Source organism: Macaca nemestrina, chromosome 14, assembly GCF_043159975.1.
Source record: "Macaca nemestrina isolate mMacNem1 chromosome 14, mMacNem.hap1, whole genome shotgun sequence".
Classification (NCBI taxonomy): domain Eukaryota; kingdom Metazoa; phylum Chordata; class Mammalia; order Primates; family Cercopithecidae; genus Macaca; species Macaca nemestrina.
The window spans coordinates 5502274-5573676 of record NC_092138.1 but is presented as its reverse complement, the minus strand read 5'-3'; the positions used below and the strand labels follow the sequence as shown (position 1 = coordinate 5573676).

The window sequence follows — 71403 nt, the reverse complement described above, 5'->3', positions numbered from 1 at the left end:
CCAGGCTGAGTGCTCTACACCTGAGGGTGCTGGGACCAGACCTGCAGCCTTTTTCTCTGGCCCCACTAGGTTCAGCATCTGCTGCATTGGTGGGGCTGAGGTTTTCCCAGTCTCCTGGCAAAAACATCCTTATGGAGGGGGGCTGGTAAAAGTGATTTCATGGGGCACTGACAGGGTGATAGGCGTCCCCATGTGTACACACTAGAGGCAGGGCAGTGGTGCGTCTCACACACATGCACCAGTGGCAGGTCCCACCTGTGGCATGCAAATTTCTTTTCAGGATTTTCCATGTACAGCTGACCCTTGAACAATGCAGACGTTAGGGATGCCAACCCCTGCCCCTGCAATCAAGTTAAACATCCACATACAAGTTTTGACTCCCTGAAATCTTAACTAGAAGCCTTAATGATAATATAAACAGTTGATTAACACATATTTTCTGTTATATGTGTCATACGCTATATTCTTACAATAAAGTAATCTAGAGAAAAGAAAATGTTATTAAGGTTATAAGGAAGAGAAAATGCATTTATAGTAATGTATAATATTTATCAATACCATAAGTTTACAATGTCTGTTTACAAGATGAAGCATTATGGTGGGCAACTGCAATTGCAAACCTCAATCTATAGTACACATTAAGCAATTCAACTTTTTCTTGTAACATCATGACTTTTCTGCTTCTTGGGGGAACTTTCAGCATAACTGGTGGCATTTCATATGGATCTCAAGTTGTTATTCAAGGTTTATGGTATTGGACCAAACATGATGAAAAATATGTGAAGACTGTGAAAGACCACTTTTTTCTCTGATACGTTACTGGAGAGATGAACTGCTCACATAGAGGTGATTAGCATCAGATGGCATTTTAAGCAGACAATCAAAGCACATAAGTTCACTGCAATAGAAAGAGGAGGTCGCTATGAAATTATGTACAGTATGCACTACAGTTAATCTTATGCCATTATGATTTACTATTGCATCTTTATGCTTATTTATATTTCTCTTGACTGTGAATGACACTATGTACAGTCTTTGTCTGCATACATTTTGGTAAAGTTTATGTTTGTGTATATTTTATGGTAGTCAATTATAAAATAAACTAATATCAGCATATATTTTAGGCATTCATGACCTATCTTTCATTTACGTTTTTCAATATTTCTTTTTTTTTTTTTTTGAGACGGAGTCTTGCTCTGTCGCCCAGGCTGGAGTGCAGTGGCCAGATCTCAGCTCACTGCAAGCTCCGCCTCCCGGGTTTACGCCATTCTCCTGCCTCAGCCTCCCGAGTAGCTGGGACTACAGGCACCCGCCACCTCGCCCAGCTAGTTTTTTGTATTTTTTAGTAGAGACGGGGTTTCACCGGGTTAGCCAGGATGGTCTCGATCTCCTGACCTCGTGATCCGCCCGTCTTGGCCTCCCAAAGTGCTGGGATTACAGGCTTGAGCCACCGCACCTGGCCAAGTTTTTCAATATTTCTAAACTACATAGTCTGCCTGTGAGATTTTGCAAGTTGTCACAAATCACCAAAAAAATTTTCCAATATATTTATTGAAAAAAATCCATGTATTGTGGCCAGGCTCAGTGGCTCATGTCTGTAATCCCAGCACTTTGGGAGGCTGAGGCAGGTAGATTGCTTAAGCTCAGGAGTTCAAGACTAGCCTGGGCAACACGGTGAAACCCCATCTCTTCAAAAAAATACAAAAATTAGCTGGGCCTGGTGGTATGGGCCTGGAGAGACTCAGGAGGCTGAGGCAGGAGGATGGCTTGAGCCCAGGAGGTAGAGGTTGCAGTAAGCCGAGATTGCGCCACTGTACTATAGCCTAGGCAAAAGAGCCAACCCTGTCTCAAAAAAAAAAAAAAAAAGAAAAAGAAAGAAAGAAAGAAAGAAAGAAAGAAAGAAAGAAAGAAAGAAAGAAAGAAAGAAAGAAAGAAAGAAAGAAAGAAAAGGAAAAAAGAAAGCCAGGCACGGTGACTCAGGCCTGTAATCCCAGCACTTTGGGAGTCTGAGGCAGGCAGATCACTTGAGGCCAGGAGTTAGAGGCAAGCTTGGGCAACGTGGTGAAACCCTGCGTCTACAAAAAATACAAAAATTAGCCAGGCATGGTGGCATACACCTGTGGTCCCAACTACTCAGGAGGCTGAGGTGTGAGAATCACTTGAGCCTGGGAGGCAGAGGTTGCAGTGAGCTGTGATTATGCCACTGCACTACAGCCTGCGTCAGAGTGAGACCCTGTCTCAAAATAAAATTTTTAAAAAGTCACTGCACCATTCCCCAGGTCATTCAGATTTTCCATATTATTTTCTAAGAGTTGTATAGTTCTGCATTTTACATTTAGGTCTGGAATCCATGTTGAGTAATTTTTTGTGAAGAATATGAAGTCTTTGCCTAAAATCAGTTTTTGCATGTGGAAGACCAGTTGTTCCAGCACCATTTGTTAAAAAGATTGTCTTTTCTTTGCTATACTTTCTTTGTTCCTTTCTCAAACATCAGTTGACTATAGTTGTGTGGGTCTATTTCCAGGCTCTCCATTCTGTTTGTCTATGCTTTTGCCAATACCACACTGACCATACTGTCTTGATTACTGTAGTTTTATAATCTTTAAGACATAGGGGTATCAGGCCTTTAGCTTTGTTCCTCTCCTTCAATATTGAGCTGGCTATTCTCTCCATATGAACTTTAGAATTAGTGCATCAATATCCACAAAATAACTTGTTCTAATTTTGACTGGGATTATATTGATTCTATAAATCAAGTTAAAGACCGACATTTCGACAATATTGGGTATTCCTACCGATGAATATAAAGTATCATTATTTTTTCTGATTTCTTTAATCAGTTTTCTAGTTTTCCTCACATAGATCTAATATATTTTGTTAGATTTATACCTAATTATTTCATTTGGGGGGATAGTAATGTAAATGGTGTTATGTATTTAATTTCAAATTCCACTTGTCCATTGCTGGTATATAAGAAAGCAACTGATTTTTGTATATTAACCTTGTATCCTACCGTCGGCCTATAATTGCTTATTGGTTCCAGGAGGTTTTTGTTGTTGTTGATTCTTTCAGATCTTCTATATAAACAATTATGTCATCTGCATATAACAGTTTTATTTTTTCCTTCCCAATCTGGATACCATTTATTTATTTATTGTTTATTTATTTGTTGAGACAGGGTCACCCAGGCTGAAGCGCAATAGTGGGACTACAGGTCCGTGCCACCATGCCCAGATAATTTTTGTACCTTTTGTAAAGACAGGGTTTCACTACGTTGCCCAGGCTGGTCTAGAACTCCTGGGTTCAAGTGATCTGCCCAAACTACTGTGATTACAGGCATGAGCCACTGTCCCCAGCCCCTCTCCCCCTTTTTTGAGTCTTATTGCATTAGCTAGGACTTCCAGTACAATACTGTAAAGAACTGGTGAGAGGGGACATCCTTGCCTTTGTTCCTGGTCTTAGTGGGAAAACTTGAGGTCTCTCACCATTAATTACGACGTTAGTTGTATTTTGCTGATGTACTTTTTATGAAATTGAAGAAAGTTCCCCTCTAGAGTTTTCCTTTTTTTTTTTTTTTTTGAGACGGAGTCTCACTCTGTCGCCCAGGCTGGAGTGCAGTGGCATGATTTCAGCTCACTGCAAGCTCCACCTTTCAGGTTCACGCCATTCTCCGGCCTCAGCCTCCCAAGTAGCTGGGATTACAGGCGCCCGCCACCCCGCCTGGCTAAGTTTTTGTATTTTTAGTAGAGACGGGGTTTCACCGTGTTAGCCAGGATGGTCTCGATCTCCTGACTTCGTGATCTGCCCACCTCAGCCTCCCAAAGTGCTGGGATTACAGGTATGAGCCACCGCACCCAGCGAGAGTTTTTCTTTTTAATCATAAATGGGGTTGGATTTTGCCAAATGCTTTTTCTGAGTTTATTGATAGGATAGGATGATTTTTCTTCTTTACCCTGTTTATGTGATGGATTACATGGATTGATTGTCCAATTTTGACACAGCTTTGCATACCTGAGATAAATTCTCCTTGGTCACAGAGCATAATTCTTTTTATACATTTTTGGATTTGATTTGCTAATATTTTGTTGAGGACTTTTGCATCTTTGTTCATTAGAAATACTGGTTTGTCATTTTCTTTTCTGTTAATGTCTTTGTCTGGTTTTGATAACAGGGCAATGCTGGCTTCATAGAAAGTGTTAGGAAGTTTCCCCTCTGCTTCTATCTTCTGGAACAGATTGTAAAGGATTGGTATAATTGTTTCCTTAAATGTGTGGCAGAGGCCAGGCGCAGTGGCTCACGCCTGTAATCCCAACACTTTGGGAGGCCGAGATGGGCAGATCAGTTGAGGTCAAGAGTTTGAGACCAGCCTGGCCCAACATGGTGAAACCCTATCTCTACTAAAAATATAAAAATTAGCTGGGCGTGGTGATGTGCACCTGTAATCCCACGTACTCGGGCAGCTGAGGCGGGAGAATCACTTGAACCCAGGAGGCGGAGGTTGTAGTGAGCCGAGATCACACCACTGCACTCCAGCCTGGGCATAGAGCAAAACTCCATCTCAAAAAAAAAAAAAAAAAAAAAAGTGTGGTAGAATTCACTAGTAAACCCATGTGGGCCTTGCACTTACGTTCTGAAAGTTTTTGATTACTGATTTGTTTTTAATAGATATAAGCCCATCGTCTATTTCTTCTTGTGTTCTGGCAGATTGAGTCTTTCTCATGGAGGTTATTGAATTTGTGGACACAGACCTGTTTATAGCATTCCTTTATTAGTCTTTTGATGTCCATATGATCTGCAGGGATGTCCCCTTGTTCATTTCTGACATTTGTAGTTTGTCTTTTTTCTCAAATAGCTTGAATAGAAGTTTTCCATTAAAAAAAATCTTTTCAAAGAACCAACTTTGGGTCTTACTAATTTTGATTTCCTGTTTCCAATTTCATTGATTTCTGCTCTACTTTTCCTTTTCTTCTGCTTACCACAGATCTAAAATTGTTCTTTTCCTACCTTCTTAAAGTAGGTGTGTATTCATTTTACATCTTTTTTCTTTTCTAATATGTGCAACTCAATAGAACACATTTCCCTCAATGCACTGCTTTAGCCGTATTCTAAACTTGTAAGTTGTACTTTCATCTTCATTTAGTTCAAAGTCTTTTCAACTTTATCTTGAGATTTCTTCTGTGATCATGTACTACTCAGAGTTATGCTGTTTCATCTCCAAGTATTGGGGGACTTTCCAGCTATCTTTCTGTTGATTTCCAGTTTAATTCGCCTGTGATTCTGGGAGCAGACATTTCATGATTTATTTCCTTTTCAATGTATGAAGGTGTGTCTTATGGCCCAGATACGGTATATCTTAGTGAATGTCCCATGTGAGCTTGACAAGAAAGTGTATTCTGCTTCTGTTGGATAGAGCAGTCTGTCAAGTCAATTATATAAAGTTGATTGATGGTGCTGAGCTCAACGATGTCCTTACTGATTTTTTTGCTTGCCGGATTTGTTCATTTCAGATAGAGCAGTGCTGAAGATTCCAACTATAAGTTAATTTGTCTGTTTTTCTTTGCAGTTCTAAGAGTTTTTACCTTATGTATTTCGGTACTCTACAGTTAGGTGCATCCATATGAAGGACTGTTGCCTACTTGGAGAACTGATCCTGTTCTCAGTATGTAATGCCCCTCTTTATTGCTGATAACTTTCCTTGCTCTAAGTCTGCTTTGTCTAAAATAATATAGCTACTCCCACTTTCTTTGATTAGCGTTAGTATGGTATACCCTTCCCCATCCCTTAACTTTTAATTGACACGTTTTAAAGTAGGTTTCTTGTAGACAACTGCTGTGGTTTGAATGTGGTCTGTTCCTGACAAAACTCGTGTTGAAATCTGATCCTCAACGTGACAGTGTTGGGATGTGGGGACTAGTGGGAGGTAGGTATTTGGGTCACAGGAGTAGATCCATCATAAACAGATTAATGCCCTTCTCTGGAGGTGTGTTCTTGCTTGTGTGGGAATAGATTAGCTTCCTTGAGAGTGGGTTGCTGAAGTGTGGCTTCCTTAGTTCTCTCTCTTGCTTCTCCTCTTGATGTGTGATCTCTTTGTACATGCCAACTCTCTGCCATGAGCTGAAGCAGCCTAAGGCCCCCAACAGATGTGGCTGCCCAATCTTGAACCTTCCACATCATAATCATGGGTCAAATACCTAAATACCAGAATACCAAGGCCCAGCCTCAGGCATTCATTGTTAAAACAACACAAAATGGACTAAGACAACAACATATACTCTTGATTTTTCATCCACTGTGACTTTTTTTTTTTTTTTTTTTTTGCGAAGGAGTCTCACTCTGTTGCCCAGGCTGGAGTGCAGTGGTGCAATCTCAGCTCACTGCAACCTCCACCTCCCAGGTTCAAGTGATTCTCTTGCCTCACCCTCCTGAATAGCTGGGATTACAGGAACACACCACCACACCTGGCTAATTTTCGTATTTTTAGTAGAGACAGGTTTCACCATGTTGCCAGGCTGGTCATGAACTCCTGACTTCAAGTGACCCACTCGCCTTGGCCTCCCAAAGTGCTGGGATTATAGGCATGAGCCACTGCCCACGGCCAACAATCTTTTTACTATCCTTTTTCTTTCTGTAAGGTCATTATTAATGTCCCCACTCTCCTTCTTGATTTTAGCATTTACACCATTGATGTTTAAAGTGATAATTGATAAGGTTGGATTAATTTCTACCATTTGTCACTGTCTTCTATTGTTGCCCTTATTCTTTGTTTCCACTTTTATTTTCCACTTTTTCTTTTTTGCCTTTTGTGGTTTTAATTGGGCATTTCATATGTGTCTTAGTCCATTACAGCATAAAAACAAAATAGACTGGCTTACAAACATCAGAAGTTTCTTTCTCCCCTCCCTCCCTCCCTCCCTCCCTCCCTCCCTCCCTCTCTCTCCCTCTCTTTCTTTCTTTCTGAGATGGAGTCTCACTCTGTCGCCCAGGCTGGAGTGCAGTGGCACGATCACAGCTCACTGCAAGTTCCGCCTCCCAGGCTCACGCCATTCTCCTGCCTCAGCCTCTCGAGTAGCTGGGACTACAGGCGCCCACCACCATACCCGGCTAACTTTTATATTTTTAGTAGAGACGGGATTTCACCGTGTTAGCCAGGATGGTCTCGATCTCCTAACCTCGTGATCCGCCCACCTCGGCCTCCCACAGTGCTGGGATTACAGGCATAAGCCAATGTGCCCGGCCCAGAAGTTTATTTCTAGCATTTCTGGAGGATGGGAAATCCAAAATCAAGGTGCCAGCAGACCTAGCTCACTCCTTGGGGCAGAGAAAGTCATCTTTTCACTGTAACTTCAGATGGTGGAAGGGAAGAACACACTCTGTAGCTTTTGTTTTGTTTCTGTTGTTGCTGTCGTTTTTAGATAAAGGCACTTTTCTCATCAGGACAGCTCTGACCTCATGACCTAATCACCACCTAAAGGCTCCACTTTGTAATCCCAGCACTTTTGGGGTTAGAATTTCAACGTATGAATTTTGAGGGAACACATTTAGACTCCTAGCATTCCACTCATGCTCCCCTCAAATTCATGTCTGTCACAAGCAAAATACATTAATTCCATCCTAACAGCCCCCAAACTCTTAAAACATTCCAGCACCAACTCCAAAGTCTCCAGTTCAGAGTTTCATCTAAATCAGATATAGGTGAGACTGAAAGTATGATTCATTCTGAGGCACAATGTTCTCTAGCTGTGAAACAAACATGTTCTGTGCTTCCAAAATACAACGGTGGGACGGGCATAGGGTAGACATTTCCATTTTAAAAGGGAGAAATAGGAAAGAAGAAAACAGTGACTGGTCCCAAGTAAGTCTGAAACCCAACAGAGGAAACAACATGGAATCTTACGGCTTGAGAATAATCATTGGCTCAATGTTCTGCCCTCCAGGCCCACTAAGATGATAGTGCCACCTTCAGGACACAATGTGGTAGCAGTCCTGCCCCTGAGGCAGCCATGTGCTTGTGCCTTGCTCCTACCTCCACAGTAGCTCTGTGCCTGGGTCACGCATCTGAGGCGCCCCTGGAAACTCCCACTGGTGGCTCTACTGGTCTCTGGACTCATGGGCCTAGTGGGGGCCCTCTATAGTGACCCTTCCCCTGCAGTGATTCTCTGCCTCGGCCCCATAGCTCTCTTGGGGCATCCTTTTAATTCTGGGGGAAGATAGCCATGCCCCCACATCTTTGCACTCAGGGCCCGTGATGGGATGGGTAGCTCTGATGATCTCAGAAATGTCTTTGGGGTCATTCTTCCATTGCCTTGGAAATTAGGTCCTTGCTTCTGTTTATAGATGGCAGACCAATCTTTCTCTTAACACCTGGTTTTCACTGAGATGGTCAATCCATACTAATCACCTCATCAAAGAGTTACTTGGCCAGACCCTTTCCTCTGGAACAAGGTTTTTCATTTTTTTCCAATATGGATATGCTGAGTTTTCCAAATTTTTGAGTTCTGCTTCCCTTCTGATCAGCAATTCTAAATTATCTTTCTTCTCTCATTTTACTATAAACAATTAAAAGGAACCAGGCTGCCTCTTCAACAGTTTGCTCAGAAATAGCTCCAGCTGAAGATCTAAGCTTGCAGTGAGCCGAGATCGTGCCACTGCACTCCAGCCTGGGTGGCAGAGCGAGGCTCCATCTAAAAACAAAAACAGAAAACAAAAAAAATAGCTCCAGCTAAAGATCTAATCACTCACAGGGCTACCTGCCGCAAAACACTAGAACACAAACACAATTCAGCCAAGTTCTTTGCCACTTCATAACAAAGATGGCCCTTCTTACAGTCTCCAGTAATAGGTTCTTCACTCCACAGAGTCCTCTGTATCTGAGTCTTCTCAACTTTGGGTACAGTGGTTTGGCCTGTGAGCTCACTTCTCTGATGGATCTTTAAGAAGTTATTTTTCCTGTTTAGCTTTTCCCTTGTTAGGATGGAGTAATGAATTCTAAGCACCTTACATACCAGGCCAGAAACTGAAATTCCTGTTGGAAGATTTTTGATTACTGAGTCAGTCTTTTGTTATATGCCTATTATTTATTTCCTTTAGAGTCAGTTTTGGGAGTCTGTGTGATTCTAGTGATTTGGCATTTCATCGTGTGCCTATGTTTTTTAGCATTGTTATGTTTTCTCATAATCCTTTTTCTTTCTGTAAGGTCATTATTAATGTCCCCACTGTCATTCTTGATTTAGTAATTTGATCATCTGTTTTTCTTCAACAGTCTAGATAAAGGTTTGCCACTGGCTGTTTATCTTTTTAAGGAAACAACTTTTGGGTTGGTTTTCTCTCCAGGTTTTCTATTTCATTTATATCCACACTCTAATCTTTACTAGTTCCTCCCCTCTACTTGCTTTGGGTTTAGATGATCCCATATAGTTGCTATGTAATTGTTCATTATATTCTTGTACTCCTTAATATTTCTGTAAAATCAGTAATGTCACAATTTCATTTTTTATTTTAGTAACTTTTTTTCTTGTTCTACCTAAAGGTCTGTCAGTTTTGTTTATAACAACTTGTGGTTTTGTTGATTTTTGCCATTTGCCCCCATTCCCTATTTCATTTATTGGTGGTGTAATCTTTACTATTTCCTTCTTACTGCCTGCTTTGGGCTGTTTCTCTTTTTCTAGTTTTTTAAGGTTGGGAGGTTAGGTTATTGATTTCAGATCTCTCTACCTTTTGTATGGTATCTTCTTTGACTCACTGTTTATTAGGAAGTATGTTGTTTTATTTCCACATATTTATGACTTTTCCAAATTTCATTGTTATTTCTAACTTTATTCCACTGTCACTGGAGAATATAACTAGTATAATTCCAATCTTCTTACATTTGAGACTTGTCCCTTAAAATGGGTTCTAGACTGGAGAACGTTACATATGCATTTAATATGTATTCTGTTTGGAGTGTTCTATAGATGCCTGCTAGGTCTAGCTGTCTTATAGTCCTGTTCAAGTATTCTATTTCTTTTCTGATCTTGTCTTGTTTTTCTAGCCATTATTAAAAGTGGGGTATTGAAACTCCCACCCACTATTGTTGAGCTATTTCTCCCTTTAATTTGGCCAACTTTTGCTTTATATATTTTGGGGTTCCTGTTTGGTGCATGTATGTTTATGGTTGTTGTATCTTCCTGGTGAATTGACTCTTATCATTACATGATGTCCTCCTTTGCCTTGCATAATAATTTTTGCCTTAAAGTCAATTTGGTCCAACATTAGCATAGCGGCCACCTGTATTCTTCTTTGGTTACTGTTATATGGGGTATCTTTTTCCATCCTCTTACTCTTCTTTGTGTCTTTGAATCTAAAATGAGACACCTCTAAACGCACAGTTGGATCATGGTGTGCTAAATCAATGCAGTTTTTTGTTAAGAAAATCTATCAAAGCTCCATGTGTCTATTGTATGCTTCCATTTACAAGTACAGAAATAGGTAAAAGTGACCTGCGTTGTCAGAGTCAAGGAGTTAGCCCTGGGAGGAGTGGGTGCAGAAAACACCAGGACTTCTGGGGGAAATCCTCACTTGCCTTTCCTCTGAGTGCTGGCTACACTGTGTGACACTATTCAGCTTGCAAAAATCCAGTCAGCCAGTGGACACTTTTATTTGCACTTTAATGTATGTGTGCTATACTTCACAAAAACTCTGAAGAAGCAAACCTGATGTGGGATGTCTGTTCTCCTGGGAGGCTTTGTGGGAAGAAGGCAGCCCAGTGACTCACCAGGACTAGCAGACACCCTATTAATTTGTGCTGCTGAAGGATAAATACTTCCTAAAAAGCATATGAGGATAGGGGTATACTAGTTACACAGCTGTGTTCGCTGTGTGCAAATTCGTTCTGTATATTAGGATGTGCACACTTTCCTGGATGCAAATTACACTCTGTTAGTAATTTGACTTAAAATTATCTTCCCCACAGGACAAAGACCTAGATTCATGGCCTGTGTCCAAAGCACTGGTGATGATGATGACAGTAAGAACCATATTAGCACCAATCATCAATTGAGTACCTGCTGCATGCTGGTACCAAGGGCTTGATGAAGCTTCACAACCACCTATACAAGAGGCACTATTTTGTCCCCACCTAACAGATAGGGAAGCTGACGCTCAGAGAGCTAAGGCAGCCAGTTACCAAATGGTGGTGATTCAATCATCAGTCCAGCTCTCAAGTCCATGCTGTTGTTGCCAGCTCTAGTAATCTGCCGGGAAGTAGGGGTGAAAACACTGCAGGGAGATGGAAGATGCAGAGGAAATGGAGACCACCCTCTCCCAGAGGCAAGGCTGAGCAGAAGGCCTTTCAGCATGGACTGTCCCCCTCTGTAAACTCCTGAGACCCCACCCACTCGAGAGGCTGCTGCTCCATCCTTGAAACTGAAGACTGTGTTCAAGGACCCAGAAGATGAGGATAGGGGGAGGGCAGACTCAGTGTCTGGATGCCTGTGCCAATCAAATACACCACCAGGCAGAAGCGAGCTAGGCCACACTGGACCATGCACAAGTGTGGGAGTGGAAGGCACAGACACTGTCCCTGGAAAGGAGCCTGCCCCACAGGGCCCTGATACCTTAGACCTCCCTTCTCCTTGAGGGTCTTCTAGATCAGTCGAGGGCTTTCTTTTCAACCTTTTCCAGGAGTTGGACAACTGCCTCTTTTACTCCATCAGAAAGAATGGTTTAAACAGAAAACAAGTCCCAACAGCTGCTACTAAAGCAGAAGAGTATCATCAAGGGCTGGAGGTTCTGCAGTGACAGTGAAGCGAGGAAGGGTGGTATGGCAGTGAGACTTCAGTCAGATGGCGGGGTCCTGGGGAAGTGGCATGGCAGCGAGACTCTAGCCTGCGATGGCTTTCCAGAGGGAAGCCACACATGAGTGAAGCCACATAGGCCTGAGTGAGGCAGTCGGATGAGGAGGTGGCAGGAGTGTGCCCTGGTATTTACTGTCCCCTTTTCATACCCAAAAGCAATCACATGAACATGCCCACTGTATGTGTGTATATATTCCTACAGACAAATGTGATTCCTGGGTTCAGAGAGTGAGAGTTTAGACAGCAAAGGATTCTACGTCATCTGAATCCCTGCCTCCTCATCAGGATGGCGCAGGCTACTCCTTGTTTCAGTCTATGTATACACGATGTGTTCTCACCACCACGCTGCTGTGGCTTCAAACCTGATGCTGCACCTCAGAAGACCCTTGAGGAGGACAGAGGCATAAGGCGTCAGGGCGCTGGGGGCAGGCCTCTGTCCAGGGGGCACTGTCTGTGATCTCCACTCCCACAAATGTCGCATGGCCCAGTGTGGCCTGGCTCACTTCTGCCTGGTGGTGTATTTGATTGGCACAGGCACCCAGACACCAACTCTACCCTTTCTCTACCCTCATCTTCTGGGTCCTTGAACACATTCCTGCTTCAGGGATGGAGTGACAGCCTCCCCACATATACGTGACCCCTCCCCCCTCTCCTGAAGGTGGACCCCAGGCTGCTTCCAGCTCCCACTACCAGGGTTACTTGCGAGGCTGGCTTTATTGCTGTTGTTGTCTGAGGCAGTGGAATTACTGTGCCTTGCTTAAACCACAGTCATCTGGAGCACGGAGTCAGAACAACCACAGAGAACAAACATGTGCTTTGTCTTTTTATTATTCTTTATTGGTCCTACCAATGTGACTCTTTACCCAGGCCCACTGTTCCTATGCGCACTGGCTTTGTAGGCATTCACATCACATGTCTGTGTCCTGAAAATCTCAATTAATTTCTCCTTCCTATTCCTTTTCCATGCTCTGCCTCATTTTCTCAGAAATTGAAGGCATTTAATTATTACTATTTTTTTGTTTGGGTCTGTGTAAAGGTTCCTTGGCAGGAGAACATGCATATGACTTTAAAATAAAGACCAACATTCTGACACTAAGGTAATGCACAGAAAAAATACAGTACTCAGACATCGTTGCAAATAAATACCCCATACAGATGAAGTTATCTCAAATGTAACAATATTTCTTATGAATCAACACTGTAACGGAAGGTAAAAATAGGAGTCCCTACAACTAGGAATAAGAAATGCTTATTCCAGGAAACAGAATTCTTTTATTTTTGTCATTTATATTATTATAATTTTTCCTTTTTTGGAGAAGGAAGGACAGTTTTTCTTCCTCCAAGAGTACCAATTTGACCACTCCCACGAACCTCACTCAGCAAACAAAACAGGATGTAGACCTGGTTTACTAAGGAGTTTTAATGAGTTCTGTTTCCTGAAATTAACAGTGATTAGTTACACCAAGCAAGAGAAGATATAATGTCTCGCTTTCACATTTGCAAAGAATACTATGGCTAACCCTCGTCCCCTACTGCGCATGCCAACAGAGCGTCGGCCCTCCTGACACCCTCAGCTCTTCACAAACGTGGCGTTCATACAGCTTGCTCAGCTTGTCCCAGAAGGTCCATTTGGTTCCCAAAGCACACTCAAGGTTTTGTGTTTGCTTTCATTTTCTAAGCCCCTGAATTTGCAAGTAAAGAATCACTGACTAACAGAATTTTGCACAATGACTGTTTTCTTTCCCTCAATGAAGATGCCCAGGTCCGGGTGTGAGGAGCGCCTGCCTCACCTGCTGTCCACGCTGGCCTTCGGCATGCCCACTAGCTCTTCCCTGCTCGCTTTCAAGAATGATCTACGCTGGGACACCTCCCTTAACTGATGAAGGCACTACTGGCAATGATTACTAACAAAAAGGTGTTGAAAGAGAACACCCTAAAAATCGACGACTGTAGAATTTTCTAAGTGTACCACAATTTGGCACAACAACCAGAGTAACAAAACAATTCCAATTTGGAATTTTATTGGTACAGTTGTATAAAATTCTGTTAATCAGTCATGCTTCACAATGTCCTAAAACCCAGAAAATTCTGGAATTTGTAGGTAATACTACTCATTCAATAATTTATCTTTTTTTTTTCAAGTGCCTATTACTGTTTTAACCAGAGCAAAGGTCAAGTTTTCTTCTTGTTACATTGAACTATTCCTAAGAATAATAATAATACAATATGAAAAACCCCAGAATCTGAATACCCTGGATTTCTTAATGAACATGGCATTTAAAATCTATAATTTCAAACATGAACCACAATGCCGTATGATCTAAAGGCTGCTGAACCACAGCGTGGATACACGTAGCCGGGCTCCTTGCTGGGTCAAAGCACTCATCTCCGAGTCTAAAGCTACACGCTACGGAGCACACAGCTCTGCCTCGTGCTGACACCAGACAAACACAGTGGGAGCTGAGGCGGACAGCTACAGGACCACGAGCATAGACCACGGCACCTGAGACCGTCTCTATGCGAGGAATTAAGGAAGCAAATATAATATCAAAATATCAAAAGTGCACAGGTTGATCGGATAAAAAAAGAACATGTGTAACAAGGAGCCCCGTGGTGGGCGTTTCCAGCGGGCTCCTGGCGAGCCTGGCAGCCAGGGAAGAAGGGTCTTCGGCCCATACAGAGGCCTTTCCACGCAGCAGCTCGCAGCATGCTCAACATTAAAGCTTTTTTTCCTCCCATTAAAAACTTGGGGAATGCTATTTTGAAAAGAATTGCAGTGGTATATCCAAAAAGTTTCTAAGTGGGCTTTTAGGTTGCCCTTCCTTCCTCCTTGTGGGCCACGAGAGGGAAGGGGAGGGGGCTGCAGTGTGACAGGGCTGGGTGGCCAAGTCCTCCTGGCAGCTACTCTACAGCTGAAAACGGGAGAAAAGAGAGCGTTAGAAAGCGGTCATCAGTCGCTTCCTGTTTATCTGACAACTGAAGCTCTCCACGTGCTGGGAGGGTGCGAGCACGTTAGTTGGCAGAAGAGAAGACCTGCATGTGTTAGGGGGAGCCCAGTGGCTTGAGTGTCTGCAAAGCCCCTTAGGAGTATGGAGAGAAGCTGTGTGCCAGGCTTGCAAGGAGAGGGCAAAGCACGTGCAGGGTGAGCATGCCAGCAGTCATCCCACTGCGAGTCTTGCTGGGGCAGGGGGATCTGGGCCCAGGATGAACACGCAGGGAACATAACATGGGCCTGTCCTGGAGTCTGGAGAGGACCGAGACATACTCGGCACCAAAGGGAAGAGCACGCAGGGTAGACAGCTGTGGGAGGGGGCAACACGGTCTCTCACCAGGTAACTCGAATGCCTCTTCCGCATGAGAGACAAGGCAAGCAGCCTGCAGGGGAGAAGACTGCAGCCTCAAGTCCAGCTGGTTCCACGGGGTGATCGGGAGAAAAATACTGAGAAAAGTTCTGCTCAGAATGTGGGAAGGCAGGCGGCCTGATGCCAAAGCTCTGGTGTGGATGGAGCCTCTGGAAATGGGAGAGCCCTACAGCTACCTTTCCTCTTTCTCTGTTGCCATTCCCCAAATTGCACTAAATAAAGAGACCTAAACATCTCCTACCTGTGAATCCTGACAATTGGCCCTGGCCCCATGCAAAGCTTTCCCAGCACCAGGCTAGGCTCTAGCTACAATTGTGGGTGTCCAACCCAGCCAAGCCCCTGGTGGCTCAGACTTCAGGCTAGGGTTTTCAAAGCCCCATGTCTTTGGGACTGAACCCCCTAAGGACAGCCAGATAATTGGCTGCTGAGGTCACCCCAAGTACAAAAGGACAGGCTCTGCACTGAGGACCAAGGTCTGGCCAGGCACTTGGACAGCTTTTCTCATGAAAAATGAAAACCTGGGGCCTTGGGCCCTGCCCATTTGTCACCTCACAGGCCACTAGACAAGCATCCTGATCTCAGAAATGTAAAACCGAGCTCTGGATTCCTGGGTTATGGTCAGCTGTGTCTCTGCCATGTGTGTCTGGCCAGCAGAATACAGGGGCTCAGGGCTGCTCTTCTCTGGGCTTGGGGAAGAAATTCTGCACTTCTATACTGAATATGATTTGCAGTGAGATAGTGCATAAACTACAACATAATCCTTTCCATGAAACTATGTCAAGTGCAGAGCCGTCCTCTGAAGCAGTACCTATACGGCAAGCTGGAACCTCCTAAAACTGCTTTCTAGCGCTGACATTAGACACATGCGAGGAACATGCAAGTTTCAACTCAGGTTCTGCCCCATTTGGGTGCTGAGGGAGCAGGACCAGGACTCCTTCCCTTGGGTTTCCCCAAGGGTGCCCAGGGCTTAGAAGATGCTTTCATCACACATCTGCTGCAAGAATGTGCAGCTCTATCCCCACCTCTGACCCCCACCTATGAGAGCAGCTGAGGACTGGGTGCTCCTGAGGGGGCTTTGAGGAGTGAGAAGCGACACAAAGCTCTCACAAGTGTCCTGCTGATGCACACGCCCCATGGCGCCTCGGCTAGAATCCTACCCTCTGTGCATTAGTCACATTAAGATTGACCTAGCGCCGCTGTCCCGCTGCTGCTGGGTTAGTTGAGGTGAAGCAGATGTTAGCTGCAGCGTGCGGCGCCCCACAGCCCCTAATCACAGTAAATGCTGTGCTTCTCGCTGCAGAACACCTGGTTGGCCAGCCCGGTGCCCTCGGCCCTGTCGCTGGCACAGGCGCAGGCGTGACTTACGCTCGGGGTGGCTGGCTTGGCCTTCGGGGCAGCTTTGGTGCGGCCACGCCGGGTCTGCTCATGGTCCAGCTCGAGCAGCTCCAGCCGCTGGGTCAGTGCCAGCTTCTGCTGGATGGCCATGCGCAGCAGCGAGTTCAGCGTCTTCTTCTCGTCCTCGGCGGCCGCCAGCTGCCGCTGCATCTCATCCAGTTGTGTGATGTACTCGTCACACCTGTGGGTACCAAAAACATGACTGAGGAGTGGGCAGAGCCGAGCAGAGGAGAGCAGGGCAGGGCCTGTGCAGCCCTTTGAGAGGCCTGCACCAGAGCCATCCTTTGGTGTGGCCTCTGGACTGGAGGGTGGGGGTGGGGGAGAATTATTCTGGCTTATTTTAGCACAGGCTTTGCTCGGACAAATCCCTGATAAGGGTGAGAGGGAGGCTTGGGCCCAGGCAGGGCAGCCCTATGAGGCTGGCTTGAGTTTTGTGGTTTTGTAGGGGAGGGGCTGCTGTGCTCATTCAGCAGCATGTAGTGCTTACAGAGAGGCTATACCCCTCAGTGACTGGGCTGCTTCTAGGTGGTGCGCTCCCCACTTAAAAGGCCTCGAGGTGGCCTGGGGCATCAAGACATGGAGATGCCATGGCTTCTAGGGTGTGGACGTAAACCTAAGCAGGACTGGGCTTGTTCCCAAGGTCGATGCTTCGTCAGTCTGTGCTGAGCACTGACCGGAGCCAAGGAACCATGTGTGTGGATGCCATCGATAGCTTCATCCCAAAACCCGGTGCGGAGCTGTGGGAGGGTGTGATGTGTCCCTGGATGCCCTTCCTCCACATGTCCCATATGGGTGGGGCTTGGTAGAGACACAGGGCGGGTTAAACCCCGGGGCTCCCAGGGTGGTAAGGCTGTGCAGGCACTGAGCGCAGCCCCACCCTGCCCACACGCACCCCACCCTGCCTGTCCCCACCTGCCAGGAACTGGCCCTTGGAGAGCACCCTCTCCAAGGACTCTGCTGCCCACCCTTTTGAGGACACACACTGAGCTGTGATCCTTGCAGGTTCAAAATCTTGGCTCCATCTGAAAAGTTAACTTTTAAAATAAAACAAATTTTAAAAGGTAGGGTTTACATGCCAGATGCTGAGAAACTGTGGAATTTTTTCCCAAGCCCCAGAAAGACAAGACGCTTCCAGAGAAACCCTGGGCCTCTTCCTAGTCCATACCCCGCCCTGGCAGGGCCTGCAGGGATACCGAGAAACTGGGAGTGCCTGGCACCAGGCTTGAGAGAAGCAGGCCCTATGTGCAGTTCCCACCCTGTCCAGCTCAGATCCTCAGCTTGCTCACCCACAAAAAGGAAACATCTAGGTTATCTGCTGCGCCCATGGTGGGCCTGGCTGTCCCCCATGCAGGGCTGGCCCCATGGTGCTACCCCAATATGACCCAGCAGGTGGCACTACCCATCTCTGGAAGATGAAAGACAGATGGGGGCACCTGTCAGGGAGCACCTGGGAAGATGCTGGAACCAGGACCTGCCCCACAGAGGCCCATGAACACCTAGGGAGCCTCGATTCCCAGCCTTGGGGTCTGACTCCCAGCCAGGGAGGGGTGTGCACCCACCAGGGGCAGCCCACCCAGAGCCCACTACTAAGAGACCCACCACAGAGGAGGAAGGAAAGCTGGTCTCCTCCAAGCCCCAAGGCCCTCTCCTCACCTTCCCCAGATTGGCAAAGTGGAGGATGGGAGGTGAGTACCCAGTGGTCACAATGACGCAGAGGTACAGGGCTATGCACAGAGGTGGGACCCGAACTGTGGACCCCAGCAGTGACCTGCTCCAGCCAGGAGGGTAATCCTCCTTCTGATTCTACAAACATAAATGCATACTTGTGCCATATGGCCAAGTTCTTGGGGGCGAATACCTCATGAGAGAAAAGGCCAGGACTCCTCTGTCACCTGTTGGCCCCAAGTAAGTCCCTGGAAATGTTGGATCCAAGGGGTGGGAGCCCAAGCACCCCCTGAAGCTCCGCAACTCTGGCCCATCCACTCCAGGATCTGCTCTCCTCAGCCCCTCTGCCCTCAGTCTCCATATATGCAAAGCAGAGGCAAGCCTGGGCCTGCTGTGCTTTCAATCACAGCAAAATCGAATCAGCGCCACAGAACCAGGCTCCTGGGGGCTGGGCTAGGTGTGAAAGGAACAGAAAAAGGATCACACACGCTCTGCTATCCCCGGCCACATGTGGTCACCTGCCAGGCACGCGCTACGCTCCAGCACCTGCTTGCGTGACCTCGAAGGAAACTGAGGTGACCTCGGAGGAAACCAACCCCATGTGGCCCCCATATCGCCTCACCCTTTCTTGTCACCAACTTGAGCACCAGTATGCCAGAGATGTGCCAGGGGCCATGCTTCCCCAACCTTGTACCATGTTGGCCCCAATGGAGCTGGGCACAGCCACTGACTAGGCAGGGCTGCAGGCCTCAGTATAAGGCAGTGAGAGGCTAAGGGTTTCAGAGCAAGTGCTGAGGACAGCTGGCCTCAGGGAAGGGGAGGGCCCGACAGCAGCACAGTTACCTGGTGGCAAACATGGCACGCAGCGAGGAGAAGGTGGCTGCGTCCTCCTTGAGGGCCTTGAGCTCATTGCGCAGCTTCATCATGGTCTCGGTAACCATGGCCTTCTCATTCTCATACTTGCTCTTCAGGTTGGCAAGGGCCACCTCGGCTGTCTGGGGTACAGATGTGTAGGGTAGAAAAGTGAGAGGCGTGAAGTCATCCTAGAGGTGCTCTGGGAGTAGGACGGGGAGCCCTGGTCTGAAGTGGTGGCGGTGCCTGGGAAGAGAGCTCCTGGGAGGCCCCTCCCTCTGACAAACCCTGGGGATGGACTCCAGCAGCTACGCCATGGGGAGTCCCACCTGCTGATTCTGACTGGCAGAGGAGGGACTGCCCCCAAACCTGCCTACGGGACCCCCACAAAGCCCCACAATCACTCTCCACAGCTCAGACTACGGCTCTCACACGTTTTCCCGCCAGCATCAGGAAGCACTATGAGGCAGTCACAGTGAGTGAATGGCAGCGGCATTTCTCACTGGCTGAGCGGCTCTGCTGAGGGGCCCTCACGCCCACCTGCCTGCTCCACCCTCCCAGCTGGGGGCCCTGAGCAGGGGAGGGCAGGCGGCCAAGCTACTGTGGGCTGGCTTTGCCTGGTGGTGACGCAGGCCTGGGGGGCCCCGTGGCAGGGGTAGGAAGGAGGCCAAGGGGAAACACCCTGAGGCCAGCAGTGGGTGACAAGTGGCCCTGCCGCCTGGCGTCTCACCTGCTTGTTGGCCTTGAGCACAGTGCGCAGCGTGGTGATCTGCTCCCGCTTGGTGCTGAGCAGTGACTTCAGCTTGAGGATCTCCTCCATGAGCGCCTCCTTGTCCTTGTCCACAGCAGGGCCCAGCTCCTGAGAAGCAATGCGCTGGCGTGACAGCTCCGTGGTGCGGTCCACGGCTGCCTGCAGGTGCTTGATCTGGTCGCGGATGATAGCAATCAGGTTGTAGATGTTCATGGGCTCCCGGCGTGGGTCACTCAGGGGTGACGGCAGTGAGGAGCCAGGTGAGGGGCTACTGTCCCCGCTCCCGCCATCGGCTCGGCCGGCCTCAGGAGCCAGCAGCCCCTTGGGTAGGAGGATGGGTGAGCGGCGGCCGCGCCCCTCAGGGCTGGTGCGGCCCCCGGGGCTGGTGCGGCCGGCCCCGCCCTGGCCCTCGCGGTAGTAGTCCAGCATGACACGGTTGGGCGTCTCATTGTTGCACATGCACACATGGTGGTAGAGATTGGCCAGCTCCTCACTGAAGGTCACCAGCTCATCCTGGGCCACACTCAGGCTGCCCTGCGTCTCACCAGCGACGTCGCTCACCTTCTTCAGCTCCTTCTCCAGCCGGGCCAGTAGCTCGCGGTCCTGGCGGCTGGCCTTCTCCAGCAGGGAGACCTTTTCCATGAGTGCCTGGCCCTCAGCCTCGTAGCGGCCCTTCTCCTCGGCATGCTGGGCCTCACGAGCCTCGTGCGTGCTACGCAGCACCTTGAGCTGCTCACGGAGCTCACCAGCCTCAGCCACGGCCACGTGGTACTTGCAGGCCAAGATCTCGGGCCCGTTGATGTCCACCTCGTAGTAGTCGCCGTCCTCATGGCTGTCACGGTCCTTCTCATTGTCCAGGGCCGTCTGCCGCTCCTTGCCGGCCTGCAGGCGCCGCAGGGCACTCAGATTCTCTGTGAGGCGGGTCACCTTCTCCTGCTGTTCTGACAGGGATCCCCGCGTGTGCTCCAGCTGCTTCTGTGTGTCCTGCAGCGTCACCAGCAGGCCCGCCTTTTCCCGCTCCATCTGCAAAGGCACAGGCAGCAGGACACCACGTCAGTTGCTATGGACTCCAAGAGCTTGGAGGACCCCCAGGATGGCCCAGTGACATCCCACCCCACGTCAGGGCAGGCTGTGAGCCCCAGGTTCCTTGGTCATGCTGTCAGTGAGGTGGACAGAGACACACAGGGTGTGGAAAGGATGGAACTCATGCTGGGCCCTCAGAACACTGCCCGTCACCAGTAATGGTGGTCACCCTCAACGCAGGCTCTTTCCCCACTCATGCTACAAGGGATCTGGGCTCAGAAAGTGGAGCTCTAGGCTGGCTGGGTGTGTAGTTGGGAATATTAGTGCCCTAGCCCTCTGCTTCAGAGGACGGGACTCTGTTGCCTTGGATCAACAGGGTCCACGTCCCAGGAGATGAGCCCATGTATGACCCTGGTGGGCCCCTCTGACACCCGGCCTGCGTGCAGGGACCACATGTGGGGCCAGTGTCTCATCACTTCACCCTGACACCATGTAGGTAACAGGGGAGCAATGTGGGTGCTGTAGTGCCAGGAAACCACTTCTCTGGGACTCTTCTATGTGTGCTCCTAGAGTTCCATTTATGGTAAGGAAGCAGGAGATAAAATCAATGTAAGGAAAAGGGAACGTTAACATCAGCAGAGTCAGGCAGGCACTGCTCAGTGAGCCCTGCAGAGCTGGAGTGGGCACAGTGTGCCGAAGGCCCCGCTGCCTGCTCACCTGCATAAGCTGCTGCTTCAGCTTCTGGATCTCGGAGAGGTTGAGCTCACTGAGTAGGTCGGAGACGAGACTAGGGGAGGGCGGTGCAAGGCCCTCCTTCTTGGGCGTGGAGGTCTTGTTGTCCAGTGGCAGCTTGGCCAGGCCGCCGTGCTCAAAGCCATTGACCAGGGCCTCGGCATCGTTGTTGGGCTCAGCAGCATCGTCACTGAACTTGAGGCCATCCAGTGAGACGTGCAGGTGGCTGGTGTAGAAGGAATCATTGATGCTCATGTAGTGTGACAGCTCCTTGCGCAGGCTGTTCTTCTGCTCGCGCTCCGTCTTCAGCGTCTCCAGTGCCTCCTCCAGCTGCCGCTCTGAGATCTCCTTGAGGCGGATGGCATCCTCCAGCTGGCTGTTGAGGTACTCGGTCTCCTCCTCCAGACGCTTGATCTCATGCTTGAGGCCCTCAAACTCCACCTGGGAAAAGAAGTCAACGCTCTTGCGTCAAGGCAACATGGAAGCTCCTTTTAGGCCCCATAAATGAAGAAAACACATCAGCACACCAACTCCAGCCACCCATGAAGCACAAGGTGAAACGCCAGGTGAAGTGCCATCCTGGGAAGGGAGGGAGCCCGTCCAGGCCAAGACTACTTCCCCTGCTCAGAGATGTGGATGCTAACAAGGTTCCAGGGCATGAGATGTGAATGCAACGAAAGCCTCAGCCCAACCCACCCACCTTGGGATCAGCAGACATTGGGAAGGCAACACAAATGTCTGAGGTGGCCCCAAGCCAGGACTGTACATGTGGAGATGCACCAAGAACAACACACATCCACCCATAGAAGGCTGCCAACCTTGTATTAAGTCATTCACAAATATTACCAAGTGCATGCTGATTTAAAATTTTATAAAGTTATTTAATTAACATTAACAGTTAACTAAATATCTTAAGATACATAAAAATGCATTTCAATGTGCGCTGTGATCATGACTTCTAATCATATTTCAAAATGAAGGAACAGAAACTCCCAAGGCAGAACATCTCAGCTACTAAACCTCCACACGCACATGACACCCAGACCTGGAGGAGCTCGAAGGTAGGTGGGAAAAGCAACATCAAAGTCTTGTCTCCATGAAAATCGTATTTGCAGGTGGACAAGGCAAAAGTAGATAGAAAATGATGCCTGATGTGGAGGTTCAGAATTTGTGGGCAATTTCTAAAACGATTTCTTATTTTTCTGTAATATTTGGGCAAAAAAATCAGAAACAAACCAGTAACAGGAAGTGCTGAGCACGTCTCTGCGGTCTTGGGTCGGAAGGGACACCTACTACCACATCCAAGGTGTGCTCACAGGTGGTGGGTGGAGCCCTCGGTCTCAGCACACAAATGGGGAGGTGAGGAATCCCAGACAGGAAGAGACTCAGACTCCACTGAGCGCCAACCCGAGGACAGGGTCGCCTCAAGCCTCAGTGTCGCTTCTCCTAAGGCCACTGTGCGCTGGGCTCTGCCAACAGCAGCACCAACGACCAAATGGTACTTACAATGTAGACAGTGGCTAAGACTGTTCATGTGCACGAGCTGTCACAGAGGGACCAGGCTAGGAGCTCTGCACAAACACATGAGCTTCCTCCTCTGGGCACAAATACCACATTCCCTGATGGTGAGACTCAGAGGATTTCGGTGGTAGAGGATTTGAGGAAAGCAAGGAAGACATCCATGGCATTCTGGGGGAAGTTTTGGGGTTTCCTGAGAGAAAAGACTCCCATTCCCCACCATGCAGGATTGTGGCTCTTGGAGACAGAAGAGCAAGTTCAGGCCTTGAGTGGCAGCAGAACAGCAGAGCACGTGATAATTTAGTCACATCACAGAAAGAAGGGACCCTCCTCATTCATCTCTGTCACAGGCAGAGACCCTGCTCATCCCTGTCAGAGAGGGGTCCCTCTGAGACCTCATAAGAGACAGAGGGGTGTCTGTTCATCCCCATCAGAGAGAGGACCTTCCTCGTCCCTGTCACAGGCAGAGACACGGGAATACTGCAGGCCTCATGGTCAGCACGCGATGGGGGAAAGAGTCTCAAAGTCCAGTCTGGGGTTTTCCGGTGTAACCTCTTCATCACCTCTCAGATTTTTGTTTTCATTTTTGTTGGCTGGGACACCTCAGCCTGGCCAATGTTAGCAAACACTGCAGCCAGAGTTTCATCTTTTGGAGGGTCTGGGTCCCACCAAGTGTACCCTCTGCCTCCCCAGTGGGAAAGCTGGCCCTGGGCCTCAGGTGTGCGGAATGAGACAGGAACCCTTCTCAACAGGGAGAGGCCTCGAGGCCCAGTTAACCCGCGTGCCACCTCCACCCCACAGGCCCAAGACTCGCCTGGTTCTGTCTGAGCACAGACACTTGCTTCTGCAGGCTGATGTTCTCCTCCTCCAGCTCTGAGTAGTCCTGCAGCAGGCGAGCTTCCCGGAATTTGTACTCCTTGATGTCATCCCGCAGGCGGCCACGCTGGATCTCCACATTCTGGTTTATCTGTTGAGGGAGAGGGAAAGGCAGGTGTGAGCAGCCTCCACAGGGCACGAGAGGGGCTCAGAACAGGCAGGCACGCCATGGCTAGCCACACAGCCAGAACTCAAGAGCCCAGGCTTGCAGGTGCTAGTATGACTGCCTGGAAAGGAGAAGGAGCCCAGAGCAGTGTGCCAGAGTGCACGGCAGACTACAAAGTTTCCAGAGTAAATCCCCTCAGCCCTTCTCAGCTGGGAACCCCTGACAAGTGACTACCTGCTCCAACCCTTGGCTTCTTCATCTTTACATTAAAATGGCGTTAAAAGTAGTTCCTGCCTTCTATTATTGGGCATGTACACAGTAGTGTGCAGGTGGGCATATAAATGGTATAGTGCTGTGGCAAACAGCCTGCAGGTGCTGAAACTGTTAAACACAGAGTGTCGACCCCAGAGAAATGCACACATGCCCACAGAGAAACTGGTCCACAAATGTTCACAGCAGCAGCGTTCATTTTGCCAAAAGGTGGAAGCAGCCCAAGTGTTCATCGACTGACGAATGAATAAACAAAATGTGGTCTCTCCACAATGGAATGTTGTTCAGCCACAATAAGGAATGACGTATTGACACATGCTACAACATGAATGACCCGTGAACACAGTCTGCTGAGTGAAAGAACGCCTGTCACGAGAGGCCATGCATTGTATGATTCTATTTCCATGAAATGTCCAGAATAGGCAAATTCATAGAGACAGAAAGTAGGTTAGTGGCTGCCAGGAGCTGGGGAGGGGGATGGGGAGTGACTGAAACAGGTTTTCTTTTTGGAGCAATGAACTGTTCTAAGATTGTGGAATGGTGCACATATATGTGACTCTAATAAAATATACTGAATTGTACACCTTATGTGGGTGAACTATATGAGACATAAATTATCTCAATAAAGCTGTTAAAATTTAGTTTGGGTTGTAAGTTGCCCATAAGGAGCCAAGAGATGTCATGGGAGAGGATTGTGCAGGGTTGGGGCGAACAGGATGCAATCAAGGCAGAATTCCAACTTGCTGCCATAAGCCAGGGACCTGGGCCCCTCAGCCGCTGCCCTAGCAACATTCAGGGATGTTTCTTCTTTGTGATGGGAGCTGGCCTGTATATTACATGTTTAGCATATCCCTGACCTCTGCCCACCAGACACAGCCATCTCCTCTCCAGACATTGCCAATGTCCCCCAGGGACAAAATCATCCCCTTGACAAACTCTCTATCTCCTCCCTGTACTCTGCTGACCCAGCTGCCTCCCTGTGTATCTGCAAAGGCCTGGCTCCCCAGACCACCACCACCCCTGCTCCAAAGCCCTCCTGGACTCTCAGCCAGAAGCCCTGTCCATCTTGCGGGCCCCACAGCTTCGTCCACCTCTTGCACTGTTCTCTTGGCTCATGCTATGGTTTCTCCTGGTCACACGTGTGTGCTCATCTGAATGGAACATGCTTTATAGACAAGATTCCAAGATCCCACGCAAGTACACACAAAACAGTCATACTGGGTTAGCAAAATGAAATAGGACATCCCTCCCCAAAACAAAGGAAAAAAGGAATGCAACAGAGAGGGGAAGAGAGTCAGCGATATACAGCAAGTTCTACTGACAAATGCTGATTATTCACAAAGATTACACTTAAAATCTACAGCAAATGGACACAGACATAGTCCTCTCATTGTAAGTGATCCAAGTAAGTGACAGAAAGCTGACACCAAAAGAAACAGAGATACCATACAGGGAGGAAGAGAAGGCCTGGCAAAGCCTCGTACCAGAGGAGAAAGTGAGCAAGCTGCATGCTGGGATGAAGGGAGAGAAAGCTGCACCAGCACAGCCACCACCAGGGCCAGGCCCCACAGTGGCTACACGAGGAGTGGATGGGGAGTGGGCAGGCTCTCCAGCCTCTCTCCTGTTAGTGAGACTGCAGCGAGTGCAGCGCTCCCCACGAGTGTGCCTAGGGGAGCTACACAAGCCAAGTCACACCCAGGCTCTCCACACCCCAGCTGGGGACTTGGGCACCTCTATGCCAGAAAAGTTTCTCCAATTCCTGCTTTTTCCTTGCTAACCAGCAAGCAAGCAGTCTGCAACAGGTGTGCAAACATGTGCCACCTGATTCAACGCAGTCACCCAGCTGGCTCCTCAGGTGGAGTGGAAGCTGAGGGGAAGGTCTAAGTCCCACCAACTCTCCCAGGCCTGCCAGTCAAGATCAACAAACCTAGAAGGTGCTCCAGGCAGTGGCAAGAGAGGGCCAAGAAGCTTCCATGTGCCTGGGCAGAGAGACAGTGCCATGCCCAACTAAAGACTGAAGCAGAGGGCCTGGCTGGATGCCTCATAGCATTAGGGTCCCCCAGAGGCACACACGAGATTTCTGTTCCCTTGGCAGTGCCCATGTGAGTCCTCAGGGTCCTTCACCACCTGGCCCAGGCAAGGTGTACTAGGAGTTCTGCCTTGCACCATTGCCAAACCCAGAACACAGAGGCACACCCATGTCAAATGCTGGCCTGGCCATACCATGCCGTGGGTGACAATGGCACCATCTCTGCTGATGCTGTAGGACACAAACACTGTGCTTTCATGCCCACACCACTGGGCGTAGGCAGCCAGGCTCATCTGGCCTGCCACGTAGCACCTCCATCCAGCACACGCCCAATTGCCAAGGGCTCAAACAGGCTGACTGGTCGCCATGGGGTTTAGTTTTCCCTCAAGTAAGCACCTTCTCCCAGTGAGCCTGTCTGATGTCAGCCCAAAGGAGTACAGGGGACAAACTCTGCTGTGTGTGGCCGAGCAGCCCAGATGAAGGAGGTGGGAGCACAGGCCTGTAGCTGACCACCAGGGTCCCATCTCAGCTCCCCTTCTATGGGATCCCCACACCTCAGACGGCTCATCAGCAAGCAGGGTGTGACAACTGCCTGCTTCAAGGAGCCACTCCGCAGGGGGTCGGCTGCCGTCTCTCCTGTCCCCACCAGACCTCAACCCCAGGACACTCTCATCTCTGCCTTGACGGCCTAGGCCAGCCCCTTCACCCTACTCCTTCTTGGGGCAAATATGAAGAAAGATCTTGGTGTGTGTGTGAGACCTGGCTCTGACCCCAGGCCTCCTGTGGCTCTCTGGGCCTCTGATTCCCCATCTGGGAAATGGAGCCACATCCCCACTAAGGCCCCATCCAGGTCAGTCCTCAGAAGCTCCCCCACCTGCCAGGGGCCGGGGCAGGAAAGATGCTCTCACGAGCAGCAGAGAAGCTGGAGGACCTGCCCACATGTGGGGCCCACACATACACAGCGATTAGAGTCAAGATCTGAAAAGCACCTCTCCTCTACCAGCCAGGACACCTTAGGCACATGGTGGAACCTTGCAAACCTCTGTTTCTTCACATCTGACAAGATACCAGTAGGGTCACCAGAAGGACCAGGTCTGAGGCAATCAGAACTGTCCAACACATGCCAAGTATGTTTGTTACTGTAAAGCTTCACAGGTCCTCATGGTGTGTTGGGGTGTGGAGGTGGACAGACAACCAGTTGACACAAGGGAGGAAAAAGGGGAAGGGCTGTTGAGGGTAGCAGGGTGGTGGGTCAAAGGATACAATGAAGGTTGTTTTATCGTCAAATGTACCCTTTCTGACCCATGAGATGTGAGCCTTGGGCAGTGATTGGGCAAAGCCATGTTGGGGGGTAGGGGAGCATGGAGGAGCTTGGCACAGTGGCTCAGAACAGCAGGCATCAGAAGACAAGAGTTGTGCACGGCTGGGACTGGTGGTGGTGAGACAAGGTCAGTCCTAGAGATGCTCCACCCCAACCAGGTACCCAAGGCGAGGACCTGGGATGGTTCCTACAGCTCTGCAGCAAGCCAGGGCAGGGACACGGGCATGGGGGACACAGCATGCCCAGGCACCCAGGCAGGGACCCTCAGGAGAGAGAGGGAAGGCTGAGGGGTGTGCAGGGAGTGTCAGGATTTCCTCCTGAAGCACAAACAGAACCACAGAAATCCTCTCTTCCCCACAAGACCTGCAGCATCTTTAACTTGCTGTGCTCATTTCCAGTCTCACCTGAAGCCAGCAGGGCCACCCAGCCCTCTCTGGCCTCTGCCACCAGAGATAGGTCTCTTGGAAGAGACAAGGAGTGGAATGTGCTGGGCTAGGGAGAAAGCACCTGCACACGCTTTTCAGGAATAGAGGGGCCAGACAGATGGCAGCTGGGGCAGCCAAGGATACATCTCTCCAGCCACACAGCCCCTCCTCCCACTGACCAGAGGGCTCCTTGTGGGAGGAAATGAGATCATGTACTGCCGCTTCAGAATCTGAGACTCGCCACCCTGACTCCAAGCCAAGCTCCTCCCTGGACCCCTAGGGCCTCAGCGATCTCTGACCTCTCATTCCTACCGCTGCTGGCACCGAGGGCAGTATCCTTCAGTACTGGCATGCTAAGCCAACCGCAGCAGCCCTAATCACTGCACACCCTCAGGGCCTATGCCCTGCTGACCTCCAGTAAGATTATCTGCTGCAGAGGGTGGGGCTCCTGTGGCAGGAACAAGGGTCCACAAGTGCTCCGACAATGTGGGGTGAAGGAGCTGTGGGGCATCCTCTACAAGGGGCTTCAGAGACTGTCGGTTTACAGACAGGGAAACTGAGGCCAGGACTAACGATAAGGCCTAGGCCAGGCCCCAAGTCTCAGTGAAAGGCAAAGTCAGTATCAGCCCATTCCCAACCGACTGGTGCTCCACTCCTCCAGCCATTCCCAATGAGAACTTGGGGCTGACCCTCAAAGGCCACGGCCAGGAGGACTACAGCTCACTTGCCAACTTCCAGCTCCACTTGCAGAACCCAGGGACCATCCCACCTCCATCTTGGTGATGGGGCCTCATCCTTCCTCAGAGGGCATTGGCCCCTCTTGCCCCCATGACAGGCATCTCAGCCCCACTTTTGTCCCCACAGCCCACTCCCCGTGTAACCACCAAACCCAAGCTGGACCCTGCCTCCTTCAGGGCCCCACCCAGGCCTGCGGGACTCGCCCGACACTCCTCCTGCCCTTGGCTCAGCCCCACAGTGAACATGCCCCTGCCCCAGGGACAGGCACGGGGTACGGCTCTCCCCTGATATCTGCCACATGCCTTCTAGGAGAATGAGACTTTCCTCATGCTGTGTCCTCAGGTTCACAGACACTGAGGCCCCAGCAGGGCTCAATTAAAATACGTGCCAGTCAGTGAGGAAAGACACTCAGGGGCTCACTCAACCTTCCCTGAGCCTCCTGTTCAAGCCAGCGAGACTCTCCTCCCACCTGCCCCAGTGGAAGACTCTCCTCCTCCTGGTGGCTCACACTGCACAGGCTCCACGCCCCACAGCAAACCTCCCAAATCCTGCTTTAGCCATATCGTTCCCCTGGGCTCCCCAATCCTCCCCGACTCCAGGGCCTAAGTGTCAGGGCCATGAGCAGCTGGTCCTGTGGCCTTTGTGCCTGTCAGGGCCCAAGAGCCAAGCTGGTTCCTCTGACTTCATGTTCACAAGCTCATGGACGGACACCACAGTTTCATTTCTAGATGCAGAGCCTGTGCCATGTACCCATGGCTGTCCATGGGTACCCAGGACTCCAACAGGCTCTAGTGCCAGGGACCACTCACCCAGACCCTCCCTGCAGGCACTCTGCTGTGCACAAGGCAGGGGTGTGGCAGCTGGGGCCACTGGCGGTGGTCTCCACCCCTAATTCTCAGACACGCACATCCTACCTCGAGTCTCCATGGAATATTTGGGGTTTGTGTTCTTATTACAGTTGGGCATAATGCAGGCCCTGAATGACACAAAACATTCCCAGGGCAGGGGGGAGTCCAATGACGAGGAGTGCCCCATGGGCATCAGCCCTTAGCCTCCACGAGTGGCTAACCGCACCCCTCCCTGACTGACCACCTCTCTGCTCTGGACTTGCTCATGGGACTTGCTTCACTAGTGAGATGGAAGCAAGCCAGATGCAGCGGAACTCGTGGGTCCATCTCTCTCCCTTCTGCCACATGGGCAGTGGAGGATGAGACAAGGAAAGCAAGACAGCCCAGCCAGCTGCAGCATCCCCAGAAGCCAGCCCAGCCCAGCCACCCACCAGGCACACCTGCTATGTGACCCTGGTGGCACTACTGCAGCCACAGAGTAGGCCCCTCCTCACCCCCTCACCTCCTTCAGCTCCTGGGCCACGGAGGCCAGGCGTTCATTCTCCGACTGCGTGTTGGTGAGGACATTGCGCAACTGCTTCAGCTCCGTCTGCAGCTCTAGCACCTTCCGCACGTAGTACTGCTCCTTGGAGGCCGACTCCTGGATCAGGCTCTCCTCCCGGCTCTCTCCGTCAGCAGCCACCTTCTTGTGATTCGTGTGTGCTTGTCCAAAGGCCTGCATCAGGAGACAAAACACTTGTCAGGTGGGCCTCCCAGGGGCACTGAAGGATAGAGACTCAGCTCACAGGCGACATTCATGCTGCAGAACAACAGCAACAACGATGGGGACTGTGGGCCTGAAGGGAGGGCCCCCGCCCTGGGAGGTGCATCTGTGACGTGCCTATGGTTTGCACACATGCAAACGCAACAAGCTGCACCCAAGATTCATTTGCTTCACCAAAATAAGAGAAAGCCTGGTCTCTGAGGAACAGTGTCTGCACTGGCAAGACAAGTACTGGAGTCAGGGAGCCGCAGCGGGCACGTGTGACAGCAGCTGGGGCCCGCGGAGGGAGCTCCCACACAGCTCCTACCTCCTCCCACTCCAGATGGCACGCCAGCCACCACATATGAAGGGCAGAGGGAGTCTGTCCATCCTGCTGCCTGATGCTGGCTCATCCTTCACGCCTGGGAGAGACCTGGGCTGAGCAGTCAGAGCCCCAGTCCCAAGGACGGCAGTGATGGTAAGAATTAGACAGAGGCCAGCACAGTGTGCCACCCACTCTGCCTAGTTCCTGGCTCAGAGGCCAACATACCAGCATGTTCCAGAGGGGTGAGGAACAAGGGGGGCGGGGGCTGCATGTGGCAAAGAAATGTAGGGCCCTGGGGCTCAGGGAGGAGACCTTATGAGTGAGATCGACCAGAAAGGCGTGCTCGCCTAGCCCAGGGTGACCACCTGCCCACGCACCCGAGAGACGACAGCTGTGTCATGTCCATGCCCAAAAACCCAGGCCAGCCGGCCTCCCATCGTGTATACCCCAGGCGAGTGGCCCAGCCTCCAAGCAGGTGCCATCGCCCTCCTTCCCTCCCACTGCCCACTACCCCCACATAGCTGGCATGGCAGGACAGGGCTTCCATGGGTAGAGGGCAGAGGGCCCGCAGTGTGTCACCCCCAGCAGCCCCTGTCTCACTGGCCACTCCACCACAGAGTTCTTGAGGGAGACCTTATCTTTTTACGGTAATCCTGGCTCATGGCAGAAAACAAGATCAAGAGAGATGCAACTGAAAGTGGATGACTTTGTTTCCCTAAGAGAGAAAAAGGAGCATTTTTCACTCATTTACTATTCAATATTAAATCTAAGAATTCAGTTCAAGAAAACAGGGAAAATGTACAAAACCATGAATAAGGATGTTACTAAGCAGGACAGTTTCTAATTTCAAGAAATCAAAGCAAAGAGTAACTCATTTCCTCCCACCAGGAGACTGGCAAAAGAAACCAGGGTCTAGTCTGAGTCCAGAGTCTCATGGGACCAATAGGGGAATCAAGGGGAAGACAGACTGATCTCACAGCACTGTGAGGATCACAGGATCCTGCCTGGAAGAGCACACATGTGCTGTGGCAGGTGCGGTGACATGTGCTATAAGGTATGTGTTGTGTGTGTGTGTCTCGTGGTGTTGTGGGGGACACCCCTAAACAAGGCTAACAGGACAACACAGCCCAGCAGGAAGACTGGTGCTGGCACTGGGACTCCACCTGGGGACTCGGGACTGTCATGGACACTCCTGCTGTGGATGTACAGACGTCCATGGCACCCACACTTCTGCGGAGGCTGGGTCTTGCTCACCTGCCCCACCCATCAGCACAACACCACTCTGTGGAAGATGTCCGTTCTTCCACAAGGCAGTCGGGTCAGCGCCGTGATTTCTGCTCTGTTCTTATCCTAGTCCCAAGGAAGGACCGAATCATGATGTCTACACAGCACCTGATCCACCCTGCCCAGCCCCAGGCCACAAGAATGGAAACCAGACATGGAACTGGCCCCAACTGTGGGCTCCCCACCCAAGTGGCAGCCAGGCCCCAAGTCCCTCACTGAGTGAGGGGCCCACAGGCTGCAGGCGGCATGGGCAGCACCAGACCATCTGGGCCTTCTGACAAGCAGGCGGGACCCAACTGAAGGGTCCAGCACACATGGCTGCTCAGAATACGCCCACAAGCCTGGAGCTGGGGATGCACACATCACCTCAGAAGCTTTCTCCAGGCATGACAGCTAAATGCCATGACACGACATTCAAGTCCGGGCCTCCTGGCCTGAGCCCTGGATCTTTTCCTTTGCTTAAGCTCCCAGCCCGGGGCCCACGAACACTCCTAGGCAGCTTTTCAAACACACTGAGATAGAGACTTCCGCCTACAGCCAAGACAAGATTGTTGCAGAAATTAGGACTACCTTCTCTGTGAAAACTTAAAAAAAAAAAAAAAACAGACAATGACAGAATATAAATAAATAAATAATAAGCAGTGGTTTTCACGTCATGGGCACTAGATAGTGAGGGACAGATCAGGGGAGTTCCAGGAGCCCCCTCCACCAAGAGAACTTCCCAGCCATGGAAAAATGGGAGACTGAGTCAAGGCGTGGCAGACCCTGTCAAGGAGGGACTGGAAGATGGCAGCAGGGCAGCCAAGCTAGGCAGACCTGCACACAGAGGGCCAGAATCTCCACTGAGGACCAGGCAGCACAGAGCTGAGGAAGTCACTGAAGGACCACCGAGAGGGGCAGAGAAAGCAATCCCCACCATTTACACCAGCCAAAAACAGCACCTGCTCCCACCAGCCACAGGAGAGCCCTCCTGATGCACAGGCAGCAGGGGAGCACTCCCAGGGCCTGACAAAATTCGTCTGGATTAAATCTGCTCTGATACCACAGAGTAAAGCTTAAAGACAAAACCTGAAAGGACCGATCTGATTCCAAGTCACTTAACTACATCCCAGAACAAAGCTCAAGAACACACGAAGGAATACAAAAACATCCATCTCCCAACAGGTGAGGTCCACTGCCTGGCATTCCATCACTAACCACTGAGTAGGCAAAGGTGTACGAATGAGAAAGACAGAAAAAGATCCAGATAGAACTTCTAGAGACGAAAAGTACAGCGGATGGGATTCACAGCAGATAAAACAACGCAGAAGAAAAGATTAGTCAACTTGAAAAACCACAGCAAACTATCCAAAATGAAACACAGAGAAAAAAGGCTAAAAGACAAAAGCAAAACTCGAACAGAGCATTGGTGAAGTATGACACAATTTCAGGAAGTCTTACATAAGGACTAATTGGAGTCCCCAAAGGAGAAAAACAGGAAAATAAAAAAAAAATTGAAGAAATCAGAGCTGAAAATTTTCCAAATTTCATGAAAATTATAAACCCACAGACATCAGCAGCTTGTCAACCCAAGCACAAGAAATATGAAGAAAACTACACCAAGGCATAACATAAAATTGTTTAAAACCAATTTTACAATAAAAATATTAAAATCAGCCAGAAGAAAAAGGATACATGACTCAAGAGGAGCAAAGTTAAATGACAGCTGATTTCTCTAACAAGCCAGGAGACAGTGGAACAACATCTTTTAAATGGCAAAACAAAAAAACTTAACTAGAATGATATACTCACTGAAAACTGTTCACAAATAGAGGTGAAATACTTCAGACGTACAAAAGCTGAAAGAATTTATCAACAGCAGATCTGCATTGGTATTTAAAGATATGTTAAATAAAATCCTTCAGGCAGAAGAAAAATAATACCATATGGAATCTATATCTACATGGAAGAAATGGTAATTAAATAGGCAAACATGGCTGGGCGCGGTGGCTCAAGCCTGTAATCCCAGCACTTTGGGAGGCCGAGGCGGGCGGATCACGAGGTCAGGAGATCAAGACCATCCTGGCTGACATGGTGAAACCCCGTCTCTACTAAAAAATACAAAAAACTAGCCGGGCGAGGTGGCGGGCGCCTGTAGTGAGCAGGCGCCTGTAGCTACTGGGGAGGCTGAAGCAGGAGAATTGCGTGAACCCGGGAGGCGGAGCCTGCAGTGAGCTGAGATCCGGCCACTGCACCCCAGCCTGGGCGGCAGAGCGAGACTCCGTCTCAAAAAAAAAAAAAAAAAAAAAAAAAAAATAGGCAAACATAAAATACTTATTTTTATTATTTAAATCTCTTTAAAAGATAATTAACTTGAAATTCAATACAATCCCTACCAAAATTCCAAAAGACTTTTTAGCAGAAACGGAAAAGCTGATTTTCAAATTCATATGGAATTGCAAAGGGCCTAGAGGAGCTAAAACAACATTCAAAGAGAGTAACAAAGTGAGAAAACTCACAATTTCAAAACTTAATACAAAGCTACAGTGATCAAAACAATGTGGTACTGGTGTAAAGATATAGAGACCAACGGGATAGAATAGAGTCCAGAAATAAACCCTTATATATATGGTCAATTGATTTTTGGCAAGGGTACAAAAATAATTTGATGTTAAAGAATAGTTTTTCGGCCAGGCGTGGTGGCTCACGCTTGTAATCCCAGCACTTTGGGAGGCCGAGGCAGGCGGATCACTAGGTCAGGAGTTTGAGACCAGCCTGGCCAACACAGCGAGACCCCGTCTCTACTAAAAATAAAAAAAATTAGCTGGGCGTGGTAGCGGGTGCCTGTAATCCCAGCTTCTTGGGAAGCTGAGGCAGGAGAATGGTTTGAACTCGGGAGGCAGAGGTTGCAGTGAGCTGAGATCACCCCACTGTACTCCAAGCTGCACGCCAGAGGGGAAAAAAAAAAAAAAAGGTTTTCAACAAATGATGCTGGGGGCAAGTAGCTATATATATGCAAAATAATGAAGCTGAACTCCTACCTCACATTATACACAAAAATTAACTCAAAATGAATCAAATACCTAAATATAAGAACTAAAACTATAAAACTTTCAGAAGATAATGTAGGGATTAATCTTCATGACCTGGGATTTGGCCATGAATTCTTAGATATGACACCAAAAACGTTAACTAACAACAGCAAAAAATTAGTCACTTGAACTTCATCAGAATTAAAAACCTCATACATCAAAGGACATAATCAAGTGAAAAGACAACCTACACCATAAAAGAAATGTTTTCAGATTACCTATCTGATAAGGATATGGTATCCAGATCATATAAAAAAACTCTTACAACTCAATAAAAAGATAAACAACTGGCTGGGCGCGGTGGCTCACGCCTATAATCCCTGCACTTTGTGAGGCTGAGACAGGTAGATCACCTGAGGTCAGGAGTTCAAGACCAGTCTGGCCAACATGATAAAACCCCATCTCTACTAAAAATACAAAAAAATCCGCTGGGTGTGATAATCCTGTAATCCCAGCTACTCAGGAGGCTGAGGCAGGACATCCACTATGGAGGTTGCAGTGAGCCGAGATCATGCCACTGCACTCCAGCCTGGGCAATAACAGCGAAACTCTGTCTCAAAAAAAAAAAAAAAAAAAAAAAAAAAAGACACACAACCTAATTAAAAAATGAATAGGCCAGGCACAGTGGCTCATGCCTGTAATCCCAGCACTTTGGGAGGCTGGGGCGGGCAGATCATGAGGTCAGGAGATCGAGACCACAAAATTGAGGCACAACAGAGTTCAATGCTTGCCAAGGGTGCACAGTATGGGATGGTGCAGGGCTGGAGACAGAAGGCTGGCAGAATACGCCTCAGGATGGAAAACAGGGCAGTAAGGATCCTGTCCAACAGATGAGCCCAGTGCCCCACCCTACCCCTACTCCTAGGAGATAGAGAAGGCAGGCCAGGTACCAGGGGCACCTGTGAGCACGAGCCCATCTGTGCCCACCACCCCCATCTCAGGGAAGCACAGCCAACATTCCCTGCTAGCACCTCTGAAATAAGCTGCAGCGGCAGGGCTATGTGACTGTGGTGGGCGCCAATCACAATGTGCCTCAATTTCCTCATGTGAAACCTACGTTAATAATGTCACCAATCTGAGCTTAGTGCTGTGGAGGAGATTTAGTCAGTTAACGTAATTCACTTACCAGAGTCTATGTGGCCTCCTACTCCACCCATCCCCTGATGATAGGAGCTTTAAAATACAGGTTCAGGGAGTTACTCCTTGTTCTCCTCTCTAGGGCTCCCACTGCCTTTCGGATGCCCAAGAAGGAGCCAGCTCCTCCAGAGTCAGCATATCTCTGACTCAGGATGTGGCTGAGGCTATTGTCACTGGACCAGTGTTAACATGCTGAGATCCTGACAACCCCAGTGTGGGGGCAGCGCATGGGAGGCTGGGTGGCTTTAGAATGAGCCCATAGCAGATGCTTAGGCCCCCATCAACCCCCCAGCAGAGGCTGAAATCCAGAAACAGAAGCTGGACGATGAAGGAAGAGTAAAAGATTACGACCAACAACGGGTTACGGTTACCCCTGTGGTTTTCATTCTTTCCTGACGCCAGTACCAGCAAAGCTCCCTGTTATCACCTGGGCACTCCCACCACCTTAGAACAACTCTTCAAGCGTTACTTTCTGTGAAAGTAAAACTAAGTCTATGCTGGAATGGCTGAGACCCTGGCCTGTGCCTAGTGCAGAGGAGGAAATAGTGGCAGGTGATCAGAGCCTGGGAGGACGGGGAAGTGCGCCAGGTGGAAGGAAGAGCAAAGCAAGAGGTAAGACAAGGTGAGGCCAGAAGGAGAACTAGGTCCTCATACCAGGGCCTCTGAACCTCTGGACAAGAATCTCTTTCCCTCCCTCCTCAGCCACGTAGGCCTCCAGCTTTGCCGAGGTACCCCACTGTGCAAGAGGCACTGCCTTGCCTGCCCACTTCCCAGCGGCACAGCAGGAGAGCCAATGGGTATGTGCACACCTGAAGCCAGGCTGCCTGGGCCCACGTCCTGGCTCTGCCACTGGTCAGCTATGACTTGGTGAGCTCCTCCCTCACTGTGCCTGTCTGTCAAAGGGGCTACGGGGTCAAGTTCCCATAGTTGGGCGTGTGTAAGCCCACCCTGATGCCAAGGCAGCATGGGCATCGGGTCAGGGTCATTCACAATCACCCCATTTATGAGAAGTGGCAGGGCTTGAAGAGCAGCCCCAGGCCAGTGCCTGCCCCCTCCCACCTGCCACAAGGTTGGTCCCTGATGGTCCCCACAAGGCCAGGTACTGGCTCCAAAGTGGCCTCACTGTCCTTTTTCACGTGCAAGATGTCCTTACTCTGTAGTCAGCCAGTGGGGCTGCCTGGCTCTGTGGCAACTACCTAATTACAGTTCCCTCAGCTACAAAGGAAAGTCACCCCACTCCCTCCCCACTCCCAAGAGAGAATGTGTATATCTCCACAATAAGAGCTGGCCATCAGCCCTAGCTAGTAGAGGTTGACCCTTCAGTCTCCGGACAACCCTGTACAGGGCGTGGAAACAGGTCTGCACAGGAAACTGAACCAACCCCACTTGCCGACCTTCCACTGGGGTCTGGCTCCCTGGAGAAGGCCTACACCACCAGGGCAAGGAACCAGGCCTCTAGGCAGGGCTGTCCCAGGGAATTCTCTTTCATCCTAAACCAGTTTGGCCATCTGATACAACAGGAACAACACTTGCCAAGCCAGGAGAGCCAGCCTCAGCATTCCAATGAGGCAGGACTTGTTCCAGGATGCAGTTTCCACAACAAAACTGGGAGCCTCAATTCCTTCATCTGCTAGGCTGATCCAGCACCACCCACTGACAGCCAGCTGGTCCCACACTTGTCCCTGAAGGTCCACGATGACTGCATGAGGGTGGGCCCAGCCTCCTGGGAACGGCTGGGCCTGGGCATCCCAGGAATCCCACTAGTCCTAGCCTGGCTGCCTCCGCTGGGCCCTCCCACCACCTGCTAAGGCAGAGACACTGTTGGGCTCCTTGTCAGGGCTGGTCCAAGCAGGGGAAAGGCCTGATCCTCATCCACTCGACAGGCTGTGAATACCCTCTGCTCAGCACCCATCTTCCTACCCAGGCTTGTTGAAAAATCCCAGGGACTGGCTTCACCATCCCCTCAATGTTTACTAACAGCACTTATTAGTGCTTACTGCATGCCTGGTCTCTGGTAGGTACTGGGACAACAGACTATCAGGCCTCCCAAGACCCAAGTCTGAGGGCCTGTAGCCCCGATAGTCAATTGAGACTACAAATCCTCCCACCCTGGGGAACCACAGGATGATAAAACTCACTCGATTACGGATTGTCAGTATCCCAGGCTCTCTATTCCCCCCAACCACAGTGAGGAGCCCCTGAAGTGCTGGTCAACTCTTTACTGTTTTGAAGCAGTATTCCTATCAGAAGTTCGCACTTGGCGGGCAGGGAGGCATAGCCTTTGGAGGAAGACCCGACCCCCGACCACGGTTTTACTCCTTGTGAGAGGGAAGAGGCAAAGAAATCTGCAAAGCCAGGAAACAGCAGTTCAAGTCCAGCACCCACCTCCTTCACAATCATGCAGTCAGTAAATACTATCAAATGATGAACTTGCCCCCCAAAAACTGCCACAACAAGCCACAGGGCTTCAACACCTGATGGGGTCAAAGGGAAATCAGGTGTTTCCGAGGCCTTAAAAGGAGCTGGGGTGGTCTGCAGGACATGAGAAGACCTGGAGGCCTCAGACGCTTGTGTCTATACACCTTGCTCCACTCCGGGCAGCTCTGCATGTGCTGTTCAGAGTCCTGTCCCGCAGAGCCAGGACTCCACAGGAGTCCAAGTGGCATCAAGCCTTATTACAGTCATGAGGGTGCTCAGGCCTATCAAGCTGACATAAATACAAGCTCAACAATATTATTATGAGATAAAGAATTTAGGCCAGGCGCACTGGCTCACGCCTGTAATCCAGCACTTTGGGAAGCTGAGGCCTGATCACGAGGTCAGGAGATCGAGACCATCCTGGCTAACACGGTGAAACTCCGTCTCTAATAAAAAAATACAAAAAAATTAGCTGGGTGTGGTGGCGGGTGCCTGTAGTCCCAGCTACTTGGGAGGCTGAGGCAGGAGAACGGCCTGAACCCGGGAGGCGGAGCTTGAAGTGAGCTGAGATCATGCCACTGCACTCCAGCCTGGGCGACAGAGTGAGATTCCGCCTCAAAAAAAAAAAAAAAAAAAAAAGAATTTATAGCATTATGACATTAAACTCTCTCATAGATTAATCAAACCTATCGTGTGACCCAAACAGCCTAGTATAAAATACATCAAAATGTCAACCACGCAGAGGGAGAGATCCAGGCTCTGCAACAGCCAGCAAATCAGAACTGGCACAGACACCAGGACTCAGGGCATAAGGAAATGATACCACAAGAGGATACAGAATGACATCAGAGCAATCTAAAAAAGGAAGAAATTCCATTTATGTGTAGGTGCACCACAGGAGAACAAATAAAAGACGGTATTTCATGTAAGTTTTCTGTAAATCTGAAACTGTTCTAAAAAATATATGCTGTAAAAAGTTAGCATACACTCAAACGTGAAAATTGAAAAATGATCTCTTAAATACATCTGTATTAGAGAGGGTATACAGAACAAACCAACAGGAAACCAAATAAACAAAAAATAGAAACAAATCATATGAAAACTTCAGAATCACGGCCAAAGCAGTACTGTGCGGGGGGTTGCGGGGGATTGCACTAAAAATAAATAATGATAAAAAGAAACAGTCTCTCTAGACTGGGATTGCAGAAACTGAATAAAGTAACAAGCAGAAGTCTCACAAAGGGGAAGTGATACAACAAAAACCCAGAAACAAAAGAAAAAGCAAAGCAACCATGTTCATGTATTTTTTTAACCCGCTAGTGACTGTATTCAGGTTGGTAAGTCTGTACAAAGTACATACCCCTAAATCAGGGAACTGAACACTTACCAACCTGTCCAGTCCCCACAGGCAACGTGAGGACTGAGCTACCACATCGCTGGTTCCACCCCACAGCCATTGGCAAGATGGGCATCGGCACCAGCAGGCCTGCCTCATGGGAGAACTGACACAGGGAGTGCGTGCCCAGGAGGGAGTCTGGGTGCTGTGTAGCACAGCAGGTCTTGAGCTCTGACCTCGGCCTAAAGTGTCCCTGTCCACATCCATATTCACTCAAACAAATAATGAGAAAGGAAAACAGAAAGACATGCCTTATCAGTTCTTGATGTATCTGTTGAACATTCCCGTTGAGTTTGCTGAGTTTGTAATGTCCTCTCTAAGGCAGAAGAAAAGACATTACAAACTCAACAGGAATGTTCAACAGGTATGTCATGAACTTACCTGCTAGTTTCAACAGATCTTCCCTTCCAATGGGCAGGGACTCATGGACCAACTCCATGCCCAACACGGATGCAAAAAACTGACAAAATCTTAGCAAACAGAAGTAACAATTTACCTTAAGAGTTACTGTGATCAGAAGACCTTGCCCAAGAACATAAAACCAGGGTAAACCAATTCAATTTTAAAAATCTATATTCAGCATCTGCTATGAAACAAGATAGGCCAACAAGTAAGTAAACCATATACTGAAGGCAAGCTACCAATATTTCTGCCACAAACTCATATTTTAAAAGGAATTAAAAATGTCATCTATGCTAATATGCTTTACCATAATTTAGCCTGAACTCTTCTCAACTGAAGCACTTGAAAAATGGATGTGGTAATTTTTTTTTTCTTTCTAAATGTCATAAAAAGAGCATCAATAGAGTAAATCTACCTGGATAGATTTAAAACAAAAGCAAACATAGCAAATAATGGAATGCATTAATAAATAATGGAGAAGCATTGGTAAATGAAGATGCATTTGATTTACCCACCCTCCCCTTAAAAGGAGAAGGCAGGACTACACTCTTCACCACACTCAAAAAACATCGGAAGAGGGAAAAAAAGCATACTGCTAAATTCCTATTTTTTTGCAAGTGATGATTTTGTCTAGAAAATGCACTAAGAAACATCCTCAAAAAAGTCAGAGATCTCAAATACACCAAGATACCCACAAAACCCTCCCAAATTAAACTGTTGAGTTATGTACGCAAAAGAAGAGCAATTACATTTATAATCTTGACCTAAAAAATTAACCCCCAGATATTAACTTAACTAGAAACATGAGATTTATCCAAAGAAAATTATAAAAATACTAATGAGAAAGACAGAGGGTAAGTTGGAAGGTAAGATTCCTCGAGTTGTCATGTAGATTCATGTGATATGGATACCACAGCTACAGACCTGGAAGAAAGCTGCCTCAAATCTTCTGGGGATTACTTCAGAATAATAGTGAAATTTACCTCAAAGATTTAGCAAGCAAAAAGACTCTCCTGCTTACCTCCATTAAAAAATGTTAAAAAGACATAATTCACGTCATAATATCCACCCTTTTAAAGTGGTTTTCAGTGGTTTTTAGTACATTCACAGAGTTGAGTGAACATCACCATTAATTCCACATTTCTATCACCCTCCAAAGAAACCCTGTCCCCATTAGCATTACTCTTCAGCTCTCCCCACTGCCATCCTGAAAACCAATCTATCTTCCATCTCTATGAACGTGTCTATTCTGGACATTTCAGTCTTTTGTGACTGGCCTCTTCACTTAGCACAATGTTTTCAAGGTTCGCCCATGTTGTAGTATGTATGAGAATTCCCTTCCCTTTCATGGTCAAATAATATTCCATTGTATGAACAGATCACATTTGTTTATCCATTCATCATTTGATGGACACTTGGGTTGTTTCCACTTTTAGGCTATTATGAGTGGAACCGCTAGGTCATGTGGTATCTCTAACTTTTTTTGAGGAACTGCCAAATTTTCCACAAGGGCTATCCCATTTTATGTTCCCACTAGCAACACAGGAGGATTCCAATTTTGCCACATCCTCTCCAGGACTTCTTACTGTCTATTTTTTGGTCACAACCATCCCAGTGGGTATGAGAGCTCTTCCTATTTTCTTTCTTTGGAAGACAGGGTCTCGCTCTGTCACCCAGACTGGAGTGTAGTGGTGAGATCATAGCTCCCTTCAGCCTTGACCTCCTGGGCCCAAGCAATCCTTCTGCCTCAGCCTCCTGAGTGGCTGGAACCACAGGCACGTGCCACCATGCCAGCTTTTTTTTTCGAGATGGGGTCTCACTATGTTGCCCATGCTAGTCTTGAACTCCCGGGTTCAAGTGAACCTCCTACTTTGGCCTCCAAAAGTGTTGGGATTATAGGCACAAGACACCATGCTCAGCCTCTTTCCATTTTATTAAAAAAAGTATTAGTAACAACAATAGCCACCACTCTGTAAGTCTCCTTAAGTATATTATTTCACTTAATGCCTATCTCAAAGTTCTCAGGAGAATCTGTGTTCCCATTTCATGGAGGAAGAAACTAAGGCTCCAAGAGGCCAAGGTTGTGACAAGGCAGAGACACAGATGGAAGACAGCCATCTCTGCCTGCTCCATGCTGGGTCTTTCTGCTGCATCACTGGGTCAGAACTACTGCCTGATGGCAAAGGGCTTCATATCCTGAATATATAAAGATCTCCTACACATACATAAGAAAAAGGCAGACACCCAATAAGAACACTGGAAGAAGGTCTTGAAGAGGCTCTTTACAAAAGAGGCTCTCCAAACGGCCAGTAAACACAGGAAAACGTACATGGGGAATGCAACTTACCACCAGAAAGAGCTACTGTGACATGCTGATCAGAATGGCTAGTATGTAAATTAATAACACATCAAGTGCCTGCGGTGAGGATGGAGAGGACAGGGGCTTGCCACACACTCCTGTGCTCCTCTAGAAGAAAGCCTGCCCTGTGTCACCCTAGCCAGTCCATCCAGCAGAAACAGGCATCGGCCACCCCATGAGTGTTCTGACAGCTGAAAACAACCCTAAGGCCGCTCCACCTGACAGTGGGTGAGGAAGGTGTGGTATGTCCACACAAACGAATCCCATGTAGCAATGAGTGCCAATAACCTACAAATACAAGCAGCAATGAGGATCAGTCTCACAATACTGAGGGAACACACAAAAAAGTACAGTGCAGCTCCCTCTATCAGATGTCCAAACCAGGGGAGATATCATCTCTGCTGTCAAAAGCCAGAATGATCACACCTTGACAGGGCTCAGACAGCAGTTCTGGGAAGCTGTAACATGCAACTTCTTGATCTGCTGGTAGCTACATGGGTGCACTTACTTTGATAATTTGTCAAACTATACAATTATGATTTTTATAGTTTCCATATTTACCTTACGCTCCAGTAAATGTTTATTTTTATTAAAAATTAGTGAAATATGAAAACTATCAAAAGCATTATGAATAGGGTTTAAAAATAAATTATATCTTGATTTAAAAAAAGGAGAAACAAAATGATCTCTGAAATACAATAATGAAATAGAATCAACCTATTAAAAAAAATCCTGAAGCAACCCAGCAATAAGCACACAGTATCTGAAACGCTATCCGAATGCATAGCACTCGCGAGATGAGCTCAGGGCCTTAGCTACTATTACTACTGGGCATTAAAAAGAAAAGATGCCGGGCGCGGTGGCTCACGCCTGTAATCCCAGCACTCTGGGAGGCCAAGGCGGGCAGATCACAAGGTCAGGAGATCGAGACCATCCTGGCTAACACAGTGAAACCCCGTCTCTACAAAAAAAATACAAAAAATTAGCCGGGCATGGTGGTGGGTGCCTGCAGTCCCAGCTACTCAGGAGGCTGAGGCAGGACAATAGCATGAACCCAGGAGGCGGAGCTTGCAGTGAGCCGAGATTGCGCCACTGCACTCCAGCGTGGGCGACAGAGCAAGACTCCATATCAAAAGCAAAAAAAGAAAAAGAAAAGCTGCAGAATATCAAATGTACCCAAGGGATGATGTATTTGCCAACATACACACGTGCACTTAAAATCTATACATTTTACTATATGTAATTCTAGTTTAAAAGATTAATAAAACCCCAAACCAAACATATCACAGGGAGTTAAATTACTTGTTATTCATGAAATAGAGAGTAACAGAAACAAGACGAAAGATCAAATTTTCATAAATGAACTTCAGCAAAAACCTGATACAAGAACAAAGGATCAGGTCAGGAAATGGTGGCAAGAAATGGACTTCAGATTTACACATGGCCAGATGCTTCAGATCACCGCACAAACAGATGTACAGCCTTGCTAGCAATTTGGGAAAACAACTTACAGCAGCTATAAACACCAGCAGAAACAGAGTCACAGGGCACACTGGGATGGGGGATGGAGGGCTCCAGGGCCAGGAGGGAGGTATAGTTGGGAGATGGATGTGAGATGAGCTAGAACCTCTGCCTACTGTTCAGCCCAGTAATGACCCAGATCCAAGACAGGGTAGAGGCAGTGTGGCGACGGGAGAAGGGGATCCACCTAACTAAGGGTGGGGACAGGGGAGGGGGGGTCCCCTGTCCTGAGGCATCTTCACTGGCCCTGCTCTGTCCAGATGTCTTCCCAGCCTTGGGCTGCCGTCAGCACCTCTCCAGCTCTGATGTGGGCCCAGAGGGAGGAAGACAGAGGACAACACAGTTGTTAACAGACAAGAGGACTCTGGGTGCCCAGGGGAGGAGGGCAATAACCCCAAGGCACCACTGCACTTCACAGTTTGTACCAACGTAAGCTCATTAGCTTCTCTCACAGGAGGTATTAGCTCCTCTCACAAGTGAGAAACTGAACTCTGAGAACACATATCTCCATAAACGGTTCCCCAAGAGGGTCTGAAGAGAAAGCAAGAAAGAGGAGGCTGATAATCCAGAAGTGGCTGGGCCTGGGCCTGGGCCTGGACCCCGGCCCACAGTGCTCAACTGTCTGATCAGTTCCCCAACCCTGCTTGCTCCTCAGAATCACCTGGAGAACTGGAAACTCCCATTCCTAGGTGCATGAACATCTGGGACTCAGTCCTTCCTGGTCTTGGCCTGGAACCCAGAAAGCTTGGGCTCACTGTGGGGACTGCCTGACACTTGAGATCTGGCTGAAGCCAGTCATAGTGGTCCCTGGGCCCCACCTCCCACAATTTATGGAGATCATTTCCTTCCGGACACACGGTCCCTCCCTCCCTAGAAGCAGGTTACCTGAGGTAGCAAAGCATGAGTAAAAGGACTAGCCTTCCTGCTGGGATGTGTTGACATGTGAACACAGAGGGGAGAGGGGCTTGCTGCAGGTACCACCCAAGAAAGATGGAAGCACTGGCCAGGTGTGATGGTTCACGCCTGTAATCCCAGCACTTTGGGAGGCCGAGGTGGGCAGATCACTTGAGGTCAGGAGTTTAAGACCAGCCTGGCCAACATGGCAAAACCCTGTCTCTACTAAATAATACAAAAATTAGCTGGGTGTGGTGGCGGGCGCCTGTGATTCCAACCATTCAGGAGGCTGAGGCAGGGAGAATGGTGTGAACCCGGGAGGCAGAGGTTGCAGTGAGCCAAGATCACGCCACTGCACTCCAGCCTGGGTGATAAAGTGAGACACCGCATGGTCTCCAAAGAAATAGGGAAGCACATGCCACATGTCCACACCAAGTATGGTGCATTCACAACACCCAGCGCCCAACAATAGGTGGAAGGCAGTAACTCTGGTGCAATGACACAGTGGATGATGCTCAGCAGCCGGAAAACTCACTCCTCATGCAAGTAACCGTCGTGATGGCTCTTAGAGAAGCCAGACCCAAAGGGCCATGCACCAACTACGAAGAAAGCTAATCGCTGTAGAAGGCAGGCAGTGCACTGCTGGGTGGACAGGAAGGGTCTGAGCACTTCAGGGTAACCTGCACCATGGGGCAGCCACACATGAGCACGCAACTGCACAACCGCATGTGGTCTTACAGGCAAATCATACCTCAATTTAAAACTGAGAGCTGCACAAAACAATCATCTAGTCAGCAGCCAGAGCTGCTCTGGAAATGTCTGCCTGTTGAGGTCAAAGGCCACCCTAAAAAATGCAGCCTGGACTAAAATGGGGCTCAGCCCTGCCTCACAGTGAACCACACCAACGTGGAAGGTGGGTGGCGGGGGTCTCCCAGCAGCTTCTGGAGAAAGGCCACCAGTTTGGTGGTGCTGCCAAGCTCCCACACAGACAGACCTTCTGGATGACTTCCCTGGTGGGTCCCCAGTAGGCCAAATCTCAGAGCCAGTATGTCGCTGGGGGCCAAGAGAGTGAATGGACTTGTCCACCACCTGCCCCACCACCAACAGCAGCCTCAGGCCTGACCCCTCCTAGGTGCTGACCCCTGGCATCTTGGCCTAGTGCGGGAGGCTGGGCAGCTCTGTGGAGAAGCCCTTTGCCCAGGCCCCTGGCTACGCTGGGAAGTGGGTCTGCATGCCTGTATGCTTTCTTCCAAAGTCCCCGCCAGGCTCCTGGGTGAGGTCCTGACCTCCAACTCTTTCATAGCCACACATGAAACAGCTCCAGGGGCATGGCTCAGGACAGTGGGGTCAGCAGGGAGTCAGCAGGGAGGGCCAGACCCACTGGGCAGGATGGGAAAGTCCAGCAGCTGTCCCAGGACAGCAGAATTCCCCCCATCCCAACACTACCCTCGCTTCAGCCAGCACCCCCATCACTTTAGCTCCCAGATGCTGAGAAACAGGTCAGGCAGGAGGCCGGGCCGACCATCCAGATACACACACAGTGTGGGTGCGGCAAGGCTTCTCACACGGGAAGGGTTCAGGCCTGTCCTTGTGGACAGGTGGACACCCACGTCTACCACACATCTGCACCTCCTTAGCGAGTGCAGGAGCGGAGTGAGGAGCCCATGCCCAGCAAGTGGCAAGGCTCAGGAAGCATCTGTGGCATGAATGAAGGACAGACGGGGGGACCTACGGACACAGCTGGGAGGTGACAGGCCCCACACCAGAAGTGGGTAGACAGCACGGCAGGTCCAGGGAATAGCCGGATGCTAGCGTGCTGAGAGGGCAGAGAGGCGCTGGATGTGGCTCAGTGAGGCAAGGACTGCAGGGAATTCCAGGGGTACAGGGTGGGCAGGCCTTGGAGGTTCTTCTGGGGCATCTCCTCTTTGACCCTCTCTCTCCAGCCAGTGGAGGGGACACACCCCAGGGACTCAGCGGCAGGAATGGCTCCCAGGCTCGCCCCTGCCCTGGGTCTTCCCTTTGCTCATGCACACTCCAGAGAGGGTCAAGGAGGCACCCCAAGTTCTCCACTTGAGGGGCTGTACCCCCTCCAGGGCTGAATCACACACGACATGCAGAGCAGGGAGGATTCAGACTCCCGGGTGTAAACTGCAATGACAGGATGGTGCTCCCACATGCATCTTTCCCCTGCGATCATTCTGGAAGTGTAAACACTCCTGTGACTGATTTCATAGGTCTGAGTGTGGCCCCTGAGCTTTAGAATTTTTGAAAGTCCCCCAGTGACCCTGGGGTGCAAGCAAACTAGCCAGCTCCACATGCTTCTACTGGAACCCAAGTCAGCTAAGAAGCCAGAACTAGACCTGTTGACTACCTGGGTCCCTCACAGACCCAACGACCCACCCAATGGGATCCCATGGGTGTTATGTGGGAGACCCCACCTCACCACCCCTCAGCCAGCTCTTCCCACCCACCCCCAGCTGGGTGGGGATGCTCCAGGAACGCCCACCACCATCACCAAACCAACTTCCTCCTCTCTTTACTCAAAAGGTACTTCCCTAAGCAGACACGGGCAACAAAGGATGTGGGGTCCAGGGCCCCCAGGAGCGGACAGAGGTGAGTGTGAATCATGTGTCTTCACACAAGCCCTGCAAAGTAAAAACCTTTATCGCTCCCTTTCACGGGTGAACAAACTGAGAGGATCAACAAGGTGAGATGATTCATCTGAGTGGCACCATAAGGTTTCTTACTCCAAAATCCATTTTTCTTCTTTGCAGCAGGATGGTTCCCAGAGGAAGTGGTACACGGAGGGGGAAGGGGGTAACAGGAGTGGGGGCAGGAGGTAGAGGTGGTCCCTGAGGAACTCAGACAGCCTCACCTGGCAGGTAGACAGGGAGGAAGAAGGAGGCCCAGGAACACTCAAGCAGGAGCCTGGGAAAGATGCAGGAGTCCCTACAAGAGAGGGTGGTGCCTCTTGGGGACTGGGGTCCAGGTCAGGAAGAGAGAGTGGGGCCTCCAGGCCAGGAGACAGCACCCACCCACCTCTGCCAGCCTATATCCATCAGGCTGGGCACCGCAGGACCAGCCCAGGCCCAAGCCCCTCTGCAGACCCATCTGTCCCTCACACCACAGGAGGCTGAGGGGTGCTGGCCCACCCTTCCCACTGTGTGGCTTTGGAACTGCATTTCCCCAAGGAGTACTTACACTTGTGGATGTGGGGATCGCTAGGACTGAGGGCTGAGAGGCACCCACACAGGGAACACTGTAGGGCTGTGGCGCTTGTCACCAGCCTCTGCCTACCCACGGCCCCTCCTCTGTAAGGCCCACATCAATCGGAAGCAGCCATCCCATCGCCAACCGCGAACCCCAGCTGCCCTGGGCAATGTCCAAATGCTAAGCTGCTTTTAGAAAACTGGGAATTCATCCCTGGGCAGGAGGGATTTAGCCAGAATTGGGTGCCATTTAGAGAAGATTACACCCTAATTGCCCCAGTGTCAGCAGACAGGCTTCTGGCCAGCTGCGCCCAGGGCTGGCAAAGGTCCCCACAGACCCTGGCTCCCCCGCCCAAGGACACAGAAGCCAGTCCTGGGGCCTGGGGACCAGCCCTCATCTTCCATGGCAGCTGGCTGCCCTGACACAAATCTCCATTCAACAGCTTGTAGTCAGGGCAGGAGGGGACAGCTTGGGGGCCCTGCCAGGCAGCTGTCCAGACCACATCTGTTCCAAGTGAGGGGCGGATGGCACAGTGGGCACAGCAGCCTGGGCCAGGCTGGGTTGAAAACCACAGGAGAGCATGGCTGTAGCCCGGGTTTTCTCCTCACTTCATCTCTAACCCTCATCACACTTCTTCACCTTATTAGTACTGTTTTAGAAAGAGACGCCAGCAAGGTTCACAATCAGCAAGTGGCAGGAGACTCTTACGCCTTGCAATCTCCTTGCAATCCCCAGAGTTCTTCCCACCACAGGACGAACTATGAGGGTGCAGCCTGAGGAGAGGGAACTCTTGTTCAGTGCTGGTGGAAACAGAAAATGGTATTCACATTTGGAAGAGTCTAGCAGTTTCTCATAAAGCTAAATACAGTCTTATCATAAAATCCAGCGATCAGACTCTTCAGGTATTTACCCAAATGGTTTGAAAACTTAGGTCTACATTAGAACTTGTATGTGAATGTTTAAAGCAGCTTTATTCATATTTGCCAAAAAGCAGAAGCAACTAAGATGTCTTTCCGTAGGTGAACAGATACACTGTGGTTCACCCAGATAATATTATTATGACTTAAGAAGAAAAAAAGAGCAGTCAAGCCACTAAAAAAATGGATAAATCTTAAGTGCATAATGCTAAGTGAAAGAAGCCAGTCTGAAAAGGGCCACATACAGTATAATTCCAATTATGTGACATTCTGGAAAAGGCAAAACCATATGATGTGTTAAGAAGATCAGTGGTTGCCAGAGGTTGATGGGGGTGGATTTAAACAGGTGAAGCATAGGGTTGTTTTTTTTTTTTAAGGCAGTAAAACTGTTCTGTATGATCCTGTAATGGTAGATAAACGCCACTGTATTTATAAAAACAAACAGTGAACCTTAATATATTAGTACGTGAACTGTTTTACAAAATCATTTGGGAGATCAAGGGATCCTGGACTGGAATGTAGAATGTAACAAAATAATCTAATTGTATTACAAATGTATCAAACAACCTCACTGAAGGGGATGGGAGAATAAAGCACTAACTTAAGCAACTCTTTTTTTTCTTAATTTGTTTTTTTGAAACAGTCTCGCTCTGTCAACCAGCCTGGAGTGCAGTGGCGAGATCTCAGCTCACTGCAACCTCTGCCTCTTGGGTTCAAGCAATTCTCCTGCCTCAGCCTCCCAAGTAGGTGGGACTACAGGCACACACCACCAAGCCTGGCTAATTTTTGTTTTTTTTTAGTAGACAGGGTTTCACCATGTTGGCCACGTGGTTGGTTTTTTTTGTTGTTGTTGTTGTTGTTTGTTTTTTTTGAGACAAGTCTCTGTCTTCCAGGTTGGAGTGCATGGTGCAATCTCGGCTCACTGCAACCTCGGCCTCCTGGGTTCAAGCGATTCTCCTGCCTCAGCCTCCCCCAGGTAACTGGGACTGCGGACGCCCAATTTTTGCATTTTTAGTAGAGACAGGTTTTCGCCATGTTGACCAGGCTGGTCTTGAACCTCTGATCTCAGGCAATTGGTCCTCCTTGGCCTCCCAAAGTGCTGGGATTACAGGTGTGAGCCACTGAGCCCAGCCCTAACTTAAGTAACTTTGGAAATAAGTAGAGTCTATAAGACTAAAGGCAAAAGAAGTATATAAAAGCACTGTAGTTGATAAAATTGTTTTCCATGGGGACCCAGGTTAACAGTTCTGTTACCGCTGTACATGTGAACTGGAATGAAACAATTAAGTTACTGGATGGTGGATGGTGGGAGCCAGGTGTCTCACTGTTGGGAGTGGGAGGTTACAGATAAGCAAGGGAAGATGGTAAGAACGATCCATGTGGTAATGGATTAGAGTTCATTACATCAGCATGAACTCATGGTGAACTAAATATACATATAGGTATATTTACTGACATGTGTATATACATGGTGTTAGTATACACTAACTGCATTTTTTTCTTTTGAGATGGAGTTTTGCTCCTGTTGCCCAGGCTGGAGTGTAATGATGTGATCTCGGCTCACTGCAACCTCCGTCTCCTGGGTTGAAGTGATTCTCCTGCCTCAGCCTTCCGGGTAGCTGGGATTAAAGGGGCCCACCACCACACCCAGCTAATTTTTGTATTTTTAGTAGAGACGAGGTTTCGCCATGTTGGTCAGGCTGGTCTCGAACTCCTGACCTCAGGTGATCCGCCCACCTTGGCCTCCCAAAGTGCTGGGATTACAGGCATGAATCACTGCGCCCGGCCACTAACTGCATTTTCAAAACAATTTCCTTGTTCTGTAGCTGACAGGCCTTAAATCAAAGACACCCTAATAGCAATGAGCACACCTAGCAACCAGATCTTGGTTTCTAACATCTTTCTCAACTAAAGAAACCAGGGCTTCTTGGGGTAAATAGCTGATTCTAGGACTGAGGCAGGAAACAGATAAGTCTGCAACATCTTGTAGTGCCAGAAAGAAAGGAAGCACTTAAAAAAAAAAAAAAAAAGAAGAAGCACCACGATGTGGTATATTAAAGGGGGTCTAAGACATCTGAAAGAGCTCTCAAGAGCCAAAGCTGGAGCAACTTGAGCAACAAAATGAGGTAATGCTGGATTATAACCCAAATAACAAAATAAACTTTTATGGGCTGGGCACAGTGGCTCATGCCTGCAATCCCAGCACTTTGGAAGGCCAAGACAGGAGAAGTACATGAGCCAAGGAGTTGAAGATGAGTCTGGGCAACATAGTGAGATCCTGTACCTACTAAAAAAATTAAAAAATCAGCTAGGGGTGGTGGCATATGCCTATAGTCTTGGCTGTTGGGGAGACTGAGGTGGAAAGATCATTTGAGCCCAGGAGGACAAAAGCTGCAGTGAGTCACGATCACACCACTGCACTCCAGCCTGGGCGACAGAGTGAGACTCTGTCTCACAAAAAATAAATAAAATAAACTTTCATGAGTCTACATTGATAAAATAAACAAGAGTGGGAGGGAGGGAAAAGTCTCCCACGCAAAAAAAATTGCAAATAATTTATGTAGATATCACCCTGCCCTCAAAGAGGTGGAGCAAACTCCCTACTCAAGTGTGGGCTATGCACAGTAATTTCCTTCCCAAGAATACAGCAGGGACAGGAAGAGAAAGAATAACTTTACAGTGGCGGTCAAGTGATCAAGGTCAACAGCAGCAGTGACAGGTCATGTTGACAATACACACTCTTGATATGTGATGAGAAGGGCATTTACTTCTGTGATCTTCTTCCCCCAAACCGATAATCCCAATCCAACCATGAGAAAAAACATCAGACAAATTCCGAGGGAAAAACACTCTACTAAACACCTGACCAATCTTCCTGAAAACTGTCAAGGTCATCAAAAACAGGGAAGGTCTGAGAAACTATCAGTCAACTGGAGCCTAAGGAGACACGACAACTACATGTAATGTGATATCCGAGACAATACTTGTGACAGAAAAAGGACATCAGGTAAAAACTAAGGCAATCTGAATAAAGTATTCATAATAATGCCGTGATATTGGTTCATCCATTGTAACAAATATACCACACTAATGTACAATGTTATAATAATAAGGGGGCAGTTGGGTGTGGGGTATACAGGAACTCTGTACTATTTTTGAAATTTTTCTGTAATCCCAGCACTTTGGGAGGCCGAGACGGGTGGATCACGAGGTCAGGAGATCGAGACCATCCTGGCTAACACGGTGAAACCCCGTCTCTACTAAAAAATACAAAAAACTAGCCGGGTGAGTTGGCAGGCGCCTGTAGTCCCAGCTACTCGGGAGGCTGAGGCAGGAGAATGGCGTAAACCCGGGGGGCGGAGCTTGCAGTGAGCTGAGATCTGGCCACTGCACTCCAGCCCGGGCGACAGAGCGAGACTCCGTCTCAAAAACAAACAAAAACAAAAACAAAAAAAAAGAAATTTTTCTATAAAACTAAAAATTTTCTAAGTAGTTCATTTTTAAAAAATAATGATTAAAAGGCAGCACAGTTTTTATTTTATTTTTTGAGACAGAGTCTCGCTCTGTTGCCCAGGCTGGAGTACAGTGGTACGATCTCGGCTCACCTCAGGCTCCACCTTCTGGGTTCACGCCATTCTCCTGACTCAGTCTCCCGAGTAGCTGGGACTACAGGCACCCGCCACCATGCCCAGCAAATTTTTTTGTATTTTTAGTAGAGATGGGGTTTCACCGTTTTAGCCAGGATGGTCTCGATCTCCCGACCTCATGATCCGCCCACCTCAGCCTCCCAAAGTGCTGGGATTACAGGCGTGAGCCACCGCGTCCAGCCGGCAGCACACTTTTATACATGTTCAATGGCTTAAAGACACATACGTCTGTAAATAAAAGAGAAAGACAAGGGTAAAGTGTATGGCAGGGACAGATAAAGTGGGAATCTCCGCCTACCGGCACCCTCCACAGCATGAGAATAGAATAGCGGGGGCTAATGCCAGCACAGTATGAAAGGGGACAGGACAGGCCACACATGGCGCTGTCTTTAAAGTGACAAGGCCTGTAATCCTAGCAGCTTGCTGGGCAGAGGTGGACTGACTGCCTGAACTCAGGAGTTCGAGACCAGCCTGGGCAACATGGTAAAACCCCATCTCTACTAAAATACAAAAAATTAGCTGAGTGTGGCAGCGTGCGCCTATAGTCCCAACTATTTGGGAGGCTGAGGTAGGAGAATTGCTTGAACTCAGGAGGCAGAGATCGCATTGAGCCAAGATCACGCCACTGCACTCCAGCCCAGGAAACAGAGCAAGGCTGTCTCCAGACAAACAAAAAAAATGACAAGGCCTTCAACCAAATGCAACCTGCAGATCCTGCCTGGCTTCTGAAGCAAACAAAGCAACTGTAAAATGAAATTTATGAGCCAAACTGGGGAAGTCCAAACACTGACTGGACAACAGATGACACTAAAGAATTTTTGTTAGTTTCTTAGGTGTGAAAATTCAACAATGGTTAAGTTTTATAAGAAAAGATTCTAATTAGCCGGGTGAGGTGGCGGGCGCCTGTAGTCCCAGCTACTCGGGAAGCTGAGGCAGGAGAATGATGTGAACCCGGGAGGCGGAGCTTGCAGTGAGCCGAGATCCAGCCACTGCAATCCAGCCTGGACGACAGAGCGAGACTCCCTCTTGAAAAAAAAAAAAAAAAAAGAAAATATTCTATTTTCTTAGCAAAACAACGGATATACTTACAGAAACAGCCACACAAGATGAACTGCAGTAAAGAAATAAGACTGGCCACAACTGCAAACTGCAGGTACAGGGCAGGAGCACACGTGGACTCACCGTATTATTCTCTCCACCTTTGGTTATGTCTAAAACGTCCAACAAAGAAGGTGGCTTTAAAAAATGAGTAAAGGCCAGGTGCGGTGGCTCACGCCTGTAATCCCAGCACTTTGGGAGGCCAAAGTGAAAGGATCATCTGAGGTCAGGAGTTTGAGACCAGCCTGACCAACGTGGTGAAACCTCGTCTCTACTAAAAATACAAAAATTAGCCAGGCACGGTAGCGGATGCCTGTAATTCCAGCTACTTGGGAGGCTAAGGCAGGAGAATTGCTTGAACCCGGGAGGCAGAGTTTGCAGTGAGCCGAGATCACGCCACTGCACTCCATGCTGGGCAACAGAGCTAGACTCTGTCTCTAATAATAATAATAATAATAATAATAATATATAAATAACGAGTAAACGGCCAGGTGCGGTGGCTCACGCCTGTAATCCCAGCACTTTGGGAGGCTGGGGCAGGCAGATCACCTGAGGTCAGGAGTTTGAGACCAGCCTGGCTAACATGGAGAAACCCCGTCTCTACTAAAAATACAAAAATTAGCCAGGTGTAGTGGCACACGCCTGTAATCCCAGCTACTCAGGAGGCTGAGGCATGAGAATCGCTTGAACCCGGGAAGCGGAGGTTACAGTGAGCCGAGATTGAGCTACTGTACTCCAGCCTGGGCAACAGAGCAAGACTCCGTCTCAAAAAAAAAAGCAAACCATAGATGAGGTGTGGTAGCTCACATCTCTAATCCCAACACTTTGGGAGGCCAAGGCAGGAGAACTGCTCGAGCCCAGGAGTTCAAGACCAGCCTGGGCAACATAGTGACACCCTGTCTCTATCAAAAAATAAAAATAAAAAAAAAAATAATAATAAATTTAAAAGCCAACTATAAAAAGCAAACCATGACAATTTTTTCATATAATAACACAACAGCATGAGCTAGAAGTGCCACAGAAGCTCCGGATCCACAGAAACCTTCCTGTCTTTATTCATTTGAATTAAACCTGCTTTTCTCTCAGAGTAGCAACAAACTATCTTTAATAAAAAACAACTATTACAGACACACAAAGTCTTTCCCCTGTTTGATGGTGTCTTGTACACATCACACACTCACAAGGGAAGAAGAGCTGGCAGGGAGAAATGCTCAGTGCTCCCTACATTTGTCCTGCACCATCTACACAGGTCCTATTGACACTGTTCTCTCCACTTTCTGCTGTTCTTAAAGCAAACGCATGATTTTTAAAACACAGTAGCTTCTACAAAAGAAGCTGGGCCCCCAGTGGCTTCCTCCTAACCCTAACCCTAACCCTAACCCTAACCCTAACCCTGGCCTGCGATGCCCTGAGGGTGGCAAGGGGTGCCTGCTTGCCACTCAGTCCCCATCTCTCCATCCACCTCCCAGAGCAGAGCAGAGCCCAGCTTGGGACAGCAGGGTTTGAGCCCAAGGTGGCAGCTAGGCAGCCACATTGGGCCCTCTCCTGCTCCGGAGTTCAGCTTCAGGGGCCACACTCTGAACACTGGACAACACAGGGTCTAGGGCCAATGCTTTACCTGTCAAAGCCTGCATAGTCCTGGCCAGCCCTGGCTACCAGCCACCACCACCTCAAACAGCTGGTGTACTGTCTGAGAAGAAACCAAATCTTTCTTACCCCCGATGTGTGTGACAGTTTCATCTGGTCCACGTGCATGGGGAAGCAGGTCTGACTGACTGGGGGATGCCCAAAACTGACAAAGAAACTGATCTCCTCCCTCAAAGGAAGGGACTGTGGTCCCTAAGTGACAGGGGAGACCTAGCAGAAATCCTATATGGACCTAGGCAGGATGTTCAGACACAAGGGCACAGGGACACCCCTCCCCGACCTTCGGGGCTCACAGAGCACTGGGCCAAGGTAAGCAGCATCATTATTAACCCATTATGGCCCAGGCAGCGGCTCATCTAGGGCCGCAAGCTCCTGGGAGACCAGGCAGGGCCCAGACTCCCACTGTGGAGTCAGTATGGAGTCCACAGGGACAGACATCATATAGTCGGTCCTACTCAGGTGGTGCCAGGCACCCCCAGGGGCCCAGAGGCTCCCAGTACTAGGCCTGGCTTTCCTCCGGATCCACCTGCTAAGCCACAAAGCATGCTCGCTTGGCGTCCCCAAAGACGAGCTGCTCCATCACAGCTGTGCCTGCCTCGAATCCCGTGGAGGGTGCCAGGTCCACGCCTCCACATGCTGGCAGGGCTGGCCTGAAGCACACCATCCGCATGCCTAGGGCTGGGCAGACTCCCTGGCCAGGTCCCAGGATGACTGAGATATACAAGTGCCCAGTCGCCAGGCCCTGCAGGAAGAAATAGCAACAGGGCTCGATGTGGGAGTTTCAGACATTTTTAAAAGTGTAAGGGTCCCTAAATATTCCTTCATGATCCCCTGCCCCACATTCTAAAAGTGGGAAAGAGAGGCCCGGGGGGCAGAGAGTTGCCCAACAATTAAGTGACAACAGTGTGGCCACAGGGTCATCATCTTTGGATGCCTATAGCTGCCTCGCTGCAACTGTCAGACCCATCTGTGCTTCAAGGATTCACAGGGCCCCAGCTCCCACCCACGCCAGGCTTCTTCATACCAACTGCCACCACCCAGCCCCCTGAAAGGCCCTTGGGTCTCCCAGAGCCTCCCTGCTCCCAACAGCCTTCTGTTCAGAAACGGACACAAGGATGTTCTCAGGGGTTATCAGAGGAATGGGAGAATCCCACACTTGCTTTAACCAAGACCAGGACTTTTCCTGTTCTGGAAGCAAACAATCAAGGAGGCTGGGCCTCACCCCCGGTGACTCTGCAGAGGAACCTCCTGGAGGATCCTCTGCCAATCCCCCTGTTGCCCCCACTTCCTGCAGCTGCCCAGGTGCTGGGAACAGGGCTCGGCAATTGCAGAAGGCAGCAGGCAGGGGAACTTTAGAGGCACCCAAAAAGCTTGAAGGGCAGGTGGGACTTCTAAGACGAAGGGTGAATGTGGGCACAGGAGAGGTAGGGCAGTCCCAAGCCAGCCTGTAGGGGCATGAGACAATGCTTAGGGCAGCCCCACGGAGATGGCAATGGAAGCCACTTGAGACTGAGCAGGGACAAGGACGAGAACGGGGAGAAGCTGCAGGTGCAGCAGCAAGGAGACAGAGACCTGAGTGAGGCATGAGATTGTCCGCAGAAGACCTACAAAGCACTTGCTGCGTGTTGGGTGCTGTGCCCAGTCCAACACCCAATTCCACCCACATGCACCTCTCAGACAAGGACAATGATGCTCCAGAGCTTGGCACTATGGCACCGAGGTGGTACACCAAGGCAGTGAGGGTGTCCAGACCTCCTCTCTGAGCCTGAGCTCAGGTGGAGTCAAGACTGTTCCCAGACCTCCCCCATTATCCTCCCCTGACCATGAGGACCACATGGGCACCTAGCCTCAGTCCACCTAGCTACGGTCCCTGCTTGTGCCCTGGAAGCAGGAGCTGCCACCTCAGCACACCTGTCCTCTTTTTTTTTTTTTTTTTTTTTGAGACGGAGTCTTGCGCTGTCGCCCAGGCTGGAGCACAGTGGCCGGATCTCAGCTCACTGCAAGCTCCACCTCCCGGGTTTACGCCATTCTCCTGCCTCAGCTTCCTGAGTAGCTGGGACTACAGGCGCCTGCCACCTCGCCCGGCTAGTTTTTTGTATTTTTTAGTAGAGATGGGGTTTCACCGTGTTAGCCAGGATGGTCTCGATCTCCTGACCTTGTGATCCACCCGTCTCGGCCTCCCAAAGTGCTGGGATTACAGGCTTGAGCCACCGCACCCAGTCCACCTGTCCTCTTAAAGCTGCAGCTGAGAACACAGGGCAAAGTGTCCCACGGCCATGCAGGACCAGGAACACCAGGTTGCTGACCAAAGCCCATCTAATTATCTTCCCCACCATTCCAGGGAGAGGAAGGGAAAGGGTGCAGTGGGAACTGGGACAGATATGGCTCTTATTGAGTTAGACTCCAGAAATCACTAGCAGAATGATTAGGCAAAATCAACCAGGGAGCACCCTCCTCACTCATGGCCTCAGCCAGCACCGTGCTATGATGTCGGCAGGACACAGACACATCCCCCATTGCATGAGAAAGGCAACAGGACTGGCACTGTCTCCCATTCACCACCACAAGACCCTCCTCAGCTCTGATGAGAAACCCACACACTGAGACCAGCAGGCCAGCATCCTTCCCTCAACGATCCTGTTAGCTACAAATGCAGGGCAGGAGCACAAGCAACTCCATTTGGAGCACAATCTGTTAGTAACTAAATGCACTTTAGTTCAAGAAATAAAGTTTTTTAAAGAATTAAGGTGGTACACCTCTCTACAGGAGAAGAAAAAAACCCACAATTATTGTCTCCTTAAATCTTGTGGTTTTTTTTTAAATAAAGAGATAATATTTTCAACTATGATATTGGCCATAATTAAATAGGTTAGCTAGAGCCTGTGTTGGCACAGGTGTGAGGAATAGGCATGCTGTTGATGGGGGGTGAACTGGTACAAACTTTTTGGCGACATTTACTGAAACTGAAATGCTGATGCACATTCCTCTAGACTCTGCTAAAGACTTTGGGCAGAAACATTCTTATCCCACCTTACAAAGGAGAACTAGGCTCTGAACAGAGCAGTAATTTGTCCAAGGCCATGTGACCAGTACATGGGGAAGCCAGGTGGTGACAAAAAACAATAGGCAAGCAGATGCCTAAAGAGCACCCACAGAAACAGATACACTCTCTTCCCGATTCTGCTAGGGACTCACCCTCCAGATACATGCCACGAAAATGCCAAGATTCTTCACTGTGCCAAAACATTTGTGTCAGAATAGCAAAGAGCTGACAAACGAAGGGCATCAAAGTGGGGACAAGTTAGGTCAGCAACAATTCCTTCTCACAGAGGACACTGCCAAACCCAAGCTGTGGACAGAGACAGGGACTGTAGAGGCTGCCCAGGAGCGGCTCACGATGCACTTGGTAGGAGGAAGAGGGCTGCTTCTCTGTGTGCAGAGGGGAAAGTGCTCGAACAGACAGTGCAGCCTGCTGGAGAGGGTGAGCCCCGCTCCGGGAGACCAGAATCCCGCTGAGGCCACTCCCACTCCATATTCTCAGAGCCCCCGGCCTCCCTGTCACACGCCCCACCCTAAGATGAGGACTTTTGCAAGAGCGGCCGCATCTCACCCCTCTTGTAGCTCCAGCGCCGCTGCAGCATGGATTGCAGAATACCTGTTGACAGACAACAGACTGGAGTCCTGAGGGCCATGGGGAAGGACCAGTTCCTGCTGGCCCAGGGTCAGCCACTGACTGGTACTAACTGAGCACCTGCTCTGCCCACACATTGACTTCAACACCTGCTTGGATTCAATCTGTCCTCTCCACAGAGGGGGGTCATACTGGTCTCCTCAGACAAGGGGGAGGCAAGGAAGGCTGCAAATGGTTTAGGCACCTGTCTGGGCTGACTCGGAGCAGAGGTGCCAGCTGATAAGCCTGGAAACCAAGAGCCAAGGGCTCACCAGGTCACAGCCAAGTGGGGGAAGGGAGCACACCACCAGGCTATACTCCTGACCCCACACCGGTCCTTTCCAAATACATGACACTCGCAACAATCCTTTCTGGGTACGCAGTACTGCACTCCCATTTTGCAGAGGGGGGAAGCTAAGGCTCAGGGAGCGCCTCTACCCAAAGCCACATCACTAGCAAGGAGCAGAGCCTGGATCCAAACCCTGGTGTCTCCTCCCAGAAAGCAACTCCTGCCAACAACGCTATGGAGTCAGGGAAGGGGAGAAGAGAAGCTGGGGAAGGACTGTCCAGGTCTCCCGCTGCCCTGCCGCCTGGAGACCCTCGACCAGCCTGGCGGTCTAACCTCCCCTCCCCACAGTGGGAATGACACAGACCACTGAGGTCTCCGTCCAAGAGGAACACAGCCAGCCACAGCGAGGGGAAGGGCCTGAGATGGGGGGCTGGACAGGAAGTGGGCCAGGGAAGTCATGCTAGCTGGTGGGAGCGCAATCCCCGCAATGAGGACAGAGCGCTGGGCCTGGGGCAAGGGTACTGGGGGACCCATGCCAAGGGCAACCTCCACGTGCAACCCCGAGCCCCTACTCACTTAGGCCGCTGTCCACGACCTTTCCCCACCTCAGAGGCACTCATGAAACAAGCAGAAACGCTCCGAAAGTAGCTGCGCCCAGAGAGAGGAAGTGATTTGTCTGAAGGTGACAGAGCCGCAGCCACTCAGACCCAGGCCCATCATCGGCCTCTCCCAGCGGGTCACCAGCATCCGTGGCCTCAGCTCTCGGCTCAGCCACTGCCCTCCCAACCCCACCCCACGCTCAGACACACCCGGAACAGCGACCACCGCAGAGCATCAGCCCTTACGAAGCCCCGCCCCGCCCGGGCCGCCCAGGTCCCCACAGAAGCAGGCGGGCAGCTGCAGGAGGCGACAGGGCGCCCGGACCCCTGCATTAGCGCCGTCTGCAACGGACGCTGCACCGGCTCGCTAGCCAAGGCCGGGCCCGCTCCCACATACTGCCCGGGTCCCCGGCTCTGGGCCCGTGCCCCCTCCGCCCACCCCTGCCGGCCCCCGCTTGGCAAGCTGACCTTGGCCGCCCTGGTGCCAGGGACGACGCCCACAGGCCCCGGCGCCGGGCGGGGGTCGCGGGGCAGGGCGGCTCGGCTCACCTCCTTGAGCTGCTCCATCTCGCCGCGGATAGCCTCATAGTCCACCTCGAGTTCCTCGAACTGCAGCTTGAGCTGGTGCTTCTCCTCGAGCACCGCCAGCCCGTACTCGGCCGCCTGGATCTTCTCACGCGTGGTCTCGGCCAGCTCGTGGGACAGCCGCTTCACCTCGGCGCGCAACCACTCGGGCTGCGCCTCCATCACCAGCCGCGCGTACTCCTCCTCCTCCGACGGCGCCGACATGGTGGCCGAGGGCCGAGCCGGCTCCCACCGAGACTCTCGCAGGCCGGGCCCTCCTCAGCCGCCACCGCCGCCGCTGCTGCCGCCGCCCTGCCCCGACGGCCGCCCGCCCGCCCGCCCGCGCCGCCGCACGGCTCCTCCCCTCGGCGCGCGGGGCCCGCTGGGGGCTGGAGTCCAGCCCGCGCTCCGACTACAAGATCCATCGTGCCCGGCGCCCGCCCGGCCCCCGCCTATGATTGGCCCATGACCTGTGAGGGGCGGGCCCTCGGGCGCAGCCACTGACGCCGATGTCGCCCAGGGGACTGTGGGGACAGTAGTCCCGCTCGCGCACCGACTACAAGGCCCGTCCAGCCCCGCGCCCACCCGTCCCCGGCCATGATTGGCCCGCGCCGTCAGCGTCAGAGCCGGATGCACCGGCGCCTTGCAGTCCCCTGGACGGCGGTCGAGTGGGCGCGGCCCCGCGGCCTTCCCAGCACTCAGAGCCGGGGACACTGCTCAGCCGCCGCGCCTCGCGCTCCCCTGTGCCTCTGGCAGCCGGCGGCCACGCGGGGTGGCAAGACGGCTGCCGGGAGCGCCCCAGGGGAGGCGGGTGCGGGCGGCGGGACTGGGCTCCCGACCCTGGGGCGTACAATGCGGACAGAGCCCAGGCGGCCGCGAGCGAGAAGCGCATCCGAGAGCGCGGGCGAACGGCTGCTGCTGGAAACCTGGGGACGGTGTGACGCATGCTCTGTGCAGACGTCTGGGGGCGGGAGGAGGACGGGCCAGCAGGGGGCGCCCAGGGGCCAGCGGGAACCTCAGCGCTGCCCCTCAGTCCTTCAAGGTCTATTTCTTGGAAATAAAGACATTTCCATTAATACAGGGTCATAAACGTGGTAAATACAATTGTTGTCTCCGCATCTATTTTTAGGCCTGACTTAAGTTGTTTGAAAGCCAGTCGTACCCTTCGCCTTGGCGTAGGTAACACTTCTCCTCCGTATATGGTGATGTGTGAGATAGCCCGTTTATTCCTTATTTCATTGACCTATAGCTCAACACACCCCACAGCTGCTGACCGCCATAGCACCTAATGGCCAGTATCGGGGTACTGCAAATGAGTTCACCCTTCCCTCGTGTTTTCTTTAACCAGTTCACAGCCCCCAAGGGAAATCCTAAAGGATGATTCCCAAGGACCCTAGCACAGGCATAGTCCCTTCCTTCCCACCGTCTCTCACTGCCCCTCCCCACCTGCTTGTCCGCCTCCCTTAGGCGTCCCTAACCTCTCCGGGACCTAACAATAATAAATTTCCTCTGTGCCTTTTCATTTAACTTCCTCATTGTAGCTCACCAGGCCCCCACACCCATTCGGTTCTCCTAGAGAGTGGCTATCTTGGCTTATGGTCACTCTCAAGACCAAATTAGAAGCCATAACAGCAGAAATCACAGCACACAGGGTCCTGACACTATCTAATGCACAGTCCACACTCTAATGGCACGAAGACCCAACACCATACCGGAGAGTTTCAGTATTATTTTTCTGGGCCAGGATCCAGTTGCATTCAGTCGTCAGGTTTCCTGAGTCTCCTTTGATTGACCTTTCTGAGGCGTGCAGTGCACACCGGTATATGCTCATGGGGAGATGAGGTGATGCGTTTCTGGCAGGACTCTCACTGAGGTGTTGCTGAGTTTTCAGAGCACCAGCTGGGAGACGCATAATGTCGATTTGCATCTCTCTGATCGATGCTGGGATTTTCTTTGGTAATTAGTGTCGTGAGTGAAGACTTTGCAACCATAGATATAGCCTATCACTCCTCAAACCTTGACCCACTAATTTTGGCATTCAAGACTACTTCTTGCCTGAAATAATTATTACCATACTGGCTGTTTTGTTGTTGTTGTTGTTGTTGTTGTTGTTGTTGTTTTGAGAGAGAGTCTGGCTCTGTCCCCAGGCTGGAGTGCATTGGCGCAATATCGGCTCACTGCAACCTCTGCCTCCCGGATTCAAGTGATTCTCCTGCCTCAACCTCCCAAGTAGCTGGAACTACAGGTGCATGCCACTATGCCCAGCTAATTTTTGTAATTTTTTTTTTTTTTTTAGTAGAGACAGGGTTTCACCATGTTGGCCAGGATGGTCTGGATCTCTTGACCTCGTAATCTGCCTGCCTGGGCCTCACAAAGTGTTGGAATGACAGGCGTGAGCCACCATGCCCGGCCATACTGGCTGCTTTTCTGTTTCCATCAGTCCTTCTCCATTTATGAGTTTTTTTGTACTGAGGCAGCTATACCTTCTCATTTATTCCCTTCTCTCTCATTCATTAGCAGTGTGGATCCATGAATTCTTGTTTTACTCCATGGGTTACAATCCATTACTTTCCTTACTTGCTTTGATGCTCAAATGGTAGCAGATTTGGCCTGTGGGAGCTCTCCAAGCTGGCTCCATGTCTTCAAAACATCGTAATTTGTTATTATTGTTATTACTTCCTTGATATCTGATGCCAGTTGTTCCAAGATCATCTTGTGCTCTCCATGTCCCAGACCTGAAATCAATTATTTCCTCAAGGAGCCCTGATTCTTTTTAGTGTTTTGTTTGTCTGAGGAGAATGTGTCATAGTTTGACTTGTGAAATTAACTAATCAGTTGTAGTAGGAATAGGATGACCAAGCGGCCTGGCTTGCCTGGGACTGTCTTGGGCTGGGCAAATTGTTAATAAGTGGGACAGCTCCTAGTGTAAAGAAGGAACAAGCCTTGTTTGAGTGTGTACTTAACAAGGGAGGGACTGATGCCCCACAGTGACTTGCCCAAGGTCACACAGCCTCAGGGCAACACCTGCACCTGATCCAGCCTGATCTGACTCCAACCGCCCCAGCCCCACCCACACCTTCCCATGAGGCAGGTCTGAGGAGGGATGGAGAAGGACCGTGGGGGTCCCACGCAGAGAGTGACCATGGCGCTTTGAACTTGGAGACAGGTAGTGGTGGTGGAAGGGAGGCCAGGGAAGGCTTCAGGAACATTCTGTTACAGGTAGGGGCTCTCCTAGGTGCTGGGGGCAGAGGGTCTGTCACTACCCTTGTGGGCTTCCTTCTGGCCGGAGAGCTCTGGGTGGGAGTTGCAGTGTGTGACGGGGTGGAGTGGATCAGGACAGCCTCCCCTGAGAAGACACCTGAGGGAGGCGCAGAGGATGCACAGGAATTGGCCAGCCCAAGGCTGCAGGAATAGGGGGCTGGCAAGCATAAGAGAAGCAGGGTGGTCCCGGCAGCAGATAACGAGCCACCTCTTACTGAGCTCTGCCTGTGTCCCCAACATTACCAGGTATGTGACATACATCTTCTCATTCAATCTTCACAATACCCTGAGGGGTAGAAATGATGCCACCTTCTTTTCCTCAAGTCTATCTGTCTCTGGCCAGACTCTTCTCCAAAGTTACACCATCAAGCTGTCACTCTGAAGTCAAGCCGCTTCTCTCCAAAATCCAGCCATAGTCCCCGACATCCAGCCATAGTCCCTGACATCCAGCCATAGTCCCCGACATCCAGCCATAGTCCCTGACATCCAGCCATTCTCTCCGACATCCAGCCATAGTCCCCAACATCCAGCCATAGTCCCTGACATCCAGCCATAGTCCCTGACATCCAGCCATAGTCCCTGACATCTAGCCATTCTCTCCAACATCCAGCCATAGTCCCTGACATCCAGCCATAGTCCCCGACATCCAGCCATTCTCTCCAACATCCAGCCATAGTCCCCGACATCCAGCCATAGTCCCCGACATCCAGCCATAGTCCCCGACATCCAGCTGCTTCTCCTCTCTGCTGGCTGAGCCTGGGGTCCTTATAGGCACAGGATGGGGCAGGGCGGAGCCATGGGTGGTTTAGGAAAGGGCAACATTTAAGTGGGAAACAGATACAAGTTCTCATTTTGTGCTGCGGTTTCAGGCCTTTCAGCTTAATAGTAAGACTTCACCAGGGACCCGCCCTTTTCTGCCTGGAATTTCTCTGACCCCCCCAACCCCCTCCCTGTCCCTATCACCTGGACCATTACCGTCACCCCCTCACTGCCTCCTTGGCTCCTCCTTCCCCTAGGCTTCTCTCACAGCAGGGCAGTCAAGAGTTTCCTTAGACCCAAGTCAGGTTCCATTCCCACTCTGCTCGAAACCCTCGCAGAGTCAAAGCCAAATCATCACCGCTACCTCCAAGGCCCTGCACACTCAAGTGTGGCTCTTCCCCTACCTCTTCCTTCCCCTCTCCTCTTGTGTAGCTCTTGTAAACCAAAAAGTGTCTGAGACAAGTCTTCATCAACTCAGAATGTGTATTTTGCCAAGGTTAAGGATGCATCCATGACACAGCCTCAGGAGGTCCTGATGACATGTGCCCAGGGTGGTCGAGGTACAGCTTACTTTTATACATTTTTGGGAGACATAATGTCAGAGACATTTGAGCCAGAGCCAACTCCATCTTGAATAGGGGCTGAGTAAAATAAGGCTGAGACCTGCTGGGCAGCATTCCCAGGAGGCTAGGCATTCTAAGTCACAGGATGAGACAGGAGGTCAGCACAAGATACAGGTCACAAAGACCTTGCTGATAAAACAGGTTGCAGTAAAGAAGCCAGACAACGCCGGGCATGGTGGCTCACACCTTTAATCCCAGCACTTTGGGAGGCCAAGGCGGGCAGATCACCTGAGGTCAGGAGTTTGAGACCAACCTGGCCAACATGGTGAAACCCCGTCTCTACTAAAAAAATACAAAAATTAGCCGGGAGTGGTGGTGGACATCTGTAATCCCAGTTACTCAGGAGGCTGAGACAGGAGAACTGCTTGAACCCGAGAGGCAGAGTTTGCAGTGAACCGAGATCACGCCACTGCACTCCAGCCTGGGTGACAGAACGAGACTCTGTCTCAAAAAAAAAGAAGCCAGACAAAACCCATCAAAACCAAGATGGCAATAAAAGTGACCTCTAGTCATCCTCACTGCTCATTATGTGCTAGTTATAATGCATTAGCATGCTAAAAGGCACTCCCACCAGCGCCATGACAGTTTACAAATGCCATGGCAACGTCAGGAAGTTACCCTATATGGTCTAACAAGGGGATGAACCCTCAGTTCTGCAGAGTGCCCACCACTTCCTCAGAAAACTCATGAATAATCCACCCCTTCTTTAGCATATAATCAAGAAATGACTGTAAGTATCCTTAGTCAAGCAGTCCATACCGCTGCTCTGCCTGTGGAGTAGCCACTCTTTATTCCTTTACTTTCCTAATAAACTTGCTTTCGCTTTACTCTATGGACTCACCCAGAATTCTTTTTTGCACAAGGTCCAGGAACCCCCTCTTGGGGTCTGGGTCAGAACCCCTTTCCAGTAACAGTGATACATCAATCAATATATGTAAGATTTGCATTGGTTCCATCTAGAAGGGTGGGACAACTTGAAGCATGCAAGGGGTGGGGGGTCTTCCAGGTCATAGGCAGATTTAAACATATTCTGACTGCAATTGGTTGAAGAGTTATTTATGATCAGTAGAAAGGAATATCTGGTTTGTGATCAGGGGTTGTAAAGGCTGAGGTTTTATCATGCATATGAAACCTTTAAATAGCAGGCTTTAGAGATAATAGACTGTAAATGTTTCTTATCAGACTTAAGGTTTGTGTTGATGTAAACCCTGGACATGTCCAACCCCCACTTCCTGTCATGGCCTGAACAGGTTAGTCTTTCAGGTTAAATTTTAGAATGCCCTGGCTGAGGAGGAAGTTCATTCAGATGGTTGGGCGGGTCTTCAAATTTTATTTTTGGTAACACCCTCATGGCTGTAGGCTGTAGACTCCCTTCCCCGGTTCTATTTCCCTCCCTCTGTTGCATACTGTATGGTGTGCATATTCACCTTTGTACACTTTTGTCCCCCTAGAAGGTCAGCTCTAGGAGGGCAGGAGCTTTGACGAGGCCTAGTGAGTCTTTGGGCCCATATCAGGGACACCAGCCAAGGTCCCTTAGGGGTCAGGGCTCAGCGGATACAGACCAGGCTGGGCTCACCATGCACCACTTCCTGGACACAAGCGCCCTCCACCAGGAAGGCGGGACACACAAGATAACAGAGGCGACCTCGACTTCGGCAGAGGTGGGAGGGAGAGAGGCTTGAAGGGTGTCAGGGAACAGCCCGGTGGCTCCCTCTAGGAGAAATGGACCGCTTAGCTGGGGCCTGGCAACAAAACGGGAAGTGATGTTCACCCAACCAAGCTGCTCGGCCTTTGTAAATAAACAAAGGCTCCCCAGGGGCCCAGGCAAAGGCTGGCAGTGCCCTCACACACAGACATGCCCAGACTCAAACCTAACTTGGTGTGTGGTCACTCTGGCAGCTCAGCCTCCCCTTCCTCACTGTTCCCTGGAGAGCTCTGCCTACCCACGTAAGCCCCTTCCTCTGTCTCCTCTCTGCTCCTCACTGGCTGAGGAACAAAACCATCTCCCCAACAGGTGATGGCCTGCCAGGTGTATGTGGCTTGGGCCACCCTCATGGTGGGTCACATAGCAGCCTCCACACTTTCATGCTGTATGACGTCAAAGGATCTTTGGCACAGGTCGGGCATGATGGCTCACGCCTGTAATCCCAGCACTTTGAGACGCCGGGGTGGGTGAATCACCTGAGGTCAGGGGTTCAAGGGCAGCCTGGCCAACATGGTGAAGCCCTGTCTCTACTAAAATACAAAAATGAGCTGGGCATGGTGGTGGACACCTGTATCCCAGCTACTCTGGGACTATTCCCAGCTAGGCTGAGGCAGGAGAATCACTTGAACCTGGGAGGTGGAGATTTCAGTGAGCTGAGATCGCACCACTGCACTCCAGCCTGGGCGACAGAGCAAGACTCTGTCTCAAAGAAAAAAAAGAAAGATCTTTGGCCCAAATGTCATGCATTCGATAAACTCCTCCTCTGTGCTAGGAGTTTCGACACAGTAATGATGATGTGGCAGGCCAGGTCTCACTAACAGTAGAACAGGCAGGCCTCCAGAACCACTGCTTCGGCCCTGACTGAATGGTTAGATATTAAAGGCTGAAAGGGCCAGTGCTCCTACAAAATGGCTGGAATGTAACCGAAGCCCTCCAAGAGTCTTGCCCGGGCCTCTCCTGGGCCTTGAAACATGTCAAGACAATGAAGGAATTCTTACATTCCTCCTACCAGGACCCGTTTAGGATTAAGCAAGTTTTATTGGGGGTCTAAAGAAACTCCCCAGACCTCCATACCTTAGCTGGAGACAAGATAAAGTTAATGAGCCCCGGTGCCAGCACCTATCTAGATCAAGTAGATGAGGCTCTGGAGAAAGGTCTCCAGGACCCACACATTTTTGTTGTTGTTTTTGTCGTTGTTTGAGACAAAGTCTCACTCTGTCACTCAGGCTGGAGTGCAGTGGTGTGATCTTGGCTTACTGCAACTTCCGCCTCCCGAGTTCAAGCAATTCTTCTGTCTCAGCCTCCAGAGTAGCTAGGACTACAGGTGCACACCACCACGTCTAGCTAATTTTTGTATTTTCAGTAGAGATGGGGTTTCACCACATTGGTCAGGCTGATCTCGAACTCCTGACCTCAGGTGATCCACCCACCTCGGCCTCCCAAAGTGCTGGGATTATAGGCGTGAGCCACTGTGCCCGGCCGACCCACACCTTAGTTGTAGATTACAAGGAATCCATCACTTGGGTCTTTAGACAAATGCACACTAGAAAGTAGACATATAGCTTAGAAGGTATATAAGCACTGGAAAAGCTTTGTAACTTTGAGTTGGTCTGGTGAATTGCCCCTGCCCTTCTCCCTGTACCTGTTTACAGAAATAAACTCTCTTATTTCCCAGGTCATCTGCATCTCGTTACTGGACCATGAGTACAAGCAGCCCGACCCTCAGTTCAGTCCAGGAACAATGATGGTGGTGAAGGCCCCATATGTGCTGAGCATTTACCCTGCTCCAAGCCCTATGTCTAGCAATTGCAAATAATCACTATCTTTCTTAAGCCTCACAAACAAGTTACAAGGCAGGTACCACTGTTTTCATTTTATAGACCAGGAAACTGAAGCACAATAAGGTAGATGACTTGTCCAAGATATCATAGGGTATAACTGGAGAAGCCCAGGATCTGAACCCTGGTCCATGTGACTCCAGATCCCAGCTCCCTGCCCGCCAGCCTTCCCTGGGTGCAGCAGGACACAGCCCAGCCCTCAAGGATTCATGTTGCAGATGGAACAGACGTCAGTGGCTGACTCTGCTGCACTCTGGAGCCGGGGAGGGGCAACACTCCACCTGGAGAACTCAGAAGGTGGCACAGAATGGGGGACAGTGGGTTGCATCTCGAAGGAGCAGGTTTCTGCCAGTCATGGAAAATACGCTCCAGAGAGAAGTCCCCAGGGACACAAAGATGTGGAATCATGGATGAGTGTGGCCTGGGGATAAATTCAGGGAAGAGGAGCAAGACGGAGTGTGTGTGTGCTGGGATTACAGGCGTGAGCCACCGCAACCGACCCGCTTCGACTATTTTGAATGCTGTTGTGAAAATGGCTATATAAGTAACTGCTTGAGGCTCTACTTTCAATTCTTTTGAGGATGTACCTAGAAGTGGAATTGCTGGGTCATATAGTAATTTTGTTTGGCTTTTTGCAGAATCGCCATGTTTTTTATAGCCGCTGCACCATTTTACATTGCCAGCAACAAGGTACAAGGCCTTCAATTTCTCCAAATTCTCATCAGTACTTGTGACTTCCATTTTAAAAATAACTGTCCCAGGCTGGGCGTGGTGGTTCACGCCTGTAATCCCAGCACTTTGGGAGGCTGAGGCGGGTGGATCACGAGGTCAGGAGATGGAGACCATCCTGGCTAACATGGTAAAACCCTAGCTCTACTAAAAATACAAAAAAATTAGCTGGGCGTGGTGGCGGGTGCCTGTAGTCCCAGCTTCTCGGGAGGCTGAGGCAGAATGGCGTGAACCTGGGAGTCGGAGCTTGCAGTGAGCCGAGATCGTGCCACTGCACCCCAGCCTGGGCTATAGAGCGAGACTCTGTCTCAAAAACAAAATGAAACAAAACAAAAAAACTGTCCCAGTGGATGAGAGGTGGTATCTCATGGTTTTGATTTGTATAGTTTGGAATCATTACATTTCCCTAATGATCAATCGATATTGAACATCTTTTCAGGTGCTTATTTGCCATTTGTGTTTCTTCTTTGAAGAAAATGTGTGGGAAACTGGATGAAGGGTACTTTTCATAACCTCTGTCTTTACTGGGGTTTTCTATTTGTTGATTCATTGCCATAATCCATTCTTTTGCTTATTTAAATAGGGGTTTCTTTAGCTTTTTGAACTTCTTTGCAACAGCTGCTTTGCTTTGAAGCCTCTGTTTGCTGAATCCAATATCTGAGCACTGTCAGACACAATTTCTATTGAATTCTCTTTTTTCTGAGGATGGGTCTTTGTATGTCTTATAATGTTTTGTTGAATACTTGATATTTGAGATAATGTATTGAAGCAACTCTGGATTCCCCCTCTTGTGCACTATTGTTTTTGTTTTGTTTGTTTGTGAACTCTGTCTTCTCAGCAATGTGTGGCTGCTTTCTTCTTATTTTTATGTTTAAGCCTGCTTCCTAGGTTCTGCAACTGTGACTTCATACATTAGCATTCAGTTGGAGGTTAGTCAGACTATGCTTATAGCCAATGAGGCTTCCACACTGTGCTGATGGATCTGCAATTTGGCAGAGGAGCACCTTTTAACCACAGGCCACATTCAAGTCTACTCTAGCTATTAGATTCCACTAGGATCTCTTGCGTCTTCTCCGCATATATAGTCACATTCAGTTGGCCAGAGATGCATGCGTGGCTTCAGCTCAATCCAATCTTTGTCACACATGTGCTCATCCTCCTCTCAATGTGGCATATGTGAGAGTTTATCAAGGCCTCTATTGCTGTCTCACCACCTGGAACTCCCTAGTAAAACCTTATCTATCCTTTTGGTTCATTTCTTGTTCAAAAAAGATCTGAGTTTAGGCCAGGCACAGCGGATCATGCCTGTAATCCCAGCACTTTGGGATGCTGAGGTGGGCAGGTTATTTAAAGTCAGGAGATCGAGACCAGCCTGGCCAATATGGCGAAACCCTGTCTCTACGAAAACCACAAAAATTAGCCGAGTGTGGTGGTGCATGCCTGTAATCCAAGCTACTGGAGAGGCTGAGGCAGAATTGCTTGAACCCAGGAGGTAGAGGTTGCAGTGAGTGGAGATGGCCCAATTGCATTCCAGCCTGGGCAACAGAGTGAGACTG

General features: G+C 49.9%; 1 protein-coding gene across 2 annotated transcripts; it reads right to left on the bottom strand.

Moving 5' to 3' along the window:
* Positions 1–12641: 12641 nt before the first annotated feature.
* Positions 12642–61247, bottom strand: LOC105498859 (BICD cargo adaptor 2). Of its 2 annotated transcripts, XM_011771221.3 has the most exons (8): positions 60918–61247; positions 30245–30457; positions 23944–24096; positions 21597–22052; positions 19836–20879; positions 19097–19248; positions 16559–16769; positions 12642–14743 (listed from the first exon to the last, which is right to left on the bottom strand). In XM_011771221.3, the coding sequence occupies exons 1-8, from the start codon at positions 61155–61157 to the stop codon at positions 14738–14740; spliced, it is 2475 nt and encodes an 824-aa protein (XP_011769523.1). In that variant the 5' UTR covers positions 61158–61247; the 3' UTR covers positions 12642–14737. The 2 variants fall into 2 exon arrangements, with proteins under 2 accessions (XP_011769523.1, XP_011769522.1); XM_011771220.3 differs by having other exon boundaries at positions 12642–16769; positions 60918–61239.
* Between the last annotated feature and the right edge of the window lie 10156 nt (positions 61248–71403).

What these genes read in the sequence shown, in the direction of transcription:
- LOC105498859 (XM_011771220.3), bottom strand. Translation starts at nt 61,157, where the DNA reads ATGTCGGCGCCGTCGGAGGAGGAGGAGTACGCGCGGCTGGTGATGGAG. An exon ending in TGGCCCAGGAGCTGAAGGAG is followed by an intron (nt 24,097 to 30,244) that starts GTGAGGGGGTGA and finishes CTCCCTCAACAG; the next exon opens with ATAAACCAGAATGTGGAGAT. An exon ending in TGAAGCAGCAGCTTATGCAG is followed by an intron (nt 20,880 to 21,596) that starts GTGAGCAGGCAG and finishes GTGCCTTTGCAG; the next exon opens with ATGGAGCGGGAAAAGGCGGG.